The 72,089-nt window shown below is 38.1% G+C and overlaps 2 long non-coding RNA genes and 2 pseudogenes across 3 annotated transcripts; 1 reads left to right on the top strand and 3 right to left on the bottom strand.

Moving 5' to 3' along the window:
• Positions 1–5,720: 5,720 nt before the first annotated feature.
• LOC112820907 (uncharacterized) lies at positions 5,721–9,151 on the bottom strand. The gene is made up of 3 exons (XR_003207288.2): positions 8,982–9,151; positions 8,070–8,129; positions 5,721–6,843 (listed from the first exon to the last, which is right to left on the bottom strand). It is a non-coding gene; the product is annotated as an uncharacterized lncRNA (long non-coding RNA).
• A 12,256-nt stretch (positions 9,152–21,407) lies between these two features.
• Positions 21,408–62,534, bottom strand: LOC112820903 (uncharacterized). 2 transcript variants are annotated; one of them, XR_003207285.2, is made up of 7 exons: positions 62,418–62,534; positions 49,892–50,002; positions 45,776–45,912; positions 45,025–45,369; positions 35,335–35,588; positions 30,637–30,774; positions 21,408–21,536 (listed from the first exon to the last, which is right to left on the bottom strand). It is a non-coding gene; the product is annotated as an uncharacterized lncRNA (long non-coding RNA). The 2 variants fall into 2 exon arrangements; XR_003207284.2 differs by lacking the exon at positions 21,408–21,536 and adding an exon at positions 26,309–26,490 and having other exon boundaries at positions 30,472–30,774.
• On the top strand, positions 23,032–23,518 carry LOC112820896 (peptidyl-prolyl cis-trans isomerase A pseudogene; annotated as a pseudogene).
• LOC112834856 (U2 spliceosomal RNA) lies at positions 43,549–43,637 on the bottom strand (annotated as a pseudogene).
• Positions 62,535–72,089: the final 9,555 nt, after the last annotated feature.

Genomic DNA, 72,089 nt, shown 5'->3' with positions numbered 1-72,089 from the left:
CTCCAAAGAGGACAAATAAGGCAGACAAAAGGACAGACATAAGAAGAGGTAAATTTTCCAATCTGTGACATCCATTTCATGCTGTGGACATCCCCAAGCTTTTCCCAGGAAGAGAAGAAAGTCTGGGACTTGGAGGTAGACGGCACTTTTCTATTTATAAATAACGTCATACACATCACTTGATATTGTATACTATAACATAGGTATTGTTAGTGTAGAATCCTTGTTTTAAAGATGAGGAAGTAGAAGCACAACAGGGTTATATCAGTTACCCAAAGTCACACAGTTGGCCAACTCAAAGCAGGGCCTGGATATCACTTTTTTTGTCTTAGTCCGTCTGAGCTGCTATAACGCAATACCACGCCTTGGGTGGCTTATTAACAACAGAAACTTGTTTCTCTCATTTCTGAAGGCTGAGCACCAAGATCAAGGTTAGTTTCTGGTGAGGGTTCTCTTCCTGATTATGAAGGTTGATGCCTTCTCACTGCATCCTCACATGGGGAAAGAGACAAACCAGCTCTCCGGGACTCTTTTATGAGAGCATTAAGCTCATCCCTGAGGACTCTGTTCTCATGACCTAAGCACCCAGAGGCCCACCTCCTAATTCCATCACATTGGGCATCAAGATTTCAACATAAGAATTTAGGAGGTGACAGAAACATTCAGACCATAGCATTTTCTAATTCCAAATCCCAGATTCCTTCCAAAATGGCAATATTTCTCCATGTTCAGACGTGACGTTAGCAGAGTCCTTAAAAGGAGAGAAAGAGAGACACATCCAAGACAAATTCAGCTTTCCAGAGTCAACTTCCCTCATCATATTCAGCTCAAAGTCACTCTGTGGGTGTGAACTTATTAATTTATTGCCAGTCACTATCCACAGGAGATTCCCTTTTTCAGATGATCACCGTTGCCTCCTCGCTTTAGTTTACCACAGATGTTGGATAGCTGCCAAGGCAGACAGTGATGTAGGGTCATGGGCTGATCTGGACAGGCTTTAGTCCTGTTTGGTTGAGTTGCCTTGGACCTATGTTCTGAACTTGATTGGGCTGAACAGTCATTTTCACAGAGGAGTTGTTGCACACAATTGAGATTTTACTTAGTACATAATGGCATTTGTTCTAAGTAATTTTAAATAATCTCTAGTTCAAAGGATTCTACAGATAAAGCCCTCCTTCCTAAAACAAACAAACGACAAAACTAAAGCATTCATTTTTATCTCATAGTTCATGTAAACTTAGTCACTTCTATGACTAACTCAGGAACAGGTTCAGGTGAAGAAGTATGTGCTCTGCATTCTCAGGTAAATCTCAGAGGATCTTGTTTACCTTGTTTTATTATGGTCTAGCAAAGACCTTATATAAATGAACTACAGGCTTCTCTGCCCTCAGCTGAGAATCCCTTATTGAACATTTGATTAACTGCCTTACATACATCTTCCAGGCTCAGGAAGTTGCCTAACACACCCGGTACTATGAGTTTGAGTGGGAGATCAAGCACTGGGGGATGGAGGTGAAATCCCCCAAACAGAAAGGGGAACACAGCTAATACTAACACTTGGAGCAAAGGAAACACCTCCTCCTCCTCTCCCCACCCACCACCGGTGCCCTGGGGTGGAGGGCGTGATTCTGGTCCTCCCACTTCCAGTCTCCCTCCCCACCCACTTCTGCTCCTCCACCCACACTTAACTAACTCTTCACAGGAGAGGAGCACCTACCTAATCGTTAGAAATGGAGATGCTCATAGGCACATTGCACTAGGTACCTTAAATATTAAACTGTCCTTAAAGAGTATTGGTGAAAGCTCTCTGCTTTTTTCTCCCACTTCCCAGATTCACATAGTAAGCAGACCCAGGCATGGCCTGACTCTCCAGCATCTTTCATCTTTCTCTCTCTCTCTCTTTTCCTCTTCATCTCCCCCCCCCCTCTCTGAGCATGTAATTGAACAGTATTAGATTTAGGGGAAAAGAAGGAATCTTGCTTTGGTTTATCTGATGAGCCTGTATTCAGAGAGACTTAATAAATCAGCATTTCACTCTTGATGAAATGGTACTCTACTTCTCCTTTGGCTATTAATCCTTGAGTTTGTCATTCTCCTTATCAGGCATCCAGCAGGGAGAAGTTCTAGAAGGCAGAACTATACCCTCTCATTCTTGGGATGCCAGTTAATAACTTCATAATATACACCATACTTCTTCAGCATAATTATTATACTTAATTCTACTCAATAAATCACTGGGCTAATGATGAAATTCCCAAATGAAGGAAACTAACTGTGTGATGGGAGTTTGTTGGGGAATACTGAAAGTTAATTCATCTATGTCCTGAGAAGAGCCTCTTAATTTTCATATTTCACTCAATTGATTAAACCCACCATGATGGGTATTATCTCTGCCATCCTATCCCCAGTGGGTTTTTCCCCCATTTATTAGTTCATAGGATGTTTCAACTATGTCTTAGCCTGGGTTCTCCTGGAAGGAGATCCTGAGACAAAGTCTTGGGTACAGTACTTTTTTTGGGAAGTGATTCTCCTGGAGTGCAGGGATGAAGGATGAAGGAAATAAAACAAGAATTGAGGGAAATTCAATAAAAGAATGCTTTATCAAGTCGGTGCTTAATGCTCAATCTCCCAGGACCTTCTAAGGACTCTAAGCAGGTTCCCTACGAAATCCAATGTCAAGGCACCAGAGAAGCCCTTAGCAGGAAGTTAGAGGAACATAGTGAAGGCACAAGGGGCATCTGTGCAGGTGTAGTCAAGTCCTGCACAGAACTGGAGGTCACAGAAGTAGATGGACTAAAAGATGATATTATGTCCAATACAGTCCTCCTCTACCATTACACAGTCCCTGGTATGCCTTCTTTAAAGTCCAAAATGTTACAGATTCCCCTTCAAGCTAAGCCCAGCCACAGTGTTTGTGAAGACCTCATACAATGGACTGATGAAGCAATCCTGGCTGTTGCAGTTGGCCTGAGGCTAGGACTGATAGCCACCATCCATCCACATCATAAGTTTTCAAGTTCCCTCTCAATCTTGGGCAGGATTTTGGCAGTTCTTGTTTGCTTTTCTGGTTGGATAATCTAGACCTTTATGCTTTAGAAATCAGTCTTTGTTTTTCTTGACCTAGTTGAGCCAAGGTTACTCAATTGCCTATTCACAGCTGTCACTGAACACGGAAGCATCAAAGAGAATTCAGTGAATTACCAAATCCCAGAGCTACTCCTCTCTGATCCCATTATGTAGCAGTAGTACTCCCTCCTTGCGATAATCAGACTCAAGTTCCCCACCAGTATAATAATTCCTGTCTTTACCTGCTGGCCCCCCAACATGAGGATCCAAGAGATACTAGGAGTAGTATAGCTTCATCCAGTGGAAGTCTTACTGGGTCCTATTCTGGAACAGCCTAAGATTGTGGGGACAAATCTGCCCCCTAAATTGAGTCACTGGGAGTGATGGTTAAAAAAGACGATCCTACTTCTACCCCTTGGTTCCCAAACTCCTGTTTTATAATCATAACAAAACAACATCATATATTGACTATTTTTCTCTGAAAGTAAAGCCTGAGCCAGAAGCTCATATACCATATCCAAACCTTTTTCATCATCCACAACTGATACTCCATACCCATTACTTCTCCCCCAGAGTCCCTGGATACTCTTCTACTTTCTATCTCTGTGAATTTGATTATTCTATATCTTCAAATAAGTGGACTCCTCTAACATTTGTTCTTTTCTTTCTGGCTTCTATTCAACATAGTACTGGAAGTTCTAGCCAAAGCAATTAGGCAAGAAAAAGAAATAAAAGGCATCCAAATTGGTGAGGAAGAAGTAAATTTGTCTCTATTCACAGATTATATGATTTTATATGCAAAAAACCATAAAACTTCCACACACAAAAAAAACTATGGAGTGGTGAATATTGTACAACAATGTGAATATACTCAATGTTACTGAATCATATATTTAAAATGGTTAAGATGGCAAATTTTACATGTTGTCTATTTTACCACAATAAAGACAGAAAGAGAAAGAGCACAGAGAGAGAGAAACCATCCTTGATTTTCTTTGATATTGGGAGTTGAGAAAAATGCCAGACCAATAACCATATGCCAATGTCAGAAGTTGTAAGAGGCAGCTGTGTTTCTGGATACCCCTCAATAAACTAATGGCTATGTGGACACAGAAAAGGGAAAAAGCACTTTAACTCAGATAGTCAGGAAAAATAGGATGTAGGTGTCTCATGATAGAGACCTTGAGAACAGGAAGAATTTCCACAGTAGAAGCTGGGATTATTCCAGGCTTTCCAACTCCAGAAGCACGACACTGGCTCTTCTGCCTTGGGAATACTAAAATCTTCTTTATTCGATTGCACTTAAAACATGCTCTGAACCGGGGCGCCTAGGTGGCTCAGTCGTTAAGTGACTGCCTTCAGCTCAGGTCATGGTCCCAGGATCCTGGGATCAAGCCCCCGCATCAGGGTCCCCACCCGGCGGGAAGTCTGCTTCTCTCTCTCCCATTCCCTCTGCTTGTATTCTTGCTCTCATGCTCTCTCTCTCTGTCAAATAAATAAATAAAATCTTTTTTTTAAAAAATGCTCTGAACAATCCACTAAGGTAATTTCCATTTTTATGATTGTTAACTAGCTGAGAAGTAGAAGCCAGCACATAGAAGTAGGAGCCATCAGATACTACCACAAGCAGTATCTGATACTTTGGAATAAAGAGCTGCTCATTGAAATCCAGCGTCTCCCCTACCCCCATTCAAGGTCTCCTGAAAGGAATCCCCTCTGCTCCTCAAGTTCACCAAATGGACTTAAGAAACGTAATGTCCAAGTCCATTAGGCTACTTACTGTAACAAAATTAACTATAAATTTAAAATCCTCTTAAGGTTTTCAATCCTTAGAATTAAAGATGGTTATTACAAGATTTACTTACAATTAAATCATATATATCAAAATATTACTAGGGACACCTGCCTCTTTATTTTTCCATACCTTTCTTTAATCTGTGTTTCAACCCCTTCTTTCCCTGCAGCCACATGAAAGATGAATCTGAAGCCTTTTCAGTGTTTACATTTTGTGTCGTCCAAGCAGCCTCATGGCATCTTTGCCAACAGCCTTGTCTAGAACATGGGACTTTATGTCTCCTTAATATAAGCAACCCCTTTCTTTCACAGTATGGAAATGAAGAATCTGTATAACCTCATCAGATTTCTTACGTGGACCCAAGTTGGAAAGCATAGGCTCAGTGTCAGTTTCTTCACTGTCTGCAGACTTTGTGCTGTGACTTTGTCAGCTCTTTAGCAAATTACATGCAAGATAAAGAGGACAATCCCTGCCTGCTGATAAAACACATTCTTCTTCATTCTCCTTTTCCTACCACCTAATGAATAACACCATAGAACAGAAGTCATTATATCCTTTATGTAACAAATGTATAATTACAACACATAGAGCCAAAAAAAAAAAAAAATGCAGGAAGTAGAGAGTTATTTCAGAACGGTGAACACAGTTTTTCAACTCTGAAATCTTTTAACAGCATGATGTTTTTGAACATCTCAACTAGATGATGATTTTGCTGGCTACATGTGTATTTCAGCCTTCTGCCGTTTGGAAAAAATTTGGAAAGAGGAAGGAATTTTTAAATTTACTTTATTTTCCTAATTTTTGATGCATAAAGCACTTGCCTGGGACATCACTGACTCTTCACCGCAACCTTACGGTCTAGGCATTATTATGTCATTTTAAAATAGCAGAAGCAGAGAAGTGCTAAGAAATTTGCTCAAGGTCAGTCTCCAAAAAGGTGGAGCCTAGATTCAGACAGGATCCAGTTAGCCTTTGACTCTTCAGAATTCAGGACATTTCTCTTTGGAATTCAGTATTAAAAAATTACCATTAGAGTTTTTAGCTTTACAAAAACAAAAGTTTAGGTTTTCTTAAGAATAAATTTTGCATATATAATACATATTAATAATATGTCTATAAAATCTGTGTCTCAAAACTTACTTATTAAACATTAAAAGAAACGTTTCTTATGATTATTTGACTTCCCAATATTACCAGATTTTGCTTCAACATAAAACAGAAAGCTATATTTAATGGCATTAATTCCAAAGAGTTCACTAATTTAATACTCTAGGTAATTTTCTTCTCTATACATTTTTTAGTATTGAGATCTATGTAGAATATTAGCATCCATTCTTTTAAGGAACTTAATTTCTATATATTTCAAGCCAACCCACTAGAAAAGAAAAAAGGGGGAGTGAAATCGGAGGAATAAGAAAAGTGAACTGAGGTAGCAGCCAAGAGGCTTACAGAATGGAGTTCTTCTGCCACCTCGTGGTTGTTCTGTGTTATAGCCAGAGCCACTTTATTCAATATTTTTTTTTTTTTTAGAACTGTTTTGATATATTCTTAGTTCCAACAGATAGTTTACTAAGTGGTTTCCAAATCTGGATGTCCAACGCAGTCACTCAGAAAACATTCAGGGGACCCATCCCTTGATATTTTGATAAGTATTTGGGGAAAAGGCCTGGGAGAGTTTCCCAGTTATCCCCGTCGAGAGTGACGCCCTTGATTCCGCATCGGACGCATCAAAAGCGGGAAGCTTTTTATGAACAATCAGTACTCCCTTCATTCTGGGGTCTGAACTCCGTTTGGTGCCTCTCTTTAGCTGAGCGTCACCACGTGACTGAGCTCTGGCCGCCGCCGCCCTTCTTGACCGTTCTTGTCCCGTTCCCATTTTCTTCTCCCTGGATATTTCGGCTAATTTTGATTTTGTTGACAACCTCTTTCTTGAAAATTTTCCTCTGCGGGGTTGAGTTATATTTCCTCTCCTTGTTCTCCTCCTACCAGACAAACAGACGAACATCATCGGAGTCAAAGTCGAAAGTCTCACCCCCCCGGAAGGACCTGGCCTCCCTGCGTGTCCAGCACATCAGGCAGTCCTCCCCTCATGGCCTCGGCCAACCTCGCATTTCTGGCTCCACACTTGCCTCAAATACCTGCATGGGACCTGTCCCCACCTCGTTCAAGTCTTTGTTCAAACATTTCTTCTCACTGCTGCTACTCCTACTTATAAATGCAACTTCTTCCCAACAAGTGTCTTATTCTTGCCCTCTTGCTTTATTTTTTTCCCTAGTATGTACAATATTCAACATACTACCCAATTTTAATACTTGTTAGGTTTATTGTCTTAACCCTAGAATACAAAATCCATAAGAACAGGGATTTCTGTTTTCTCCACTGTCTTGTGCTCAGAAACATAAATAGTGTCTTGCACCTACATTGTGGGTGCTCAAAAAAATGCTTGTGCAGGAACTGAATGAAAGAAGGGTTGAATGAATGAGTGATGGTCCACACGGTTGGTAAATAAGCACAGAGAACACTATTCAGCCTCACAAGTATTCAAACATACAAATTAACACCAAATACCATATTTTTTTTGTTGATTTTTCAACTTATAATGGTCTTAAAATATTCCTAGAACCAGTGAGGTTGTAGTAAATTACATTCACGTTTCAGTTAAACTGATGTAGCCATTCTTTTTCAATCAATTTACATGTAGTCATAAAGTGTTTATCACCTCTGGCCCAGTAACCCCAGTTTTGGAATTTTGCTGCAAGAACCACCAAAAACAAATTTTAATACATATATTCTGCATAGCCATCTACTGTAGTCTTTCTTTTAATGTTTTAATTTTGTGTTAAAGATCTATTTATTTATTTAAGAGACAGCAGAGTGGAGGGGCAAAGGGAGAGAGAGAATCTTAAGCAGACTTCACGCTGAGCATGGATCCCAGCTCCGGGCTCCATCTCACCACCCGGAGATACCACAGTATTAATAACAATGATGAAAACTGAAAGAAACCAAATGAATTTAGTTATGTGAATTCTATTCAGTGTACTATTTTGCAGCCTTTATAATCATAAGGACTGTGCTTCAACATGGAAGATTGTTTATGGAAAATGGAATCTGTAATTACACAGCTTTTATACGTATGTGGGAAAAGGCTATAAAGGATGCACAAAAATTAGAACTTTTCACATATATGAGTGATAAGATTAAATCTTACATTTGTCTCCATTCCCCACATATTCCAATTTATTGCTGTAGCTTTTAGAGTTCTTTAACACTGGAAAGGTAAACAAATTGTCTTAGTTCTAAATGTTATACCCTCACCTGATGTGAATTTATTCTAAGTTCCAAAAAGTGATCATTAGTTGCTTTTATTGTATTCATCAAGAACAATTTACATCTTTGTGGAAATATTTTTAGAGTCTTTAAAACAGATTTATTTGCATAAAAATGAGCAATTTACCCAAAAAATTCAGGCTGAATTTAACATTAATTAAAAAAAAAAGAATTAAATTGTCCTTCCCCTTTCCTCATGTGTCTGCTCTACCTGTCTGCATTGGTTCACGTTCTAATTACTTGGTTCCTATAGATCTGGTTGGGCCCATTATCTCTCTACATTTTAATAAATAGGACTATCTATAATTGTCCCTCTTTTGCATACATTGCTATGAGTTCATAGCGCACTCCCCAGGAATTCATGGAGGGGAGGGGTTTTCAGACAAAGGAACTCAGGGCATGCCCTTCCCCCTCAAAAATTGGCTTCCCCCCTTGAACTAAGCTTCAGCCTTCACCAGATCCTGAGATTGTGACCGCCTTGCTTGATCTAACCTTCCCTACCAGCTCTCATGATGAGAGGGGGCTGCTCTCAATTTCAGAGTCCCCCGTTTGCACGACTCTCTGCTACCCTGTCACTCCCCATTCAATACTGACAGCCAAGAATTAACTCCTTGGTGTGAAACGAAGTCAAATCAACTATTCCCTGATTTGCATACTTACAAAGCTAAAGATTCATAGAACAGCAACAACAAAAAGACAGAAATCCCTCCCTGTGGGTCTTCTTACACCAAAGGCCCTCTCTACAGAAGTATTGCACTTCTCACATCATTGACAGGCTTGCCACGTGACTTACTTAAGCAAAGGAAATGTGAGAACAAGTGATACGTTCCCCTTCCAGTAGAAGCTGTAAGACTCATCACATGGTTCTTCCATTGCTTTATATTTCCTCTGCCTAAAGACATCTAAACAACATCTTAGAGGGGGACTGCTTCTTCAGGCAAAGGCCAGAAATGAAGCAGAGCAAGTGTCCTGAAATGAAGTTAAAAAAAAAAAAAAATCCTTATTGTTAGGTACCACTAAGGTGTTTGGAATCATTCGTTACCCTAGCATAACCCAGCCAACACTGCCTGATACAACCTGAGTCTTCCTGACATTTTAGGAAGCAGCGAGATATAGTGAGCTAGATGTGTGACCTGGCAAATGACCCAATCTCCATGTGCCTCCTTTATAACATTGACATAATGCCTACTGTGTGAGGTTATTGTGATAAATAAATAAGTGAAAAATTATAAACACCAGCTGGTAAATACTATATGCTAAATAAACGTTAGCTACTATTATTTATTATTCTTCTTATTACTATTACAATTATTAATCTGCAACATATATGGCTTTTATCCTAATTCTGTACAGTCTCCATCACAGAGTCTGACTCATGCTCCATTTGACCTATTTTCCAAATGCCTTTAATTGGTCAGCCACTTACTTCCCTTTTGTTTCATTTCCTCATATGACCACTTGCATTCCTTTTCTTCTGCCATTACTTTTTCCTCTTTTCCTTTAAACTAGCAAAGATTTCATAATGTAAATTTAAATAGGAACGTTCAGCTCATTTTACTCGATACCCTGAATTTTGTACTTTTATAGACTTCAATCTCTTCTTTCCCTAATGGAGTTCCCAATAAATATTTCATGTACCAAAATGTCTGCTTAATGGACACCGTAAGATGTGGTAGTTTCCATTTGTAAACACAAGTATCTGAAATGGTCATAAGTTATGGAGCCGGAGTCTCCAGAAAAACTCTTTTTAGAAACCATTCTTTTCTGCTGTCATGTTCTCAAGGATGGGGAATAATGTTCTTTTCTCTTTTTCCTACGTGGGACAATTATACAAAAGGCAACCATTGTTTCTTATGACTCCTACATTTTCTGTGTCCTTAGTTTCTTTACATCTTTCTATTTTTCTCACACAAAGCATCTTTAACCATCTGTGACATTGATTTTCATTGCACCCATTTTCCTGGATTCTATACACAGAAGATACGTGTTTAAATTACCAAAATCTTACTCACCTCATTTTTCACTGCAAGAAAATAAAATAGAAAGTTCTTTCTTCAAAGTGAAAACGATTCTTTTCTGTTCAACTTTATAGATGCTTAAGGGCTTCAGGTTTGCTCTTATTACTTAACATTTTAACTGGCCACCTGGACTTCAACTTTTCCCTTAACCTGATGCTTTAATTTGTTGCCAAAATCATCTTCCTAAAATTAAAACTTGATTATTTCACTTTCTGGGGGTAAAAATATCCATGCACTCTCCAACAACAATAGAATTATTGCAGTTGGAGAATTATTGCCAAATTAGTGCAATCTTAGTTGCTAGACCCCCCTCCCTAAAGCTCCCTCTTCCTCTTATTCCTGTGACAGCACCTTCTTTTTCATCCTTTCCATTTGTTCTCCAGCTCCTTCCCAGCCTCCTTCTCTTTTTAGACCTATGAATGAGAACATTATGTCCTCAAGCCTTCACACTTCCCTTTCTATAGCCTCCCTCCAGAGACCTCGATCCTTCCCAAGTTGTCACCAGTAAATACCCATAAACATTATCTAGAGCAGTGCTGTCCAATAGAAATATAATGCAAGCCACAAATACAAGCCACATATATAATGCGAAATTTCCTAGTAGCCACATTTAAAAAGAAGTTAATATGTATTTCATAATACATATTACTGAGATAAGATGAAAATTAAGAGGGAGGGAAACCATAAGAGATGCTGAACTCTAGAAAAACAAACAGGGTTACTGGAAAGGAGGTGGATGGAGGGAAGGGATAATTGGGTGATGGGCATTAAGGAGGGCACTTGATATAATGAACACTGGGTGTTATATGCCACTGATGAATCACTAAATTCTACCTGTGAAACTAATAAATTATATATTAATATATTAATTATATAATGATATAATTAATTGTGTATTAATACGTTAATAAACTATATATTATTAAAATATAATATATATTATTGAACCAAATGTATCCAAAATATTATGATTTCAACATGTAATCAATATTTTAAAAGTGAAATATTCATCTTCTTTTGTTTTGTTTTTGGCCTATCTTCAAAATGAATGTTGACTTTCCCCTTACAGAACATCCCAATGAGGCTTAGCAAACATTTCTTTCAAATCCTTACTGGTCACCTGTGGCCAATGGCTACCATATTAGACAGTGCATATCAATGCACTAAACACTTTACCAAGATGTGCCTTTAATAATCTGTTCAACATCCCCTTATGAATGCCCTGTCAGCACTTAAGGTCGATAGGGCTAAAACAAAATACATTTCCCCCCTATACTCCCTTTGTCTCATACAAGCAAGTACCGACTCATACTCCCAACTTCCCTGTAGCTATCTATGGCCCCAACAATATAGTAGTATTTAAGTTCCAAAACTACCCGAATATTAAGGAAGCAGAAGGAATCTTTCAGGTCAGCCAGTACTACCTTCAGGAATTTCCTCTACAAAAGGGGTTCTTATCCTTTGGCTAAGATCTCTGAACCTTTGGCTAACATCTCTAAACCTCCTGGTTTTATAGACAAAAGGTACGCACATGTTTGTTCCCCTCCCCCACCCCAGGGACAATATCCTGGCTTTAGAACTCAAAAGAGTTTGAACACCATGACCTAGGCTCAGCAGTGCCTCTTCTCTCCTCTATAATGGCCACACCCAATTTATTACCAAATTCTGTCCATTCAACCTTCCAGATTCTCTAATGCACACCTATTTCTACCTTCCCACTGTCACTGACATATCATACCCATATCTTCTGGATTCCTTTAGTTATGAGAGCAAGAAACTCTGCCAGGGAGCAATGGGACCAATCTGTCACTGATAGAAAGGCAGCTATGACTTGGTCACCCATGAACACCCATGACATGATCAGGTAGGTCGAAATGATTAAAAAATGGAATCAAAACCAAGTCAGTCGGAAGAAGAGTCGTGACTAGTGTTGTCGCCAGACTATACCAGACGGCATCAGAGCCCAGTGGTCTGATGGTGGGTCTCAGTGCTCTGAGAAGAGGCTGGCTGTGGCCCTTTTGTGGGGATCCTCAACATTTCCCTGCCCAGGTACCTACAGTAGACATGCTGCCAGTCCTGGTCTCCCTTGGCCACACTTTGTCCCATGCCAAAAGATTTGTTCTCATTTGCACAAGATGGTTCTTGGTATCCTCTAGTTGGATTGAGGATGCAGTTTAAGGACATGCCCTCCAGGTATGGGTAGAGGTTGTTTGCCTCCAGAATCTAATGATTTCTCTCAGGCCCAGCCTTTCCAAGCCTGGTAACAGTTTTCTGGAAGTTGGACTTTGGGCTAACACCTTGACAACTGACTACCCCTTCCCTAGGTTTCTGTCTCCATTGCATCCTGCAGACCTCTGTCTCGTTAAACGTCCTTTTTCATAGATACACTGTCACTCCCCTTCTTACTTTTTCTTATGGGTGCCCCTCAGCCAAGAAATAAAATCAAAACTCTCTGTGACTTAAAGACTTCTCTGGGATCTTCCCTCAAAACTACCTTTTGTATCCTAACTTTCATATTTCTCTACCCATAACTAACACTCTAGAAGGGGGTTATCAGGGCCTCCTGGCTGGCTCAGTTGATAAAGCATGCAAAAAAAAAAAAAAGAAAGAAAGAAAAAGGAAGGCAAAAGGGGGATATCAGAGCTTTTGATCCCTTTGCTAGTCATTTGCCTTAGATTTTCAAAAGGACAATTTCAATCAATAGATAAGAGTCCCTGCACTAGATAAGAGTCCCACACTCTGAAACAGTCTCCTACTCAGGCGTGTCAGTGCATATTAACAAAGGTGATAGAATGGCCATGAATAATGTAAAGTACTTAAGTTGTCAGACCTCTCAGACCATAGGAGTCCTAACTTACATTCATAAGCTCATTCATGACCCTCTTTATCAGAGCCCCAACCCACTCCATGCAAACCTGAACAGGCAGGTGATAAGTCACCACTCCTTATGTCAGACATTGAAACTGAAAAATGGCCCCCGATTGCTACAAAAGAGACCAAATTGTTCTCTAGACACTATTTTGGCCCTGATGCAAATTCCTATATTGGCATCCTGCCATCTTCTCATTTCTACAAAGATTTCAGCTGCCTGAAAATTATTGATGTTTCACAAAGCAAAGGGATGATGAGACCCTCTACTATGTCTTCCTCAAGCAAGAACTGTTAATTCTGAGCTCAAACCCTTCAGTTGCTCGCTGTAAAACTCCCTCTGTTTTACAACAGTGCTGTAACTGAAACCATTCAATGTATTTCTCCCTCACACTGCTCATTAGTCAGAGTCCAAATTGCTCCATTTCCTTAATGTCTTTATCTCTACCTACTGGTGTAAGCAGAATCAATTCTGAGAGGATATCCAGAGTATTTAGTTGCTCGTGTTATTCATCAAAATGTCTACCTGGAAAAAAGAAGTCCAGTGTTGGGAGAAATAATGCTCAGTCATCACATCTCAGAGAAAATACCAAAACTGCCAGAATTTAGACCTGACAATACACCACTTCCTCACACTTCCAGTTCGATAAAGATTCAGGGAGCTCATAATCATGAATGCTGATTTTTACACAAACTGTCTTGTGAATTAGTTTTTAAAATAGTATTCAAGAATTACACAGGGCATATTTATTTGAAAACAAATTTACTTAAAACAATGAACATACTCATTTATATCTGGGAAATGGTGGATCAAATGTTAACTCAATATGTAATATCTCAAGGGAAGGAGGGAAAGGGGAATAAAAAAATTCACATCTCCAGAGGGGAGGGGTGGGGGAGGGGTGAAATCGGGGATGGGAATTAAAAAGTACCCTTGTCATGATGAGCTCTAGGTGATTAAAATTAAAGAAGAAGGAGGAGGAGAGGCACAAGAAGCCTGTGGGGTGCAACCCAAGTTTCTAGTTCTTTTTTTTTTTTTAAAGATGTTATTTATTTGACAGACAGAGACACAACGAGAGAGGGAACACAAGCAGGGGGAGTGGGAGAGGGAGAAGCAGGCTTCCCGCTGAGCAAGGAGCCCGATGCGGGGCTCAATCCCAGGACCCCAGCATCATGACCTGAGCTGAAGGCAGACGCTTAACGACTGAGCCACCCAGGCGCCCCAAGTTTCTAGTTCTTGATCAGACCATTGGTAGCATGAGTGTATTCTCTTTGTGAAAATCCATCTAACTATATATTTAGGATTTGCACACCTTTTTGCATGTGTGATACTTCAACAAAAAGTTTTTTCAAAAAATATTCGACTGAGACAAGTAGAAATGCAATATAAAAATCATCCCCTTGGAGATTTTTCTGTATTAAAAAAAAAGTCATATCTCTAATCACACATTAATAGTGAGCAGAATGCTTTATTAATCACATAGAAAATTAGATCAATTAATCATCACTTGTGATTTTTCCTCTGCAATTGAAACAGCAAATGATTTTGTCTGCGTTGATCACAGCCAGGGAAAAACTACTCGAATCTTGCTTTCTGTAAATTTTTGTTTCTACATCTAGGGAAAATGCAGCGTTATTTGGAACGTTAATCAAAGCTTTCTAACTCAAAGATCCTAAGTTTGAAATTCATCACATTTGTGATTCTCCCAAAACACTGTCAAAAGTTGGGATCTTTGTTTTCCTAACCTTTCCAGGTGTGCTTTAATGACACAATTATGAGGTTCTCTGGATTCTGATTTTAAAACTTGTACTGCAGAGAAGGGCCTTGAGTTTTTCATCTGTTTGCTACTATAACATAAGTAGAATTTATTCATTCAGTCTTATTTCTTAGCAATAACAAGAAATGCATCTAATATGTGCCTTGCCCTCTGTAAGATACTCAGCACTCTTTATTATGTTAAAAATAATCATCATCTGTGTTTTGAAATATTCCATGTGAACTACAAATAAATAAAAGATAAGAATAAATGTCTATTAGGGCACCTGGGTGGCTCAGTCAGTTAAGCGTCTGACTTTGGCTCAGGTCATGATCCCAGGGTCCTGGGATCAAGTCCCACATCGGGCTCCCTGCTCAGCGGGAAGCCTGCTTCTCCCTCTGCCACTCCCCCTGCTTGTGTTAGCTCTCTCGCTGTGTCTCTCTCTGTCAAATAAATAAATAAAATCTTTTAAAAAAAAAGAATAAGTGCCTATAAAGATACAGGTAGAACAAAGCTAGTAAAAAGTACATAAAAGGACTGAGGATACAAGTTACCGTTTTTTCCTGTAAATCTTGGTACGTTTTCAGGGAATCTGTATTTGCAGGACTTTGGAGGAAAAAATCAAAACGAGACAAAAGTTTTCTAGTTTCTTTTGAGTGACATAGATAGGGATGTTGGGAATGAAGGAAGGGGGAAGAAGCAGTCACAAGAAGTCACTCTGGGATGCTTGCTTCTCCATGATGGTCCATATGCTTTGTTTCCTCAACAAGTAGTATATTGGAAATACTCTGAACACATTGTTTTTAAAAAAGTTTTGATAGATTCCCTAAAATGTTCTCTCTTATTCAGCTTTCATAGTAATATTTACAAAGAGTTTTTGGTTATAAAAGAAACCTTTCATGCTAACTGACAGTGAACCGTGATTGGTAGAGAAATATAATAAAATGTTAAATGTTGGTAATGGGTATTTTTTTCTTCTATATACATTTTTTCATCTACCAAATTATCTAAAGTGGACCTGTATATAACTCTTAAAGGAGTTAAAAATATATGATAAAACCCCACACTGAATGCTGTATATGGAGCAAAGGGTATGAGCTGAGGGAGTTTGGATTAGAAAAAAAGAACACTAACAATTAGTGATGGTTTACTTTGGTTGAGTGGAACCATAAATAATTTTGTTTTCTTTTTATTTTGCCAATGTTCCTATAATGAGAAGTTATTACCTTTATCATGGCAAGGTGGTGGGGGGAAGCAAGTCCTCCATTTACTTTTTTTAAATAATATTTAAAATATAAAATAAAGAACCCAGATGGAGAGGTTCACCTTGGGTAGCTAGGACACAGCTGAGAGAAGAAATGAAGAGCCAATCCCGGTTTGGACTTCCAGTGATTCAAGTTGCAGTAGGAGGAAGCACAAGTCTCCAAGAGGGAGAAAAAGCAATATTTTGTGTGAGGGAATGGGCTCCAGTACATTGACTACTTAGATAGCCTTTCAGGGATTCTCAGGGCTTTTGAAAATGAAAATGCTTTTCTCTACCAGAGTACTTTTGAAATAGACAAAGATCAACCTGTCTCTCCTCCATGAGGGGGGCTTTCCAGGCATATCGTAGGAAAATTATAGCAAGTGGTGTCTGATGGAGAGTCCTGTTAACACTCCCCTCCCCCATGAGTCATTCAGGCATTCATCACACCCACAGACCCTCTACTCACACTGGTTTGTGAATGTGTGACTGAAGGCTTACTGGAGCCTCTCCTCATCCACTGAGCTGAAGCCTCTCAGAAACCACACTCAGCTCCAAGCACAACCTGTGCCACAAACTTTGGCCTCAAGGACTCAGAGACTGTTCTTGGTCATCACAGAATTAGTCAACAGGAACTTGACCTTGTTGGGGGAGTTTTCCAGGCTTCACCTCATCTCTCAATTCCAGAAAGCTAATATGAGAGATACACAAAACCTACACAAGTACTGCTGCAAAACCAAAGAGAAAATCAAAAATGTTATAGAAAGCCCGAGACCATTTCAAATGCCTTTTCAGTCAATGCAATTATTCAATTATATTCTTTCATTCAAGTCAAGCGGTTCACTTAAAGAAATAATATGGACATGAATATATTCTACATTATAATACACAAGCGAGAGATTAAATGGATTCTTTTCTAAAGTTTTAGAACTTTAGAAATCTGAAATTAGTTACCTCTGTAATATATGCCAGTTTCAGAAAATTATGTCTAAAAATCTGCCCTGAAAGAACTTCCAATCTATGTTATTACTTACATTTGAAATTTCAGATTGTTTATGCAATGTAATCTTTTAATAGTCTTACTTAGAACAAGTGTTCCTTTAAAAAAAAATTATCCCTTCAGTTTCTGAATTTAAGTTTAATCATCTTATAATTATATTAAAATGTTCTAAAAGCATTTTAATCTAATATCTGATTTCATGGAATCAATTTTTTATCCTACACAAATTGAGTCTTAACTAATTTCAGGAAGAAAGATCTCTCTGTAATTTAGACCTCAAAATAAAATTCAACCAGCCATAAGCCATTAGATGCCTGTCTTGTGGGCAGTTGGAATTTATTTATGAAAGAAGTCTAGTGGTCAAGCCCTAGAGACCTAAACAAGGGTATAAGATTTCTAATAATTGAAATGAAAAATTCATTAATTAAGGTATTAACTAGACTAAGGCATAGGGGAATGAAGTGCTCTTTAATGAGATTTAGATCTAGAATATATGGTTTTCCAGAATAGAATTTGTGTCCTCTGGTGGGATTTTTGAATGGTAGATACTTTACCAGGGCAAAGAGGTCAATGGAGAAATGATAATGAAAACACTCCCACCTGGAGAATGCCAGGTGCGGGTGGTGTGAGTACCACTACATGAGAACTGAGGGTTTATCCCAGGGCACCAAAACTTTCTGGCAGAGGAGGGGTGAAGAACAACTCTTGGCACATGCTAAGTACCATATAAGTGTTTTTTATTATTATTAACAGGTCAGAACATAGGAAAAATGTGGTGAGCAGCATATGGGACAAGCGACACCATATATATTGAGCTAACTATTCTAGATATAGTTAGGGCCAGCCTTGGAGCAAAGGATTAAAAAAAAAAAGTTGTTTATTTGGATATGGTTCATTGCCTATCTGAACATAAAGCAAACTTAATTCTTAACAATCTTTTTTTTTTTTTTTTGGCTGATTTAGGTTTGTCATGTTAAATGGTTGACCAGCATAATCGAAAGGGCATATGGGTTAACACACATTCTCATTGAAGTCATGATTCACTTGAAGTCACAGTTATTTCCTCTAATCTTGAGGTATCGCTGTATGCTTAAGGATGAGTGATTCCAAACCCCAGAGCCACAGCAAGAGCCCATATGAAGATCTTTAATTTAACGGTGAGAACAAAGGACCCAGAGGGTCTGAGGGTGGGAGACAAGAGAGTTGGAGAAAACAAGTAGGTTGGGTCAAGGATTTGCTTTTAAAGGTAACCTCTGACTGAATCTGATTATATGTGATGTGACCTAAAAAGAGCGAGAATGAATTGTAATTAGAATCAGGATGCATGAAGTTCACTTTATGTTCATACTTCTTTGAATGATATTAAATATATTTATTGCTCTTTCCTCTCTACAAAAGGGCAAGGGACCTATTTTTTATGAACCTGCTTAAAAATATATAAAAAATCCAAGGCAGCTTTCTTGGTGTGGGAGTTGTTTTATGGCAGTTGAATAGAGATCATCGTTCCAGTTAAAGTTCTGCACACAGGGAAGTGTGAAATATCTACTGAAGACATATGTAATATAAAAAATTTAAGAAAGTTGAAGTAACATTTGTTCCTCCCTAGGGCTAGATATATATTTGAGTATTTTAATAACAGTTAAAAAGACAAACTTTAGGAGGATTCTAAAGCAGGACATTAGTCAATAACTTTTAGGAGTACTTGGAATTTTGAAGAAAACTTAAATTCTAAAGCTGAGAGGAAATGGACAGACTCTCTAAAGGAGAATTATCAAGCTCAAGAAAATAAACATTCTAAAGACAAGTTTTGATTTGTAACATAATTTTTTTAGTTCAACATTTTATTATTTCAACAATAAAAACAGTGTGGTGATTAGTATTATGTCTCAACTTGACTGCACCATGGGTTGCCCAGATATTTGGTCAAAACTTATGCTGGGTATGGCCATGAGGGTGGTTTAAAATGAGATTCACATTTGATTCAGTAGACTAAGTAAAGCAGATTGCTCTCCATAACGCGGATGGGCTTCATCCAAGTAGTTGAAGACTTGAACAAAAGGGCTGGCCCTCACACAAGTAAAAGAGAACTCCTCCCACCTGACTGCTTTGAACCAAGATACTGTTATTTTCCTGCCTTCAGACTCCAACTAAAATAGCAACTCTTCTTGGGTCTTGAGCCTGGCAACTTCAGATTTTTAGACTTCTCAATCTCCATAATTGCATGAGCCAATTTCTCATAAGAAATAGACAAACATATGGTTCTGTTTCTCTGGAAAATCTTAATACAAACTAGGAATCCCACAATCCTAATGGGCACATTGAACATTTGTCCAGGCAAATGACTCAAATCAGATGATCTCGCCCAGTGCCTTAGCTGTGGCAGCTATTTCTTGACTTATAACTTATTTCTTGAATGCATGAATATGAATATTTGAATAAATAAAAACTTGAATGCATGGATAAATAAATGATTCAATGTTAAAATGATCAAGTCATTTCAGAATAAAAATGGATGTTTCTCCAATCATTCAAGACTGAGAGTTTTTCAAAAGCAAGTGCTCAGAGGGCTAGCTTCTTTCCTACCCAATGTAAAGCAACGCCAAATGACCCAGAGAGATTTCTGGAAACTGAAGGCTGGATATGTCCACGTGGACCAAATATCCAGTTGAAAACTGACCAGTGCAGACTATCTTTTAGAGTGGCCAATGTGTTCCCACAAAGGAATGGGTTTCAAAGGCAACATTATTCAAAGACTTCACCTCCTTAGACATTTCACACTCTGTACTTTGCTGAAGCAAAGCTGATCACCACTGCTTTCTTGCAACCTCTCCTCTCCTGCAACAGACACCCATCTCTTAAAATCTAAGAGGCTGAAACAAATGGAAAATTCAAACACACACAAATCCAAAACGCTTATCCTTTCTATCATACTAAAGTCTAGGGGGAAATGACATTCGTTGTCTGAAAAAAAAAAAAAAAGAAAGAAAGAAAAGAAAAATCAGGTAGAAAGGCACACCCCTCTTATTCTAACTCTGTTAAGAGTCTCTATTGTTTAAAAAAAAAAAGTATTAGAAATGGGGATTTTTTTTTAAGCTAATTGAACATTTACCTAAAAAGATTCATCTTAAAGTTATTGAGCCCTAAATCTAGTTCTGTGACCTCATATTTCTTTTCTCAACTAATCTATAAAACAATGCTTTAAGGAAGTTATTATTGTCTTCATAATGAAATTAATATTCAAGTGGGTTTTGTAATTTACCCCTATTCAGATGTATTGGGTGTCAGGGCCCAAATTCATCCTGTCATTTTGACTCAAGAAATTTCAACTGCATTCATTCTGAATTTAAATATAATTGTATGGTCAGACCCATAGTTTGCCACTCTGTGAAGTTCTGGCCAAAGGCAGCAATGATTTTGATTATCACAGACAGTACTACAGACATTAAACTGACACCTACTGAGAGACATTCTGGATACGGTGGTTTGGAAGGTCTATGCCTAGAATTTTCTAATGCTCCTGATAAAAGCCCTGATACCTGGGATTCTTGGTATGTTATCCTCTGTGAATGTGTCCAAACTGCAAGACTCATATCAGATACACTCAGGCAGAATTCAAGAGGCCTCCCTCACTTTTATATATCATGTATCTGAGTTAGGAAGAGAACCAAAAAATGAAATCCTAACCTTTTAAAATGTGTGTTTGCTTGAACTACTTCAGTTCAGGCAGAGGTGTGCTGGCAATCATACTATTCTGTAATTTATCTTCTCCAGAAACAAAACCAGACCATCACATACCTCTGCGGTGACTTTGTATATTGCACACACATACACACACGAACTTCTTGCACAACCCTTTCATTATTTCATTGTCTAAGTGTGTTCACTCCAACTGGAAGACACTTTCAGAAATGTCAAGCAATTACTGACTTCTGAGTCTTTGTTAGCAAAACAATGAAATAAACCACAATTTCCTGCCCCTAGCACTTCACCACATGGTGCTGGTGCAGTGCCTAGCCATGAAATGCCAGATGGCCCAGAGACATCAATTGTTCAAGAATAACATCAGATACACTTTGAATAGAAGTATATTTTAACAACATCCCTGCTGCTGTCATGGGGGCAAGAAGTCTTACAGCTGCTCTCACACTTGAGCTTTTACAGCTAGTATAGAGGACAAACTTCTTTAGAAACTTTCCTGGAGGGCCATATTACCCTTAACCATGAATCCTTCTAGTATCACTGGAGGTTTATGTCTAAAGCCTAGAACCAAATATTTATTTGGACATTTAGAAAAGTAATATTGAATACTTATGCCATGAGTCATTACCTTGCCAATCCCCAATTTCATTGTCCTGTGTCACTGAAAATGTTGATGTTAGAACATCAAATCCTACAGGTGTCTCTGAAGGATGTTAACCTATCCTGAGGTTGGTGTGGAGAGAATATCTAGTAGAGAAACTGCCTGGGAAACAAAAACAATTACAAACCTATGTAAAACTCCTTAGATTTCAAAAATTAAATGGAATCATCCTGATATTTTGTCAATTCCTCAAAGTAAAGATCAGAAATTTATTTCCATGAATGCATTGACTAAAAGTGAAAATCTACCAACCTGTTAATTGATTTTTATATTGAATAAAATTTTAATTAAGTAAAAATAGTATATGTTGTACTACTTAGCACAAAACTGCAAAAAGTAATGTTACGCCCTTGGGAAGCAACCAAGAACCTTGGACAAAAATCAATATTGACTTTTCCAGACTTTCCAAGAGAAGAAAGTCTGGATTGTGGTAATCTCCTTTGTAAAATGAGCTGTAAGATCCATATAACCATCTAAAAATGTAGTCATTATAATCTCTAAATTGTGATCGCCAGACATTAACATTTCTGCCAACTAATCTGAATTCTTTGTCCACATTTCTCCAAACAATATGGGCAAAGAATTCAGATGAATAAAAATATGCTGAAGTGCATTGCTGGAGGACACTGATCGAATTTAAATAACCAATATAGAGCTTTTCTCAATTTACTTTTTACAAGTTATATACCAAATTATAAGATAATGCAATGTGTTGTCATTATCACAGGATGTTGAAATATAAATGGATTTTTCCCTAAAGCTCCCACTTTCCCTCTCCACTTGCTCACCTAATTCAGGCAAATAGTCTATTCTAGTTATTTCCTGAGGATGTGGGTGTGCCAGGGTAGGGTGGAAAACAGAAGCTTCCTATGAGTCCCTGGTTTATTTTTCCAAATCCTAATGCCATAAAATGGTTATGTGAGGAGCAAAAATGAATCTGGGGGAAGTTATCAAAAATTATTAAGGGAGGGATTTTCCCCGAAAACGAGAAAAATAATCTACTAGACTGGGGGACAGCAGAAGAAAGACAAAGTATGGTGGTTTAGAGAGAGACAGTATTGACTCTGCTCTCCATCTTAGAACTTCAGTGAGGAGGCAAGACCCTGATGTGGAGACAGAGAATAAATGTGGATATTTGCCCCTTTTCCTAGATCATAAACCCATAGAAGTGATAGAGTCACAAATTAGATATCAAGGCAAATTAAGCCATAGATATGTCCCAGGAGAAGTCCCTTACCAGGGAATAGCATAAAAGCTATAGAATGATGTTTCAGTTTTCAAGCCTGGCATGAAAACGTCAGAGACCGTTGGAACTGAAGCCTTAGGTAGACAAGAATGAGAGTCGTCTCAGTAGTTTACTGTATGGATCAGGGAGCAAGGACCAAATGGAATCAATGGATTGATCAACAAATATCTCTGTGGACAGATGACTCAAAAACAAGATGGGTCATACATCTTAAAATTACGTACATCTCCCTGGAACTTAGACCCAAGCCAGGGAAAAGACAGTTTAAGTGTCTGATGTCCTAAGAAACTAAAGATTCAAAGAGGCCTTGCAGATGATGCCACCCCCTGGAGCTGCCCCCACTGCCCAGCCATGGTCAACCCCACTGTGTTCTTCAACATCACTGTGGAGGGCAAGCCCTTGGGCCCCATCTCCTTCCAGCTGTTTACAAAGTTCCAAAGACAGCAGAAAACTTTTGTGCTCTGAGCACTGGGGAGAAAGGATTTCATTATAAAGGTTCCTGCTTTCACAGTATTATTCCGGGATTTCTGTGCCAGGGTAGTGACTTCACACACCATAATGGCACTGCCAGCAAGTCCATCTATGGGGAGAAATTTGATGATGAGAATTTCATCCTGAAGCATATAGGTCCTGGCATCTTGTACATGGCAAATGCTAACGGTTCCCAGTTTCTCAACTGCACTGCCAACACTGAGTGGTTGGATGGCAAGCATGTGGTCTTTGGCAAGGTGAGAGAGGGCATGAATATTGTGGAAGCCATGGAGCGCTTTGGGTCCAGAAATGGCAAAACTAGCAAGAAGATCACCATTGCTGACTGTGGACAAATCTAATAAATTTGACTTGTATTTTATCTTAACTACTGGACCATTCCTTCTGTAGCTCAGGAGAGCACCGCTTCACCCCCATCTGCTCGAAATATTCTATAATCTTTGTGCTCTCACTGCACTTCTATGGGTCCATATTTTCCTTACTCTCCTCCAAGTCTAGCTGGATTGCAGAGTTATGTATATGATTATGAGATAAAAATTCATATAATAAAATAAAGATAAACAACAAGAAAGATTCAAAGAAGAAATTTAGTTGATATGTAGAAGAATCAAGTCATGTTTCTTACATTTCTGGTTTATTTTGGACTGAGATTTGTACCTGTTATAACAGATAATGTAATTAACACTTACATCATGAATTACTGTTTGTTAGTTAGTTTCCAAGTACCCTGATCTCCCAGATTTTCCTAATATCATGAACACAGTGAAACTGTAGGGCATCACCTATAGAACCATCTAATTTGTTGTCATCTGTCATGTTTTTCACTTCATATATTTGCTCACATTGTGCATTTCCCTTCTTTCTTTCTTTTCTCCAGTTTTTTAGTGAAGAGCTACTATGTGCAAACCATGATAGAGTAATAGTGTCTTTGTCATTTAAGTCCCACGTTCTATGATTTTATATGAGCTATCATTTATTGTGCGTTAATCATAGTAGGAGCTTTACAAAAACTATCTCCTCTTCACAAACACAAAAGTGTGAGTTCAGCATCATGATTCCTTTTTTACAAACTGAAAACAGAAGTTTGGAAAAGCTGCATAACTTGCCTAAAGTCAAATGGATTGAAAGTAAAGGAGATGAGCCTCAAAATCTCTTCTGTTTCTAAACCACCAGCCCAAGTTGATCTCTGGTTTGCTACCACCTTTTGAAGACATTGTCACTTCAACGTATAGTACTTAATTTTCTTTTTTCTTTTTTTTCCCTTTCTCATCACACAACTAGCTCACAACAAAGGTTCTTTATTATAGGATGTCCTATTATGTCAGTGCTTATGTTTTACATTTACCTTCTAAACCAAATTGGAAACAACAAAGGTCATAGATGAGGCCTCCTTTTAGGGAAGCTTTTCCCCATATTTCTTACTTTGCCATAAATAGTAGTGAACTTCAAGCAATATTTAATCTTGCCATAGTCTGTCCCCTTAAAAAAAAAAAAAACACCCTGACACTTTCTTGTTCCTCTTTTCCTCTATATACTTATCTCATCTCTTTTCTTCTTTCTACAGCCAAGATTCTTTAGAGTGTCTGCATTCTCTGTATTTACTAGCTCACCTCCTATTCACTCCCCAACACACTGCCATCTGACTTCTTCTCCCACTAAGCCACTAGGAGCTCTTTGGAATGTCACCAATAAATTCTTTTATGCAAAATCCATTGAACACTTTTTTGTCTTTATCTAGTTAGCTGTGTGGCACATAAATATAGCCAAGTAGAAAGAGGGATTGTCTGCCTTGAACAGTTTTTCAAAAGTAAAACCTTTAAAGCACTTATTTTTGAGATAATACGTTCACATAACCAGGACAATAGTTGAAACTATGGTGTAGAGTTCAGTAATTCATCAGTTACATATAACACCCAGTGCTCATTACATCACATGCCCTCCTTAATGCCCATCACCCAGTTATCCCATCCATATCTGAAATTAATGATACACTATATGTTGACTAATTGAATTTAAACAAAAGAAAGGAAGGAAGGAAGGAAGGAAGGAAGGAAGGAAGGAAGGAAGGAAGGAAGGAAGGAAGGAAGGAAGAAAGGAAGGAAGGAAGGAAGGAAGGAAGGAAGGAAGGAAGGAAGGAAGGAAGGAAGAAAGGAAGGAAGGAAGGAAGGAAGGAAGGAAGGAAGGAAGGAAGGGAGGAAGGAAGAAAAGAAAGAAAGAAAGAAAGAAAGAAAGAAAGAAAGAAAGAAAGAAAGAAAGAAAGAAAGACAGAAAGACCATGGTGTTAATAAGTAGAGGAATCATTGTATAAGCTAGGTAGCATGACACAGACAGAAAAGTCCAGGGCTTGCTCCTTTCTGAGCAATGGAGTTCTCCTTTACCTAATGGTAGCAGCCACCCAAGACTCTCTCCACTGCCATTGAGAACTTGAAATCCTCTTCCTAAAAAGTGTCTTCCCTTGGACTTTGGGAACCTGCAAGCTTCCTCCTGTACCAGTTCCATAGCCTGAACCTCTATTATCTCAGCTTATTTCTACTCATGCTTCAAGTCTTCACTTAAACATCTCCTCATCATAGAAGCCTTCCATGATTCTCCAGGATTAATTAAATCCCCCTTACTTTAGACAACTTTACATCCTCTTCCATAACACTCATCACAGTTGTAATTACTTATTGAATATCTTTCTTTGCTAACTGTGATCTTCAGGAGGACAGAGAGTCGTTTCACTATTACAGCCCCAGGTGTGATACTTAACAGAGTATCTGGCACATCAAAAGTGCTTGATAACTATTCCCTGAATTGAACTGAATTGAAATTTTCTTAAGTTAACTTTCTAATCTCATTTTAGCAGATACATTTATAAACATAGGTAACATTAAAAGAAGAGGGTTGTTATGATGCTACAATGTCTAGAAGAATTCTCAAAAAGGACCCTTGAAGAACTCGAGAATATTTAACCTACAGAAGAAAAAAGCGTTTAAAACCTATCATATGGAATAGAGCCTAGAATTACTCCCTGTGACCAAACTAGATCACAGAGGAACAATTCGGCTCCATATAGGAAAAGACTCTCCAACAATTGAAGCTAGCAAAAAAAAAAAAAAAATAATAATAATAATAATAATAATAACCTTGCATCAAAGTGGAAGCAGTTCTCTGCCCCTGCTCTAGTTTAGACAGACATGATCCTGAGAAGGGATTTCCCCTCACTGGACAGGTAACTGGAGGATATGTGTCCAGAAGATATTTCCACACTCTCAGGTTTCCTTTGTAAGTGAAGGAAAAGTAAAAACAATATATCATCTCTCTTCCCCTTGAACCATCCTAAGTTTAAAAGGGAAAAGATGCATAAAACAGAGAAAAGGTAGACATAAACTCTTCAGAAAAGAATTGTGTTTAATACACACTGTTGTTATGATTTATTTTTCCCCCCAGGTGTATTGGACTTGTTCTAATGCTATTTTCATGTTTGATTTGTTTTTAGTTGAGGTTTGTTTTGTTGATTGGTTGGTTTATTTGTTTCTTGGTATCTACGAATGCTTTATCCATGCAAAGAACTTCTTGTACTTTGCCCTTTATTCTGAATTTTGTAGCCAAAGTTTGTGGTTCAACAAGGAGCAATTGCTCAACAAACATGAAAATGATGATTGCTTATTGTTGGTATTTAATGCAATTATTCAAAAATTTAATAAACACTTTTATGGAAGCTCAAAATTTCCAGTCAGAACACATCCCTTGAGACATGGCTGGTAGCAAGAAGTAGCTTGTTCAAGACAGTTTAGAGGGGGAAAATTATTTTTGAAAGAAAATCATGAAGCCATAATATTAGTTTAATTGATAATAAGGTTCTAGGGTTAAACACACTTTCTGCATTAGTAACCATTTTATTTCAGATACTTTCTGTCTGGCATTTCTTGACTCTCAATGCCAGGAAAAAACAGATGGCAAATATGGAGGCATTTGGAATTAAAATTACACAAGCAATTCTCTAAGAAGACAGACACAGTATTTAAGCTGAGATTTTTTTTCATTTTCCCCATTATTTTTAAAATCATTTAGTCTTTCTCTACTATTCAGCAATATAGCACATACACAAGTTTTCTTATAAAGAAAATCAAACTTTTTTTCTTTTGAGAAAATACGTGTTTTGGACAATTCAAATAAGCCCATTTAAAAATAAAATCACTAAATGATAAACTTAAATTTGACCTGAACAAATATTAGAGCATGTCAAATTAGAGCATAATGAAATTATTTTTATCCCTTTGTTACTCATTCTCCAGACTATAGAGAATTTTTATTGAGTTTCTCAACAGACTGCAGACATATACTAGACATTGGGAAGGACCTAGGAGAAGCAAATGAGAAGATACATACATAAGCACATCAGGGTGGAGTGTGGGAATGGGTTTACAACATGGTAGCAGCCTGGGCAGGAGGAAGCACACCTCTTACACAGCCAGATACTGCTCAGAGTGGTTCAGCATTAAGACCAAAGCCGGTAAACAAAAGTGAGAGTCTCATGAGAACCCACTGAGCCTCTAGAACCTCAAAGGTTGGCTGGATAGGGTAGTGTTGGGCACAGCCTCAAGCTACTCTATCTTGACATCAGAGAGATTTCTACTTCTGGAAAACTGGAGTTGGAGTACTTTTCCCTATTCCTTCTGCTAACTAGAGCATAAATAAACAAACAAACTGGGACATTATACATAAAATCAACATAAGAAGACTCTGAAAGATGGAGAGAACATAAGGTCTGGCTAGAGATTTTGAGACCTATGGAAAGACACAGGGGTAAGTTCTCTAGGTTTTTGGGTTTTGGGTTTTGGGTTTTGGGTTTTCTTTGCTTCAGGTATTCCAGACTGCTTTCTGGAAAAGCCAGTAATCCAGAAACACCAAGAGGCACCTTAAGAAACACCAATAGGCACCTTTAAAAAAATCTGAAGTAAAATAAACCTGCTCCCATTATCCAAAAGGAGCATCCCAATCAGAAAAAAAACTTTTCTAAAATAACCATCCTGCTCTAGCTAAATGCCACAGAGAAAACTGTTCCCAGCCCCCAACCTTATGCTCACCAGCAAAGGCCAAGTGGGGTACAAAGACTTTCACCCTTGCCAGGTGCTAATGAAGCACCCCAACCCTTCCACTAGCGTGATATCAGAGAAGACCCATACTGGGGCAGGGCTCTTCACTATGCCAGCTCCCATCCCCCACCCAACCCCATCCCTGCATTGTCAGTGGGGAGGTTGGATTTCCATCCCTGCCCCTCCCTCACCCCACTGGATTGTGTCAGGGGTGGCCTAGAAAAAAATCAGAACTTTCATCACTACCTAGTGGTAAGGACATCCTCATCCTTGTGGTGTTGGTAGAGGACATGTGAAGAGACGTAACAAGGCACTCCTGCCCCTCCAAGCTAGGGCAGTATCAGCAGAAACCTAGCAAAAAGCCTGACCTTCCACCCACACCCATACCCAGCAGTAATGAGGATCACCTCTTCTCTAGTTGCCAATGGGAAGCATGGATTTCCACCCCACCTGGCTGTCATTTGGCAGTACACCTACCAGTTCTGAGCCAGAAGAGGCCTAGAACAGAAGATTTAAATAAGATCCAGACATCTATGTTTTAATCAAAAATCATTCATCCTACCAAGAACCAGGAAAATCTCAACATGAATGAAGTGACATAATCAACAAACACCAACACCTAGATGACAGGGAGGTTAGAAATATCTGACAATGATGTTAAAACAGGAATCCAACGAACATGCTCCAACAAACAATTATAAACATGATTGAAATAAATGAAAAAAATAGAAAGTCTCAGCAAAGACATAGAAAATATAAAGAAGAATCAAATGGAAATTTGAGAATTGAAAAATACATTACAAGAACAAAAAATTAATGGATCGTCTCAACAGCAGAACGGAGAGGACAGAGTAAAGAATCAGTGAACCTGAAGAGAGAATAATAGAAATTTTCCATTCTGGAAACAGCAAATTGGGCTGGGGGTGGGGGGAGGGGAGGGGGAGACACATCAGGGACCTGTGGAACTATAACTGAATATCTAACTTGTGTGTCACTGGAGTCCCAGAAAGAAGGAGAAAGAGAATGGTGCTAGAAGAGTACTCAGAAAAAGAATCTAAAGATCAGAATAACACCACTAAGCACCATCAGTTCTCTGCTTTACCCATCTCACCCATCCTTAGAAACGAGAGTCTGGCTTGCTGAATTTTGGGAAAAAAATATTGGCTCCACAATGCAGCCCAGAGGGCAGTCAATGCAGCATCCCAAGCCCAATTCAAAGATATGATTTTTGGCAGAAGTTGTGTAAATAAAAAACTCCTTTTCTGACTCTAATAATTTCCCAGTTCACTCTTAGTTGTGGTCCCTTCCCATGAAGTGAAACTGAGACAGCCTCCAGAGACATAGTGTAGGGTTGTCAACGGGACCACAGCCCAAATTAGGCAGTTGGAGCTGTATTTGGCCATGAGAAGGGGCAGATAGGGTGAATCTGACCCTTGGATTTTCTATTCTGGGGCAGGGTAACAAAGTCTACTCCTATCCTCCTTCCTTTAACAAAAGCCCCTGGCTGGGGAGCTATGAGTAATGCTTCTACCTTGAAACCACCTAAGAATTTGATCTTTAAACAGTTAAAGAAAAGCTGTGATTTTCAAAGTTTCTAACAATTTCTTGGATTGCTAAATATGCATTGCAAACTGGCATTTGGTTTGAGACGACAGACTGGGATTTCAAAAGGCAAAGTCTGGGGCAGAGTCTGGAATGAGGAGGTTAGAAAAAAAGAAGCTAAATTCTTCCATTGAACAAATTATCAGTAAATTGCACATGCAGTGATAATGTCCGTTTTGAAAAGGTTTTCTTTGAAATGGGTGGAAGATGAATTTGGGGACGAGGAGTAAAGGGGGGGGAAGACCCTAAAGTGAAAGAGTAAACCCACAAAAATGACAGCAGGTCAGAGACCCAGAAAGAAGTATAATAAGGTAAGAGTCCTCCAGAGCAGAAATGACTGATGCAACTTGAGAAAAGGTTATTCACTTATTCGAACTTAAGTTGTTTACTGAAGTGTGCTGTAATTCCTTGCCACTTTCACCAAGCCTTCATGTAAAGTTCTCTGTAGCAGGTCTGGGCTGGTGATACAAAGGAAAAACAGAGGACAGGTGACTGTCTGTGGCTTTGAATGAACTGGTGTGGGCAGGAGACAGGTACAGCAGGATGGCAGATCCAGAGTGAATGAGAGGGAGACAGGAAGAGCAAATGGGAGAATACATGAGAAGAGAGTGTCTCGTACCCGCTGTTCTCCACTCCCCTATCCCGGGGAAATAAGAGACAAGGTATTAGACCGACTGCATCATTTAGTGCATTTGTGCAGACGGGGCTCAGTTGTTGAGTTCGCATTTGAAAGGCCAGAGTTTTAACTTCAGAAGGCTAAAGATCTTGGGAACACTTAGCTCACACATTTTTCTTCTTGAGGATTCTTCACATCTTGCAACTGATCTGCCATTGATCATTATAAAGGTTTCCAAGTGGAGCTGGGTGAGCTTATCCCTTAGGCTATTACATGGGTTTGTGCATGTTTCCCATCCAGGGTTCCCTGTCAACAAATAAGACAAATATTAAAATGACATAAATCTTACATAGCAAATAGAGGACAGATATTCTAAAACAAAAAGTATCAGTCAAGTTGTCCTTGGCTAGACCTAATTATAAATAAGGAACTGTGTGTCAGCTGGTAGAGAAATCATGTTGGGTGTTATGTAGAAACCTGGAGTGGAAAAGCACTGGCCACTTAGTGCTTAGTTACCTCCACCACTTACCTACGCAGGTGTCTTGGTTTGAGTCTCCCTGATTGCAGAGCCTAAGATGGGGACTTGAACCTGGGTGCAGGTGGTTTATTTGGGATGAGATACCAGGAAGTAGAAATGAGGGCGAGGGAGAGTGAGAAGAGAAAGAGAGAAGGAAATACAGAGCTGCATTTTCATAGAGGATTTGATTCTGCCAGGCCCTCTGAAAAGAAAACCAGTACCTCTCTGAATCATCCCTTCCAAGGAAACGGAGGAGGAAGCATTTCTCCAACAGCTTCCCATCACCTTTAGTTAAGGACTGCTCCCAGTTAAGGACTGATCCCAGAAATCCCTGCCACTCCCAATCGATACTTCTTTGAGCCAATTCCCATGAAAATAAGACAGCTGCCAGCAGGTGAACTCCCAGGGTGTGTCCCTCAAAGCTGTGGCTGAAATCAGAGGTGGGTTAAGAGCAAGAGATGCAGAGTACAAAGAGCCTCGGCCACAACCCAGTGCCCAAAGCAGCCACCCAACTTCATGACATACCTTTTCCAGCTCCCACAACAAACTTGTGAGTGGCAGGCAGCCCAAGAGTAGAATTCAGTTTCCTGACCCCCTCCCAAAAGTAAAGCTTTTCTTCTCTTTATCATGCCTCCTCCAAAAAATTCAACCTTCAGCAAATCAATTAACCTACGTGTTCAATTAAATTGTTACCAGTTGAAAGATAAATAGTATCTGTCACTGCCCTCATGAGGCATATGATTCACTAATAGAAACAAACACATGAAGAGATAATTTCTAATAACATGGGGAAGTCAACTAAGGAACTATAAACAAGGACAGAGAAGGCTGGAAGAGAGCAGTGATGGGGCCCTGAGCCCAGTAGGAGTGGGGCTGTGGTCAGTGATGTACCCCTGAAGGGGGCATTCTAGGTGCATGGAATGGCTGGGAAACACACACACACACACCAGCAGGCTGTGTACTTCTCTTTTCCTTATTTGTTCCTTCCAACTTTTATATCTGATGACAGTGCATTACGCTTTTCCTTCATAACAACGTTTTTTATGTATAAGAACTTTTTTATGTTCATCCTATGAAGACAAGCTACTTATGGTTTTGTTTGTTTATTTAGGTGTGTGGGATTTGGGGGGGGGGGTTGTTTGTTTGTTTTATTTCTCTACCCTCGGTACTAACCTATTGAGACTCTCAATATTTGGTGAATGATTTAAGGAATGAGTGAATGAGTGATATTTATAATCTCCTTGAATTCTATAACCTACAAGACAATTTGGAGCATTCTATAGTAGACAAGTCACAGGTTCATCAATTAAGGGAAAACAAAAAATCCAGGAGGTGTAATACTGCATCTCTAAGACATTTGATTATTTTATCTTCCCTGAAACAGTAGATAATGTTCCAGGAAAAGTTGTTCATTTCCATAATCTAGACAGTATAAGGGTTTTTTTTTTATTTTAAGTGAAATCTTTTATTGAAGTATAGTATGCATACAGAAAAGTGCACACACCAAAAGTGTAAAGCTTGATACATTTTTATGAACTGAACCCCTCACGTAATTGTGATCCAGGTCAGAATCTAAAACATTACAAGTATTCTGGAAGTGCCTAGAAAGTATAAGTTTTAAATAGTTTATTGGAATTATTTGGATGTTCATGGATATTAAGGCTTTATTCATCACAAACATCACCTCTATATAGAAATAGAGGGAAATACAGGAGCCTAGTTGCTCCTTTATAAGTTAACATCCTTTTCTTTAATATGTGTCTGGGGTTCCTAGAGCCCGCAAGCATTTTATGGGGTTGGTGATGGGTATGTCCATCTAATCAGCACTCTAAGTGCACTGCTTGTGGTGTTGGCTGTTAATTGAACCTGACCTTGGTAAGTACATTGACCCCACAGTAGCTTGTCTGCATTCTCAATTCCGCAAGTCATGTGTAGTAAGGCTGGATATTTTGTTTTCACTTTTAATTTTGCATTCTTTGTAAAGTTTAATTTTTATGTGTGGATTACTATTTAATTTGAATACCAACTAATATGTGATATACTTATCCAAAGGAATAATCTTTGGACAACTTCTTCAATCATTTTTGTAGAACTGGTGATGGATTGGTTCAGGTACATCTGTACTTAAGAGGCGTAGGCTTAGTTATGACTTAAAGCAGAAAGTTACAAAATAGTAGATAAGTTTAGGAAAGCAGTCTATTTTCAGGGAGCAAATTCAAGCTAGCCAATCCATCCAGAATAGTCCATTTGAAAATTTCATTCTTTCAACAAACACTATTATGGGCCAAACATTGTGCTACATATTAATCCCAAACATCAAGGGACTTACAAGTAAACTTTCCATTTATATTAAATTACACTGGAAAATATTGCAAAGCGTCAAAACTCATGCTAGGCACAGGAGTATGCTGGGATCAATTAGCAATCAGTATGAAAAAAATTTTAATTCAAGAGTTAAACTAGAAAGGACGAAAAGTGATGCCTGAGTTTATTAACATGTTACATACCTATGGGCATCAAAAATGAGGTCAGTTTCATGCCCTGATAGCTAACACTTTAAAAATCAGAAAAAGAATTATTCTGGGAAATTGGTTTTCCTATATGAAAACATAAGTATTAATGGATATTTCAATATGAAGAGAATAGTTTCACATTTTAAATGTATCTATATTGATACTGTCCCTTTAACCAGTCTGTTTTTCATTATTTGATGGCAAAATGTTTGAATAGATTTAATTTAGATCACTTTAAAACCTTTGAGAGGATGATTCTGATCTAATTCATTGACCTAATATTATTAGAAATAATTATCTTAATTTTGCCAAATCCTTTTTAGCCAACAGAGTGATCATCTTGACACTTAGTTGAAGGGAAACACAAAAATCAAATCTAAATAATAAATTGAGTTAAAAGTTTGTGACCAGAAATTATTCATGTATCATAGGAAATAAAAACATAGCTATAGAATTTTTTAAATTACTATGACAAATATTCTATATCCCACCAAACACCTCTATTTTCTCTTCTCTCTCTCTCTCTCTGTCTCATTCACTTTTATACACCCACACACCCACTATACACAATCTTGTTGAGTCTTTTAGTCAGTGGCCCATGAAACACTTGTTCTTTGTCACTTTCCTTTTTCACTGTTTAGAAAAGGAATATGATAGTCTCTGTTTCTACGTTAAGATAGTCAGTGGAAATTTGAAGTAAATTTCTAGATAGCTGTCCATAGTATACACTTTTTTTAAGTAGTAAGAAAATTGAAGAGTGTGTTGATTTTATATTCTTAAGTACCCAAATTTTACCTTCATTATACTTATACAAACATACACGAGTAAAAAGCAACGTTTGTAGTCTTTCTCCTCAGTTATATTGAACACACATTTTATTGTGAAGGCACTAGAGAGAAAAGGGAATATTTTTCCAAAATCAAGTTCACTTTTCCAGAGAACTGTTTCATATTTATTCCAAAGGTAATAAGAGTTCCTCACATCCAAATGACATACAGGAAGAAGAAAAAAAAAAAAACATAATTTCCAGGAAGAACTAAAACTTTTTTGAAAACTTTTCTGGGTTCTCCCATTTCTACTTGGAAACTCACTGAAGTGACAAGACTTCAAATAAGGAAATTCCCCTCTGATTGTAACTTGCACTGGGTCGGAGAAGCCTAGAGAAGTAGGTATGGCTTGGGGACACATCCTAGGAGGTTACCAGTTGTATAGCAATCCGTCTCCTCCCTCTGTAGAAAATATCCTTCAGACCTGACAAGTCCCTAGGGAAATAACTTGGACTTCATATAAAATGCCATGGAAATTCTCTTCTCTTCTGCCCTTCCTATCTTAACTTCATAGAATCAATCTATTCCCAACCAAGTCATTTTCCTCTATATTTTAATAAACCTAACTATAAAAGGAGAAACCATCCTATTGTTTATTTTTATGCTTATTTATAAACCTCTAAAGTTCTTACATTTTTTATAAATAAAAGGAATAGATCTTTGAAGGTACACAGAGTGTAACAACAAAAGGAAGGAAAGAGAGAGAAAGAAGACAGGATACAGAGAAAAGTACAACTGGAATAAAAATCTCTTCTTGAAAAGAATGGACCCACCTATACACCCGTTCCTTCTGTGGTCGTTTAAAGATTACCCCATGAATTGAAAGGGACTAACACAGGCGATTCATGAGAGTAGGGAAAACTATTAAAACACGGTTGTGCCTACTTTCTTTTGAGCCTCCCATCTTCTAAATCTCAGCTACCACCTATACATATATCACAAAACTGTTAAGCACAGTCTTGGCAGCAGACCCCCCCACCCCCCTCCAAATAACACAAGTGGAACTCACATTGGTCATATCCTCCTTCTCCAGCGGAGCCAAAGTTATTCAAAATAAGTTGCAGACTCTCCCAAGATCTGCCTTTTAGTCCTGAATTCCCTGCTGTCTCCAGTAGCATAAAAGCAACAAAGGAAATAGGATGATGGGTTCAAAAGCCAGAAGCACATTTTCCCAGTACTGCGAATTCCATGGATCCCACAATCTCCAAAATGTTAACCCACATCTTATGATTCCTGCAAATGGCTCCCATCTTGGAATAAGGCCTGGGTGAGGATGAAAGAGAAGAATTTAGCAACTAACATCATCACACACTCTACCGGTAGCACCAATCACTAGCACTCTAGCCCATATTTGGTATTTAATTTAGTACACATCTGTTTGATAGACTAAAGAAGCGAATAAATGAAAGCGCAATAGCAATGCATCAAATAAAGCTGGTACCTGGGGCCAGAAATATGCCATGTTGGAGACATATTTCTTTTGGATAGACTCACATAAAATACTGGTGTTGTCCAACTGTCTCAGTTGTTAACTTACCCACTTTTGGCCTTCATCTCTTAGCTGGCAAAATCCCTAACAAGACCTTATTAGTTGGGTTTTTTTTGTTTTATTTTTCCCTTTTTCTGTCTTCAAATTTTTCTCATTGTTAAGCAACTTATTATATTTTCTGATCAAAATTCCCCCTTGGAATTGTGATAGAGAAAATCGAGGTGCAAAAATAAAAGTCACTTGAGAGATCCTGCAGTGACTCAGCTGTTAACAAGAATTCAAATTGAGCTTTCAATATTCCAACATATAGCCCCAAATAGTATCATAATTATTGTTTGACCACCAACAAGAGGCCTTCCAAATGACCTTGTCCAGAATAGAATCTTAGTCATTTTTCAACCAGACAATACACAAGCAAGTCTATGTACTTTCTGACACTGGCAACTGTATACTAGCTTAGAAATAAGGGAAATAATCCTTTTGTTCAAAGCAATGAAAAATGTTTCCTTTTTGTGTGGATTTGTATCAGGGAGGTTATTTAGTTTGTTTGTTTGCTTGTTTGTTTGTTTGTTTACTAAATCTACAGTTTATTTGAGATTTAGTTTGGATCTTTTCAAATCAAAAACATGAAAGTTTAGGAAAGCTTTGCTCAATACCAAACAAAACAAAATATTTTCTCAACATAAAACTTACCACCCATGGATTTTTTTTCTTGTTAGCTACACAAACCAGATTGTTGTGGATTTTAATTAAAGTAAATTATATTGAGAATTAATTGCAGTCTCCAAATTGCAAGTCAGAAAATGTTTGCTAAATATTCCATTCTAATTTCCAGAAAAAAAAATTCCTATTCGTTTCTTAACCAGGGTTATGAAGAAACATATGACATTAAGTTCCAGTGCCAAATAATTTTTGAAAAGAGGAAACACATTTGTTTAGTATGTTTGTTTCATACGACCCTCAATATTTAATACACTTAAATTTCATATTCTAATTACGCCTCTTAATATTATTAAATAAACTTAGCTTGACAATAAACACAAATTCCTAAATAAGTATTACACCACTCTAGGATGTAAAACTATTTCTACTCTGATGTTCACCTATGTTTTGTGTTTGATCCACAACACTGATATTTGTAAAAAGTAGACACAGTAATTAATTATCAAGTACTTAAGTTTGACATAAGAAAAATCAGTCTGAGTACTATTCTCAAAGTACATAGAAGCCACATATAATAGTGGTTTTCAAACAGTTTAAGGCAGATACTAAACTGAATGGTACAGCCTCAAAGAAATACAGAAAAGGAAGAAATCTTATTGGCTAGAAAATAGTAAAGCCCAAAAAAAGCGTGACAATTGCACTTAACTTGCGAAGGACAGGAAGATAGCAGGGTTTCTAGGTGTTTTGAAATATGGAGGTGGGATACACGTTAAAAACTCAGAGCACAAAGGTAGACTTGATATTTTTCATTATCAAGGTTACGGTATAAACTCTCAGTAGATGAAATTCTGTGGAGAAATTAGTGTATAAAAGAGAAGAGAAAGCGAAAGACTAATTCTTGAGAAACTCCAATGACTGGGATGTGGGAGGGAAAAGAAGACAAAAGTGAGGATGTTATGGTGCCACAAAAAGGATGGGTAAGAAGTTTTCAAGGAAGGGGTTCTAAACAGAATCACATGCAGCTGAATAGCCCAAGAGGGTGAGGGTTTTTAAAAGGCCATTGATTTTTACTGGAAAGAGGTCACTAATGACCTTCCCACAAGCAGATTCAGGAGGCTAAAATTCCCTTCCAAAGTTTACAAACAAAACAGATAATAGAAAAATGAGCGTGAGCATAGACTATTTATTGAAGAGTTGGTCATGAAAAGGAAGAAAATAAATTCAAAGTTTATTAAATAGGTATCAGGATCCAAAGGAAAAAAAAAAGTTGAATTGTTTAAAGTAGTTGACCTCTAGGCATAACTAAGGTCAAGATAAAATTCTTTAAAAGAAGGAAGGGAGGGAGGGAAAGAAGGAAGGAGGAAGGGAAGGAGGAAGGAAGGAAGGAAGGTTGGTTGAGAACCCTAAGGAGGGTGGGGTGTGGTGAGGTGTGGGAGCAATGCCTGAAAAGCCTCAATCAGGGATGGGTCCCAAAGCAGAGAAGAAAAGTTAACTAGAATAGAAATAATAGTAGTTAACATTTATTGAGCAGTGTTATGTGCAAAGAACTGCTCTAAATGCTTAACGTACATTACCTTTTTAACTACTTAAAAAACAAATCTTGGGGCACCTGGGTGGCTCAGTCGGTTAAGCGTCTGCCTTTGGCTCAGGTCATGATCCCAGGGTCCTAGGATCGAGTCCACATCAGGCTCCCTGCTCAGCAGGGATGTCTGCTTCTCCCTCTTCCTTTCCCTCTGCCCCTGCTCATGCACTCTCTCTCGCTCACTTTCTCTCTCAAATAAATTAATAAAATCTTAAAGAAAAAAACTTACAAGGTGGATATTACCATTCTCACTTCACCTATGAGGAAATTGGAACTAAAATAAAGTAATTTGCCTAAGATCATCCAGAATATATGAGGCAATGTCCAAACACACACTTATCAGACTTAAAGCTCAACTGTTAAAAGCTTTTATTTCTGAATCATTGCAGAGTGTCACAAGGTATAAGAGCACAGTCTCACCGTGATTGGTAGAAGTTATATTCCTAAAACTAATTTACACATTCACATAATATGGACCCCCACAACTTCTGATATTCAAAATACAGTTTCTTCATACAGTGTTTGCTGCATAGATTATCCTTAGAGGCTCTGAAGGTAGAAAAGGATAAACCCTTATTCCTACAACAGTCTCCTTCCAAGGAGCAATCCCTTGATGTCCATGGGTGGGGTGCACAAATAGATGGAGTATATAAATTTGATTCCAGTAATTTTACTTCAAAGAGCCAAAAGAAATCCTTTTCTACCATGCTACCTCTTTGTGGATATTGCACTGGTGTGCAAACCCCAAGCTAATACCTCTCTCCCTAGCCACCTCTAATCACACTAAACCCTACCCCAGTGAAAAGACTGAGGAACAAGAGTTTTTATTAAAGTGAACAGAAACGTTATTTCAATCATACCTCTGTTGCTAAATTCGAATGATGCTTTTCAATCTTTTCTCACTTCTCCATGGAATTTGAAGCTGTTCCCCAAATACCCCTTTTGGAGTTCTTATCTCCTTTTGTTTTATTGACTGTAGTTAGCCCTGAATTACTTTCAACCTACCTGGGTCTTCTTGCTTTTTACTTTTCACAGGCTCCTCTTCCTCTACTACATCATTTAAATGTTGGGGCTTCTTCTACTACACATCCTCTTTCTTCTCTTTCTTCATACTATCCTTAAAAAAACTCATCCTCTCCAATGACTTGAATTACCACCTTTATTGCCGGTAAGTTCCAAAGCGTATGTTCAGCTTGGGCCTCTCTTCAGAGTTCCAGATCCATTTCTACACCTCTAAGCCTCCCCATCTGGGTGTCCTGTAAAGGTGCTCCAACATTTTCCCAATAACCTGTTCTTCTTATGTAGCCACCCCTCTGATGAAACAGTCAGTCGAGACAGAAAACTAGCAATCATCTTTGCAGGTGTTTTTCTTTATTCATCTCCTTTTCACATTCCATCCAATCACCAAATTCAGTAAATTCAATTCACAAACATCCCTCAAATCTCCTCTTTCTCATCTGTATTATCACTTTCATATGTAGGGCCTCATCTTTTCTTGCATAAATTATTTCTTAACAAAATCTGCTTTCCCTGTCTCCAGTCTTGGTCACTTCAAACCTAATCTCCACACAATCTCCAAAGTGATATTTTTAAAAATCAAATCTGAGCATGTTACTCTTATTCATGAAATCCTCAAAGTCTTCCTATTGATATACAGGTAAATTCCAATCCTTTAAGGGTGTTATACAACGGTCTTATACAAGATCCCTTACCCACCTCTCCACTCCCATCCAAGGCCACTCCTCAATTTCTACTCTGGATCCCAACTCAACAAAAGCAGTGTGGCATTTTCAGTATGTGCACATACACTTCCCAATGCCTGAAATATGGTTTTCTTCCATCAGTGTTGACTGACTCTTACTCATCCAGAATGATCACCTTCTCCAGGATGCCATATCTCATCCCATCAGTCAAGTTTAGGTGCCTGCCATCATGTTTTTATAATGTCAACACTTTCCTCCACAATAACCTGCTTGAATAATTAAGCAGTATACTGGTCTACCAGTATAACTAGAATCTTAGTACCTTGAATGAATTTTTTTTAAAAAAAGGTATCTGGCAGCAGTAGCCTACATTAGTTAATAGCACCAGATCTACAATGAAATAAATTTGGATTTGAATCCCGAAACTTCAACTTATTTAAAAATTGTGTGTGTGTGTGTGTGTGTGTGTGTAGGTGTAGGTGGCAGACCTATTTAAATTCCGTCTTCTGTATTTATACAATATATTCAATATACAATATATTTTCTTTTTAGGATTTTTTTAGGATTAAAATGAAAGAGTTCATAGTGAGGCTTTGACACAGTACCTGAAATCTGACAAAATGGCATCGTTTTACCAATTTTATCAAACTGGTAACTGATACATAGTAGATATTTAAAGGGTATAGACATTTGCTACTAGTGCCCCATTGTTGATAGCTGCGCTTAATGAAGTCTTGAAGCAATGGTGAGCAGACAGAGAACGAGTGGAGCTTTCGGAATCTTAATACATTTTATTGATCCTAGAATGAATTATTGCAAGCATTCATTATGGGCTATGCAAAATCTCAAACTTAGCTTTAAGGAATATACTTTCATGAAGGTTTGGGCTTTTATCCCATAATAGTTTCCTCCTAGCCCAGTCAGTCCCTCTCTAATCACCATTAAAAATCTATATTCCATTGTATGCAACATGCTGTTTGTCAGGAATAAGAAACATTCCTCAAATGTAAGCTTTACTCCCAATTCAGAGATACTGTCCTTGGAGCTCTGAACAAGAGATATCAATCTTCTTACAGGCTCTTCCCCACACTCATCATTTACCCTTGGGAAAGTTCCAAAAATGGTTCTATACCCCCACTGACATCTGGTACCAGGGATAACAAAAAAAAATGATATCTGCTCTAAATAAAAGAACAAGATTACAAAAGGAAATGTAGATCAACCTCAGATCTCCTTATGCATAGATAAGGAAAAACAAGATATTGGAGAGATATGAAAGAATAGAAAGAAGAAGGAAGGAAGGAAGGAAGGAAGGAAGGAAGGAAGGAAGGAAGGAAGGAAGGAAAGAAAAGGAAGGAAGGAAGAAGGGAAGGAGGGAAGAAAGGAAAAAGAGAGAGAGAAAGAAGGAAAAAAAGAAAGGCGATTCTTCTGATTTCAGATCTTTACCCTTTAAGTTCACCTCAATCTTTGTTTGAATGAACCCCTCTGAAGGCCAATAAAAAGTGTATGAAGTAAATAAAAGAAATGCATTTGCAACATTTTCTCTATCCCTTAGCAAAAAAAAAAAAAAAAAATTACTAAAAACACTTGTTCATACAGCTACAATGATGAAACCTTTTCATAGGAATGAGATTTAAGGTCTAGGCCAATTGATTTCATAGCTGTACAACTAAATTTTAAAGTGTGACCAGAGGTGATCTCTTTGACCATAATCGTAGGAGCTCAGATTAATCCTTTCTGAAGGAAAAAGGGGAAATGCAGCTGAATGACTTTAAAAGTTTCTGGATTGCAAATGAATGTTTGCTTGTGCATTTATGCTGATTGTCTTATGATAAAACCCATTTAATAACATGCATTTCATACTTCATTAAGGCAACATCTTTTTCTGCTTGGTTTTTCACAATCTAATTGGCCAACATGAAATAAATTTCCATTCTGAAAGCCAAGTTTCACAAGAGAAAGAAAGAATAGCTGCTCCTCATACTTGTCTTTATAGTTTACAAAGGAAAACAAAAGAAAAGGACTCATACATCATCCCATTTAATTCTTGTCTTGGTCAGGGATTGTCTGACAGTGAGGAAAAGTTTTCCTTAATGAGGGCAAATAAGAGTTTTATTAGAAAGCTACAAAAAGGAAAATTTCATGGATATTCATAGGTGAGAAATAAAGTATAGCAGGGCCTCTTAGAGACAGACTAGGAACTGGAAATTCAGAAAATGTGGTCATCTCTCTTGGTCAACATGATTTCTAGGCTCATCTCTAACAGACTATCTCCTGGTCCCTGGTCTAATCCATTGTGCCCATTGTTTCCACTCAACATGAATAATTGCCATGAGTCACATCAAAGTTTGTAGGAAGATACTGCTCCAAGCCATTTTCTCTCAAAGAGAGTTAGAATTATGGTAGATTCTTGGATCTCCATGAGCTCCTCTATTCTTTTGGTAAGTCTTGATGTCGGGTTAAATTTGGAGAATAAAGGAGAGAGGGATGAGGGGTAATTCATAAGTTTCTGGCTTGTAAGATACAAGTTGGGAACACTGAAAAGGAACAAGGGATATGGGATGAGGAGCAGGTGAATGCATTTTAGGACATGTTGAATATGAGATGTCTCTGAGACATACAGTGGAGGTAACCAAGTAGGCATTTGAGTATTCAGATCGGAAGTTCAGTGGAAAAGTCGGGGTTATAGATGCAAACTTGTGAGTCATGTGCTGTATCTGTGGTAAGTACGGTCTTACATGAGTGTGTATCGGATGTTCTGTGGGGAAGCATAGAATGAGGAGAGAGAGGACAGAGCTTGTCCAGAAAAGGACTGACTGTGCCAAGGAGTCAAAGGTGAAGCACCCAGGGAGGTGGGAGAAAACCAGGAGACAATCATGCTAAAAATCCAGTGTTCTGGAAAAAAGGCTGTGGTCAGCCCAGCTGAGTGCTGCTGAGATCAGGTACAATGAGGACCGAAAGCCACCTTGCCGAGTGTATGCCAGTTATTCACTGAATGATGTAGAAAGTCAGTGCAAGTTGGCCAAACTCTAGGCCACAGAATAGACTAATTTGACCCTTCAGCTGATTTCCCTGTGGTAAAACAGTAAATGAAGCCCAAAGAAGAGGGTTTGATGTTCCCCTCATTGGAAAGTCATCCCTTTTCCATAAGCCCTTCGGGGTCCGTCCAGCCCTCTTCTGTCCTGATTCTGCTCAAGCATGACCTTTTATAACTAATATTTGAGGAGATTCCCTGTCCCAGGTACTGTTGTAATGCTAAAATGTATAAATTCATTTAACCCTCACAATGACCCCTTGCACAGGGCTTAATTACTGCCCTCCCTTTACAGATGAAGAAAACAAAGCACAGAGAGGGGAAATATCTTGCACTGGGCCACCCACCTAGTGAGTTGGCAGAGCAGAGATTCAAACCCAGGCATTTGGGTTCCAGAATTAGTGCTTTAATCACCTCACCACCTCTGCAAAGCCCTCCTTAACAGCCCCAAGTGGCTGTCAATGTATTTCTTCCATGCTCCCATGGCACCCTGTACATGTGTCCTTCATGAAACTTGTTATCTATTTTCATAGATGTCTCAAGCAGTACTGTCCAACAGAAATGTAATGTGAGTGACAAACGTGAGCCACATACACAATTTGAAATTTTCTAGTAGTCACATTTTAAAAGGAAAAGGGAACAGTTAGAAATGATTTTAATAGTATATTTTATTGAGCCCAAGTGTGATGGTTAATTTTATGTGTCATTGTGGCTAGGCTATGGTGCCCAATTGTTCTGTCATGCACCAACTCAGACGTTGCTGTGAAAAAATTTTTTAGACATGATTAACTGATAAGAACAGATACTGCACTTGATCTTAGCCAAAAGGCCAACATGATTAACATTTAAATCAGTAGATTTAAGGGGCGCCTGGGTGGCTCAGTCTGTTAAGCGGCCCCTCTTGTTTTGGGCTCAGGTCATGATCTCGGGGTCCTGGGATCAAGCCCTGCATCCAGCTCCAGACTCAGCACTGAATCTGCTTGAGGATTCTTTCTCTCTCTCCCTCTCCCTCTGCCCCTCCTCCTGCTCACATGCCCTGTCTCTCTCTCTCTCTCTCTCTCTCTCTCTCTCTCTCTCTCTCTCTCTCTCAAATAAATAAATCTTTGAAAAAAAATCAGATTTAAGTAAGCAGATTACCCGCCATTTTGTGGGTGGGCCTTATCCAATCAGTTTAAGGCCTTAAGAGAAAAGACCGAGGTTTCCCAAAGAACTCATCCTAGAGCTGTCATAATAAAATATCAGAGACTGGGTGGCTTAAACAATAGAAATTTAGTTCTCACAGTTCTGGAGGCTGGAAGTCCAAGGTCAAGTTTTGGCAGTTTGGTTTCTCCTGGGGTCTCCCTGGCTTGCTGAGGGCCACCTTCCTGCTGTGTCTTCCCATGGCTGTTTCTCTGTGCTCATGCATCACCGATGTCTCTTATTTTTCTCATAAGGACACCAGTCACAGTAGGGGCCCACCCTTTTGACTCCATTTAACTTTAATTACCTCTTAAAGGCTTTATCTTCAAATATGTTCACAATAGGGATTAGGGCTTCAACATATGAATTGGTGGCAGGGGTTGGGGTGGGGCAACAATTCTATCCCTTACACCACCTGGGTTTCCAACCTCCCTGGTCTATCCTGCAGACTCAAGAATGCAATACCAACTCTTACCTGAATTTCAGCCTACCAGCCTGCTCTGCAGATTTCAGACCTGCCAGCCCCTACAAGTGTTTAAGCCAATTGCTTAAATACCCACCTCTCCCTCTCCTGTCTCTCTGTCTTTGTTGATAGACAGGCAGAGAAATAATATGGGTCCTGTTCCTCTGGAAAACTGACTAATAAATCATTATATCCAAAATATTATCATTTCTACATGTAATCAATATAAAAACTATTAATGAGATATTTTACATTCTTTTTCACACTAAGTCTTTGAAATCCGGCTTGTATTTTATACTTGGAGTTCTTCTCAATTTGGGTTAGCCACATTTCAAGTGTTCAATAGCCACATGTGGCTATCATAACACACAGCATAGATCTAGAACAAAGCAACAAAGTGAAGAAAAAAAGAGGTGGGATTGAACTCTACCCTGTCACTGAGGCTCAGTGAATGCTAGTTATAATTTCTCCTAGTAGGAGGACTTCTCTGACCCTAGGTGTTCTCAGACACAAATCAGGGGTGATAGTACCTACCTCAGAGAGCTGCTGTGAAGATCCATTGTAAAGCCCCTAATGGACTACCTACCTGAGAAAGTATAGACGCTCAATAAACATCCGGTACTTTCTTTCCCTCTTAGATTGTATATATCTTCCCTCTTTAAGGAAATGGTTTGTGTTTATTTCATCTTCCTTTCTCCAATTTGGTGCGTTGGTAGGTGCTTAAAAAAATGCTTGCGGAATTAATGAATGGTCTTATGCTGCTGTGGTGGAGTATATCTACTTGTTGATGTATATTTTCCTTTAATAAATCATTCTTTAAAACACTTTGGAAGGACTTGCAAGTTGTGGAGCTGTTGACATTGTAGTGGGTGGTTCAGCGGAGAGATGAGTCATATTTGAATTTGGGGATTTGAGGAAAGAGCCTGTTAAACTAAAGGAAATGGGGCAGCATCACAAATAAAACCAACCAGGCAAGATATACCACAGACATCTCTGACATAAGAGTACACCAAATTTTTAAGTTCATTACTGCATATAATTTTCCATTACTGAGAATAAATTTGACAAGTGTTAGTGAGATGGGATGTAGTCTCATTAAAGAAAAAAAAAAATAGGAAACACATTCACACCAAGTCACAGAAAATCTAGTTTAGATGAAATATTTTTCCCCTGCCAGTACACATTAAAATACCTAATTCACAGGCAAAAGTAAAATTTTCTGGTAATATGCCATTTGATGAAGACACTCAATTATTTAGTCAGGGTTCTCCAAAGAAACAGAACCAATCAGATGTATATAGACAGAGAAAGAGATTTAGTACAAGAAAATGGCTCACATGATTATGGAGCTTGACAAGTTCCAAGATCTTCAGTCACCAAGCTGGAGACCACAGGAGAGCTGATGGTGTATGTAGTCCCAGTCTGAATATTGGCAGGCCCAAGACCCAGGAAGAGCTGACGTTTCAGTTAGAGTCTGAAAGAAAGAAAAAAAAAAAAAACTGTTGCCTCAGCTCAAGGCTGTCAGGCATAAGGAGTTCTTTCTTGTGCAGGAGGGCCAAACTTTTGTTCTACCAAGGCCTTCAACTGACTGGATGAGGCCCACCGACATCGGGGGAGGGCAATCTGCTTCGCTCAGTCTACCAATTCAAATGTTAATCTCATCCAGAAACACTCCCAGAGATACACCTAGAATAATGTTTGGCCAAATGTCTGGGCACCCTGTGAACCAGTTAATTTGGCACATAAAATTAACTGTAACACCTGACAAGGCACAATATGTCATCACAGGAGAGATTTCTATCAGAGTTTAATATGTCAATAAATCATTCCTTCCGCAAACTGCTCTCTTTTTCCTCCTGCTCTGCTTCTTCTTTGTATAAGCGGTCAGAGAAAACACTTGGGGATGGTAACTAATGTTTTTGAGGCACCATTCTGTGCCACACATCTTACCGGGTACTCTTGCACACTGTCCCCACAAGTGGTGAGGCCAGGAGGACTCCTCCAAGTGGCAGCAGCCTTGGGGAAGCCACCACAGCCCAAACTCCACTACTCAGTCTTGTCTCTTTGAAAACTCAATCTTTCCAGTGTCCCAGACTTAGTCAAACTTGGGAATTATAACATACAAACTAGATTCGGAGACTTCTATACACACCAGGGGAAAAAAACATTAATTATGATGAGAGATACAACTGCCAAGGGGTCCTCTAGCCAAAGCATTCTTTCCTTGTAAAGCTATATCAGAAATCAAATTATAATCAAAATATTGCTTAGTGAAAATGAATTCAGAGTAAGTGGGGGTTGATTTAAACAAGATGTTCAAATGGCATCAAGCAAAGAATAATGCTATAATTTCAACAACTAGTATTAGACAGGAAAAAACTTGGGAACAAATTTTCTCTAGAATTCTCTGCCAAAGTGTACCTCATGAATTCTTTTTTTTATTCTTTCTTATGCCAGGCTGACCAACTCCCTTTCTGTTTAACACATTATTTCTTTTAAAAAATATTTACCAGGTTACAAGTCAAATTTTAATGATTTATAAACTATTTTGCCTCAGTAAGATGACTTCCATATTTCTCCTTTTAATTTCCTTAATTTTCAAAGAGAATCTCACCATTTGACTTTGTTTTCATTAATATCCATTTAATCTTTAGCGATTCTGTTCTGGCAATCTATTGCTGATTATCACAAAACATAATGGCTTAAAACAAGAACAATTTTATTAGTATCACTGCTATTCTCAGCACATTCTCAGTTTTCAGCTCAGGTTTTTGGTGTAACTGACATTAGGATGTTCTAATATTTTTAAATGGTGTTTTAGGGCTTTCCAGACAATTTTTGGAAGGAGTAACTTTTATATTTCCTACTGAACAGTCTTCATAAATGTGCTGCCCTCTAGGCATTATTTTACTCCTTACTGTTATACAATCATATCTCTCCTGTGTTCTGACCTCTTAGAAATCTGAAGAGTGACTGGCTAACTACTTTGTTAGACTACTCTATCTTAAGGTGTTAATGATGATTAAAAACAGGTGATATTGGGGCATCTGGCTGGCTCAGTTGGTAGAGCATGCTACTCTTGATCTCTAGGTTGTAAGCTCAAGCCCCACGCTGAGTGTAGAGATTACTTAAAAGTAAAATCTTTAGGGGCACCTGGGTGACTCAGTCAGTTAAGCGTCCGACTCTTGACCTCAACTCAGGTCTTAAATTCAAAGTCATGAGTTCAAGCCCCACATTGGGCTCCATGTTGGGCATGGAGCCTACTTTAAAAAAATCTTTAAAAATATATATAAATAAGTAAATAAATAAAAACAGGTGATATTAAGATCATTCTTCAATGCCTTAAGCTAAAGGAGTTGGTAAATCTGAAATACAAGCATCAGAGCAGTGTAGGTAGAAAAAATATTTGGTCTGGGCAGGGGAGATTTGAAGGTGAGGAATTACTTCATTTATAGGAAAACACATGTTGACCCATAAGACATAATTCCTTGGTAGGAACTGCCATTTGGTGACAGGCAGCCCAAGAAGGTAAATTTCACATTTAATAGAAAGAATTTTAAAATCACATTAATCTTTATAAAGGGTTTATAATCTCTGGCAAAATTCTCAATCTACAAGTAATGTTAAATAACGAATCACACAGCACTGAAGCATCTAGTCTTCAACCTCATACCTCATAATAGGAGCATTGATATTTCAAGGATCTTGTAAGAGAAGGATCTCATTAGATTCCTGACACTTCATGGTCACTTTCTAGTGCTGAGAACTCAGAAGACATTTTTTTTCTTGTGGTTTTCCACAGAAAACCATGATGTACAAGAATTTGTTTTCATCCTGTTGTGTTCATTTATTCAACAAATATTTGTTGAATGTTGCCATGTGCCAGGAACTGACACAGCAATGACCAGGTGTGACCCTGCCCTAAGGAAACCTGAAGTCTCAATAAAGTCTCTCAAACCTGGAATCATGTTAGAACTTTCCATATGATCCTTCCTTCCTTCCTTTTGCTTTCTCTCTCTCTCTCTCTTTTTTTCTCTTTCTCTCTCTTTCTTTTTTTCTTCCTTTCTTTCTTATTTAGCATCTAGCTAGCTGGCTAAGTAGCTATCATCATCTTTCTACCATAGTGTCCTGATTAAGAGAACAAATTCTAAAGGTAAAAGGCAAGGGTTCATAACCCAGTACCATGGGTAAAAAAAGTTTTAAAAGAATTATCGGTGAATGGATGGGTAGATAGATAGATAGATGATAGATGCCAAACGAAATCACAAGTGAAGTTCCTATATAAAGCAGAACTATGACAATAATCATTAAGTCCCAGAATAACTCTCCAAGAGCATTTTTGTCATAACACTACATTGTTTTTTCCTTAAGAAATTATTCTCACAATATTCTCAGACAATAATGCCTAAATATTTTGTAAATCATTACACTCAACCTTATTTTTCTTCTCCCTTGTGCACTGTTGGCCAATGAAACACAGTTTCATTTTCACTTTTCAAAATGATAGCATTAAAAAACAGAAGTGAAAGTATGAATCATAATATAATCAGGAGTTCATAGTGAGATATCCATTTATAACTCAGAAAACCACAGGGTATTTCCAAACTGATGTCATTCATAGAAAGAATGCCATGTGTTGTGGAAGAATAAGAAAAATTACCTAGGCCGACTGGGGGATTTAGAATGCATGTGGGATATTCCCAGCTAATTATTTTAATTTATTTTTAATTTTATTACAAATATTGATCTCTATTTCAAGTACTTAAATTGACACTCATCTTAGACATCACACTGGATTCTAAGTTATACTTTTTAATTTTGATATGATTCATTTACTTCAGAAATCATCAGTGTAAATGCTTTATGTAAGTCAAGGTTTTCTTTTATTTTCTTTTAAAGTCTGTATAAATATTAAGATTACCTGAAATTCTGTGTAATTATTCTACTTTTTGGAAAAAAATGGAATTAATCTCTGCTCAAATTATTAAAATTGATTTTATTTTATTCTTTTTGGAAGTGGAGAGAAATAACATCAATTTTTATTTTTACATTTCCAACTAAATAATCAAAATAGGATTTTTCCTTTCCACTATATTCAGTTTTTTAAGAATTTAAAGAAGATTATAGTATATGCTAAGTAAGTTTGTGATACGACAGAGAAGAAACATTATTCAGAAACTAATTTCCTCTGGGTTATCTACATTTGCTTCAACAAGTTCTTTGGATATATTAGTTCTGCCATATTTGTGGCTACATTTCATAGTTGGTTGCTTATTCTGATCCAGATCCTGATATCCAGTTGTGAGGACAGCCCAGTTATATCTTTTTTCAATCAGTGGATGTTCCTGGTTTCCCATTAGCCAATGTCCACAGCATGAGAGATTCCACAGAAGTCACACCATTCACTCACCCAAGGAGCACCACTAGTTTGCTCTTTGGTGTCTGAGGCTTACCCACGAGTCTGGTGGTTTACCCACAGTGTCTGGTCCTCATGTCTGCTAGGAGCTGCTTTGCTGTCCTGCATTTTTCGGTAGAACTGCAGGTCAATCTGTCAATAGAATGGGCTTACCCCATGTGATTAAGGAACACATTTAAAAATATATCTCAAAATTAAATTCCTCCTTATTCCATAAGCAAACAGAAAGTCCACATGGACTAAAGACTTAAAAGCTAAAAGCAACCCTTAAAAGTTCTAGAAGAAAATGTAGAAGTCTATCTTATAATATTGAAGAAAGATTTCTTAAAATATAAAAAGGTTCATCAGTTATAACACACATACAACTCTGATAGGGATATTGATAATGGGGGAAGCCATACATGCACTGGAGCAGGAGGAATATGGAAAATCGGGTATCTTCTGCTCAATTTTGTATGAAGCTAAACCTTTAAAAAATAAAGTCTATGAAAAAAAGGACTAAACCATCAAGTATAAACTATAAGGTGAATACATTTGATAGCATAAACATTTAAAAACTTTATACATTAGAAACCATAAACAAAGTTTAAAGACAAGCTACAAAGGAAATAGTTACAATGCATTTGAGAAATAATTTTAATCTAGAATAATGAAAAATATCCTCTAAGTAAGACAAAGACAAAAGTCCCAAAAAGAAGTTAATAGAAACCTTCCATTCACAGAAGAGAATCTCTATATGACAAATGAAGATATTAAAAAAAAAAAAAGTAACTTGCTAGTAATAGGAACATGCAAATTAAAACAAGATACCCTTTCATGTCCTCAGACTGGAAAAAATTCAAAAGTAAGTAGTGGTAAGGAAGTAGGGGAAACAGGACTTTCAAATTCTTAATGTTAATTCCTGATGATTAATGAACAGTGAAGTTTTACTATAGGGAGCATAGTTTAAATTTGAAAAGAGAAAGGTAAGAAATTGAGAGAGCAAATTGGTATAATTTTGAAAGCATTTTCATAATACCTAGCAAAGTTTAAAGGTACTAACCCAGCAAGTCAACTTCTGAAGTATAAATTACAGAAAAACTCTTGCACAGGGACACTAGAATATTCATTTCAACATTACTTATTTTTTTTCCTTTTTGTAATCTTTTTGTAACATGATTTTTTTTATTATGTTGAATTAGCCAACATATAATACATCATTAGTTTTTGATGTAGTGTTCAAGAATGGGAAGAAATCAGAAAGGGAGATAAACCATGAAAGACTCTGGACTCCCGGAAACATTCCTTATATTTTAAAAAATGTTTATTTATTTATTTGAGAGAGAGAGAGAGAGCGTGCGAAAGTGGGGGGAGGGACAGAGGGAGAGGAAGAGAGAGAATCTCAAGTAGACTCCCCACTGAGCACAGAGCCCCGACGCAGAGCTCCATCTAAGGACCATGAGATCATGACCTGAGCCAAAACCAAGAGTTGGTTGGTCAACTAGCTGAGCCACCCAGGCACTCTGCAACATTCTTTATAATTCCAAAATGTTTGTTATTGGAAGAACAGATCCTCTTAATTTCCTTTGTCTCAATTCCAAGCATCTATTTCCTCTGTGGAGTCTTACTATTCTCTTCTTTATATAGTTGGAAATCAGGCAAGGACCCTATCTCCTTGTTCCCACAGACTCCTCCCTTCTCCTCCTTACACTGCCTTATTCCCATGGAATCTCTCTAGCTTGGAAAATTCACCTCCTGTCATGTTTCGGGCCCAAACACTTGTCAGCGCCCACAAATCCTACATTTGGCCTTTTCTGGTAACCTTGCCTGACTTTTTCAGACTTGCATTATTAGAAATCAACAGCCAGAAATATTACCTTGGCTCCCACTTCCCCAGCACCAACTATTTGCACAAATAAGGGGTAAAAGACATATAGAGAGATATAGAAATAGATATAGATTTAGATTTAGATATATAGATAGAGAAGAAAAAGCATGGATTAATAACTTCAAATACTATCGTGCCATATTCTTCTCCTAGAAAATCTTTAGACAGTGACATACACACACATTGGTGCCTAGCTCTGTGGGTGGGGTGAGAAGAAAAGTATAAATGTCTGGCAAATTTCTTGACCCATCACGAGGTTTCCACTCATACCTCGAGTAGATGTACCTTCATCCATCAGTAACCTTCTACTGACTTTATCCTTCCCACCCTAGGAACAGGAGCTTCGCACAGGTTAAGGCAGAACTTATGAAGCAGGATATTGCTTCACGGATGTACATAACTAGGAGGAGACTTGCTCTGGGCAACCTAAAGACAACTCTACAAAGGAGAAGGGCTGTCAGTAACTGTAGACAACTTGGGTGGTCCAGCCATTCTCCTCCTCCTCAATCAACATCCTTCTCCAAATCTCTATGCTCAGAAAGTCAGAGGAAGCCCTCTGCTCCCATTAAGGGGGAGGTAATGAGGCTGGCTGCCATACTGGTATCCAGCATTCCTCTCACCTAGCATCCCTCGCCGGAATGGTGTTCCACTTTTTCTTTTCTCCTGTGTCTTCCCTTTTCTGAGATAATAAGGGAAGGAAGGAAGGAAGGAAGGAAGGAAGGAAGGAAGGAAGGAAGGAAGGAAGGAAGGAAGGAAGGTAGGAAGGAAGGAAATTCCCCTATACCTCCCTTAGGTAATAAATATGAAGAACTGGGTGAGTACTCATCCCATTCTCTCTTTGGTCAATCACATAACCTATTTATTTTGGCGGGGGGGGTGCTGTTTGTTTTACATTTTGATTTGAAAGCTGTCACTGTTTATTAACTAACCAGATTACAAAAATAATCATTAAAGATATCTTAGTTCATTCTTCTGTTAAAAAGAAAACCACAGACCCAAAAGTGGTGTCACTTAGGTTAAGGCCCCAGGTGAGTAAACCAAGACTTAACACCTAACCTAACTGCAGTTTCAACCCCCTGAAAATGTAACCTTTAACCAATCGACATTAGAATTCCTGATAGGCCCCTTCATTCCCCCTAGGAAGGTGACCTTACCTAGAATAATGGAGTCTTTGCTTATAACTTCCTTTCCTTCACTCCCTCTCTACCTTTCTTTGGAGTTCCTTTCTACTTGCTAGATGGAATGCTGCTCCATTCATAAATCAATTAATAGAGTCTATTAGATCTTTAAAAATTTACTTGGTTGAATTTTTGTTATTTGACACTTCTAATAAGCCTGTTGATTTGGTCTTCCCTGTTGCCAGCATCTCTACCTTCTACAAAATGAATGGTCTTTTTCTTCAATCCACCTCGTACAGAAGATAACTGGGAGAACCAGTGGAATTTGTTTGCGACTTTAAAGCATTTGCCAATGGTGTGGGTCTCATGAATCAGATCCTCCATTCAATGTCATATTTACCAAGAGATTCAGCAATCAATTCTTGATTTTGCCATAACCAGGAAAGAAAACACATCATTTACTGACTTCAAGTCTGGATACCCCCTTCCAGTATATGGTTCCTTGGCATGTTAACTGAAGCACGGCTGAGCTTAACAAAGGTACCACCGAAGATATGGGGAAGGCAAAGAAGCCCCAACACCTTTCGGAACTTTGGGGTCACACCATTAATACTGATCCTGATGACAGTCGCCAATTTTTGGTTCTGCAGGTAAATCGACGTTGCTGGCTTTTCTCGCCCATCCTATGTATTCTTGTAGCAGGTCTGTACATCTGTCTATATTCTTTGAGATAGCTTCCCTTTTCCATAGATAAGCTTTTTCCTTGTTTTTCAAAACATCTTTTGGGTAAACTTCTTTCTTAAGCTCTCAATGTTCAGTTCTGTGCTTTTTTTTTTTTTTTCTTTTTCTTAAGGGTTCCTGGCATAGCAGGGACCATCTTTTTCTTCTCTTCTGCACCTTGCATGGTACCAGCCAGAAAAAAGAACCACAGAACCTGTTTTTCATTTTTAATTTTTGTAACAGGCTGATATTATCCCCTTTACTTTGAATTTGCTTTTTTTCACCTGACTATATATTGTAAACATCCCTCTTGTTTGGGACACTGATAGATCCAAATACATCATATTCCACTGTGCATGTATGTGTGCGTGTGTGTGCGGCATGTGCATGTGCCATAATTTATTCAATTCCCTATTCATGGGCAGTCAGATTGCTTATGGTTTATTGATGCAACAAACAATGTTACAAAAGGCATTATTCTATATATGTCCTTTATCAAAGGTGCTTTTTTTAATGTGAGTTAGAATTCATGAACTAGGGTTGCTATCTGACATACAGTCATTTTAATTCAAATGATTGCTGCCAGATTTATTTGCCAAAATAGTAGAAAATTCACACTTCTATCTCCAAAGTACTGGAATGCTCATATCCTTGAGTATTTGCCAGCAATGTGTTGTTATTGCTTGTTTAAAACATTTGCCAACTGGACAGGTGAAAAATATTATTGTCACAATTCAGTATCCTAGGCCAGAGGCTAGGACGTAAATCCAAAGCAAAGAGAAGTATGCCTGAGAACCCGAAATTCTTAGTTGCACCCACTGACATCTCTTTCTCTGCCTGACCCTGGTTTGAGACCTGCTTCCCTCTTTGCAGAGGTCTGAGAAAGTTAGAAACAGCCAGTGTTTTCCTTGGTAGTGTTTTCTTAAAGCTCAACAGGATTATGTCAACTGTTATTACAAGGAAAGGCCATTGACACACTAGTTTGAAAAGGAAAAGGTGTGTCCACTGGCTAAAATAAATAAAAGGGCAAAACACATAGTAACAGAAAACTTAATGGTTACAATAGCATTAAGGAAGCAGGTAAGACAAAGCCAGGCTCAATGCTTGTAAACTCAGGGTGTCTCCTGAACTTTCACAGCCTAATTTGGGAAATTAAATGTCGAACATCCTTGAAAAGTTCTGATAGTGGCATTGATATTAAAAGTTTCAAAAGTACGTTAACTGTGGTCCTACTTTTGACCCCACTTGATACCAATGATTTCAGAATGATTCATGACCAATGAAAGGGTGACCAAGCGTAAACTGCATAACATACTGATATATGGACACACCTAATTTCATTTTACATCAAAACAGAAAATGACGTGATTGTTAAATTTTGACATTTGTTTAATTTTAATTCAAAGTCTGGACGAAATTACTTTTCATAAGTTGCAAGTGATTCAGCTCCAATTAGAAGCAGTTCTATTAGCTGATAGGAGCAGTATTGACTTGTAGAGGATGTAAAAATCATCCAACACTCCAAATCGTATTGATCGTACATTCCAAATCATATTGATAGTACATCATACATCAAAAACACTATGAGAAATGATGCCACAAGAACAAGTTTGCCACAGTCCCTGAAACAAGTAGAAAATTCTGGCATAAGATCCTAAGGCAGCTCAGGAATAAAATGTTCTACCTAAAACATAACATAGTGTGGTCATCTCACTGGGCAGTACCTGCTATGTCAGAGATCAGAGTGGAAAATAATAGACAACTACTATGTAAAAAAACAAAATCATGAATTCAGATATGTTTACAGGAAATATAGCGAAAAGAGACATTCTTGCTGGAAGAGCATGTGTACATTTCTATTTGCGTCTCACCTGGTATTATGATATTTGTGGCTCTCCACATCAGTCTCATGCACTCATCTATAAGCTGACAGGCAGAAGTTCATTCATCTTTTTAATGCCCCACATCTAGCACAGTGTCAGGTACAGAGTACATGCTCCATACATGTTAAATGTAGAAATTGAAGCATTGATGCTAAACCACTGGACATTGATGCAGTTAGATCTGTTGATTTGTCAGAGCTATGGACTGACTGAATTGCGTCCCTCTCCACGTTGCCCCGAAAATTCATATACCACGTCCTAACCCCCGGTGTGGTTATATTTGGAGATGGGGCTTTTAGGAGGTAATTAAGATTAAATAAGGTCAGAAAAGTGGAGTCTTGATCCAACAGGATTCGTGCCCTTATAAGAAGAGGAAAAGAGGTCTTCACTCGAACACACCAAGGAAAGCTATATGAGCATACATGGAGAAGCGGTCGTCTACAGGCCAGAAAAAGAGCCCTCTTGCCAGGAACAGAATTGGTTAGCACCTTGATCTTGGACTTCCAGTCTCCAAACTAGAGAAAAGAAGTTTCTATTATTTAAGCCACCCAGTCTATTGTATTTTGTTATGGCAGCCCAAGAAGACCAAGTCAATAACCCAATAAAAATGCTAATGCTTTTCATTGGTTTTATGACAATGAACAAGACCAAAGAAAAATGATTTTTTAGAAGTCATTATAATGATCATCCAAGAGTGAATTTTAGCACAATATTTGACAGGTATGAAATTAAGGATAACCTGAAAGCTTAAAAATAGTATATAACAAAGTAGATTAGAGGAGAAAAATTAAAATAAAAGTTGTAAATTACTTTAACACAAAAAGATTTTGTTTTATGTAGAACCATTTATTCCACCTGCATGTCACTTGACAGAGGACTCTTTGATTATGTTTGATTAACTCTAATAAAGCTTGAAAACCATTTTAACCTAATGCAAATGTCCCACTCTCTTCTTAGATATCATCAAAGATTGGTAACACATTGCATAAGTGTTACTTTCAAACTATGGCCCACTACATTTTCTAATTTGGGGAAAGGAAACACTTCAAGTGTTTCTTATGAAGCATAGGATCCCACACAAAAAGAAATGTCATTTATTTCTCATATTTGTCTCATGATATGACATATTTTTATGTAAAGTTGGTCATCAGAAATTTGCAAACCAAAATTAGTGAAATAACAGATGGCAACTCCACCCTCACTCTATAGAGTTCCTTGAATGAAAGTTGCCTTTATGGAGTAAAGGAATGGACTAAGAAATGTGACACATGCTTTATACATTTATCATTTGGCTGCCCACAATGACCACACTAGCATAGGTTGAGAAATCCAGATCTAGGTGATCTTCTCACATTTACCAACTTTTAAAGCAATAAATAGAAAGACATTCTAAGCCATTAGCACAAACATGCTTGACATTTTCATAACAACGCAAGCAACTTAAGAAGGACAATAGTTTGGTTCTTCTGAAGGTCATGGCTTTTGCTTTCGCTTTTCTTTTTTTCTTTTTTTTCTTCAAAAGTCGTACCTACCATGCTCAGTTGGCCTGAAAAAGACGAGCTAATTCTAGGGCATTCTGACATATTTGTTATCAAATCTCTCCAACAATTTTAGAACTGTCACAGTGATACGTAAACGTTTGAAAACTAAAACTCCAAACTGTATTCTCTAATATTTCCTGTGCCTTTTTATTGATAGTTATGAGCCTCGTGAATCGAATTTGTTACTTTTTCCTGTGGCGAAAACTTTGAAAGTAAAATTCTGAATTTTATTCTTTGTTACATCATTTTACTCTATTTTAAAATACATGTCCAAATAGATTCTCCATACTGTATAGTATTGCACCATGTGGAGAACATTTGTAACTAGGTCAACATACAGTGTTTCTAGGCACCAACAGGGCGGTAATTTGTTATACCCACAGAGTAACAGAACTAAAATGACTCACTGGGTTCTTGGTTGCAGGGCTCAGTGCTGCAAATGGTGCTAAATCAGGGCTCAGAAGACTGGCAGTTGTGAAAGAATCTTTGAGAGACTTTGAGAAGTCATTAGTGACTCTTCCAAAACACAAAAGCACCGAATAGGATAATGTGTTGGATCGAGGGAAAAGAAAATATGGAAAGCATAGGAGAAAAGACCTAAGGTCCCTCTTCTTCCCTGAGAATGCACGCTCAGGCTGATAATCACCCATGAGTTTTAGAGGAAGCAAAGGAAGCTAGTCCACAGGACAACACCTTGCCCTGTGTGATCTAGAAGAACAAAAGTAAAACCAACTGCTGACCTACAGGGCTAGAGCCATGGGTGTCAAAATGACCAGAGGACATTTGGAAGAGACACCTGGATCTGAAAAGGAAGACTCTGTACGTCTTCAGTCACTGTGCCTGGGAGAAAGACTCTCAGGAAGAACACCTGAATTTTATTTAATGTTATATACCAATTTTACCTCAATTAAAAAAAAATGAAGAATCTGGTGGCATAGAAAAGAACTCTGTTTCATATATAAGCTATCAATACCTGGTTTTATTCATTCAGTCAGTACTTATTGCCTCCTGGGAATGAGATACTAAAGAAAGATACAACACTGAACAAGCAGATAACTATCCCCACCCTCACACAGTCTGCAGTCTAATGAGGAGATGGATTCTGCACTCACCTGCCTTTTCTCCTTTTCTGCCTCTTTTGCTGGTTCCTCCTTATCTCTTGACCTCTGGATTCTGGAGTGCTCCAAAGTTCAGTCCCTGAGCTGCTTTTCTCTTTTATCTACATGCTCCCTCTGGTTGAACTCATCCAGTCTTGTGGCTATAAGTACAATCCACCCACACCCAATGACTTCTAAATTTACATCTCCAATGATAGCCTCTCCTCTGAATTCCAAATGCCTGACCAACAAATCCACTTGGAAGGCATTTCAAACAAGATGACTAAAATTGATTTCCGATCACTATCTATCTGCCCCAAGGTCCACACCTGCCCTTTCCAGTCTTCCCCCATTAAATATAATAGCAACCCCATCCTTTCAGTTACTAACCAAAATTCCAGGCATCATCTTTGATGTCTTTCTTTCTTTTATATGCTATACCAATTTGTCAGTAAATTCTATTTACTCTATCTTGAGAACTTTTCAGAACTTGGCTGTTAGTCACATAGCCCAAGACACAATATGTGCACATATGTGCCTATATGATTGCAAGGCACATATGTGCCTATATGATTGCAATCACCTCCTAACTGTGCCCCTGTTTTATGTTTGCCCAGCTTCATCGTATTCTCCAAAGTGCAAAAATAGAGATTCAATTAAAACATAATCTTACTCCTCTACTCATAACATGTCAGTAGCTCCCCAGCTCACTCAGAAGGAAAGCCAAAGTCCTTACCATGATATATGGGGACCTGTGTGATCTGGTCTCCATTACTTCTCTGACCATGTCTCCTCCTACTTCCCCCTTGTCTTTCCACCTTAACTAAGCGGGCCTCATAACTGTTCTCTGATCAGAGCAGGCAAGCCCTTGCTCAAGGCTTTGTACTGAATGTTCCCTCTGCCTGAAATGTTCTTTCCCCTAATAATCCAAATAATCTTAGGAAGCAGTGGGAGTACACACGTGAAAGTTTAAAATTTGCATTTCTTTTAAAATGTTTTAGAACTCAGACCAAGCACTACTTGGTATTGACCTCATGCTCAATTTGGTGATATTAGCAACATTCTTTATATATAAATATACAAATGCTTTAAGTCTTGGTTTAACCTTTTTTCTCCACTCAAAGAATTCCAACCATCAACATGATACACTTGACATAATTTTTTGTCAGATCCAACTTTAACATAAATCACAGTATACCAGAAATCACAGTACAGTCTGGCTAGTGGCATCAATTATTTCACAAATGCTGAAGCTGAACCTGAAAAGTTGAACAGGAAAGGAAATTTTCTTGTTTGTAAAATTCTGTCAAGACAGTAGACTTTTGCATACATATCTTTCTCTAATACTTCACAAAACTCTGCCGATAAAAAAGAAAGTATAAAAAGGAATAAATTCATTAGAGAGAAGTTAATGGGGTAGAGAAATGGTTAGGGCAGAGAATGTTGTTTTACCAACAAATAAAATATCGACACATTTCTGAAAGATAAAAAAATGAATGGCACTGTGTTGATGGGTAAAACAAGCCAGGAAAGTCTTGAGTAAACTGCTCAGTATTTGCAAAGTAAGGGGCGCCTGAGTGGCTCAATCTGTTAAGCATCTGCCTTCAGCTCAGGTCCTGAGCCCTGCATCAGGCTCCCTGCTCAGCAGGGAATCTGCTTCTCCCTCTCCCTCTGCCCCTCCCTCCCACTTGGACTTTCTCTCTCTCTCTCAAATAAATAAGCAAAATTTTTAAAAAAAGAAGAAGAAGAAGAAGAAGAAGAAGAAGAAGCAAATCATATGGATAGGACATTTATATCATGATTTTTCCCAAGACAGTCTTTAACCCTAAAAACATTTTGGTAAGTGAAAGAAGCCACAACCTATCATATGATTCCATTTACATGAAATGTCTGGAACTATTAAAACATAGACCCAGAAAACAGATTTGTGCTTGTCAGGGGCTAGGAGAAGGAGGGAGCAGGAGTGATTACTAATAGGCATGGGTTTCTTTTCAGAATAATGAAAGTGTTTTGGAACTGAATAGTGGTGATGGTCGAACAATTCTGTGAATATATTAAAACCACAAAATTGTATACTTGTAAGGGTGAATTTTATGGCATGTGCATTGTATTTCAATAAAGCTGTTATTTAAATAAATATAAAGACTAGTAAGTTTTAAAAGACATTATTATAAATAATCATGAAAAGGCAAGAAATGGTAAGAGGGATACCAAAAAAAAAAAAATCTTTATCAGTATTCAGATAAAGGATCTTCACTTTCAAATGGGATTATTATGGGGTCCTATGAAAAATAAGGCAACAAAGCTAAATACTGAAAGATGGATGGCACTGGGATTTTTTTTTTTTTAATGAAAAAAGAAGGTAAGAAAAAATACCAGTGAGGGAGGAAAATGTATAAGCAAAGATCTAGAAGTAGGAAATGGAGAAGAGGAACAATTATAAAAATCCTATGGGGTTGTAAATGAAGTGTAGAAGAAAATGAGAATGCCCAATTAATCATTTGTAGATTATTCTCTAGACCAGGGTTTTTCAACTTCAGCACTATTAACATTTTGGACCAGATAATTTTTTGCTGTAAAGAGCTGTATTGTGCATTGCAGGATGTCTAATAGTATCCCAGGCACTCCCTGCCCTACTTATGGCAATCAAATATGTCTGCAGATATTGCCAAATGTCCCCTGGGAGGCAAAGTCATCCCCAGTTGAGAAAACTACTGTTTTAAAAAGAGAGAGTCATTGAAGACTTGAAGCAGAGGATGACATTATAAAAAATAAGTCAAGAAAGGTTAAACTGGCAAGACTTCTCATGCTAACTGGGTAGAGCAGGCGAGACAGAAAAGTTAACATTTTTTTGCAATATTCCTAGTCAAAGATAGTAGGGTTCTGAAACACAAAATAGGTCATGGAATTGGAAATGACAGATTAAGTGATCTTTACTTAAGGAGAGAGGTACTTCTTCTAGGTATATAATCAAACAGGTTTATCAACATTTGTTGTTTTGACAAGGGAAAGGAAAGACAGGAATCAAAGCTGGCCTTGATGGGTTGAGTCTAAATGGCAAGGGAGTGGTTGAACCAAAGTGTGGAATAGTGAGGCGGGCAGATTTAAAAGGGAAGATGAGGAGTTCAATCTTTTGAACTGCTAAATAAAACATGCTAGAAGAATATCCAGATAGAGATGTCAAGCCAAAAATTGGAAAACTGAGACTGAACTTCAGGGGAAAATTCAGGAGTGTGAACATGGATTTAGAAGCCCTTTCCAGGGAAGGTAGAGTTGAAGTCATGGGCTGAGATTGCCCAGGAGGAGAGTGCAAAATAGAAAAGGGAGCAGCCAGGGACAGATGCTCCATTTAAACGCCTGTATCCAAGTGGCTGTGGCAGGAAGAAAGGAGAGTAGGAGGGAGTAGTTGGAGGAGTAGCGTAAGAACAGGAAAACAAGAAAGTATCTAAAGAGACACAAAGGAGAGATTTTGGCAAAGGGCGGTGGGTTGGTTGGTTCATGGTGTCAACTGGTACAAGAGGTTAAAGAATGTAACAAAAAGAATGTGGCTATTGGATTCAGTGAATAGTAAGTTGCTAGGGGCCATCCAGAACACAGTGTAAATATGTCGCAGGACAGAAAATAAGTTAGAATGCCTCTAAAAACATATGGGTGCCGAATAAGTGGGTATTTAATACAGGCACTGGTAAAGGGAAAAAGAAGTAGAGCAGTTGTGTCTCTCAGATAGGAGAGCAGTTGTGTCTCTCAGTAAGGGACTGTAAAATTAAATGAGAGTGATTGAAACGGTAAGAAAGGGGGATAGAGGCAAAAGTGATGAAATAAGCAGAAGCAGAAATAAGGGAAATAAGCATAAATGTTCACTTTTGTAAAAGGAATGTGTTGGTCTCTAAAACCAAGGGGGGGTGGGGACAAAGAGTAGTAAGAAATGATAAATTCAAATTTGAGGATGATTCTCCAAACTAACTATTTCATGTGTAATTTAATCGAAAAATATTTACACTGAGAAGAGCCCTTTTAAATGGAAGGGTTGAACATGATTTTCCTATTCAAAGAACACTTGGAAGAAGGAACCCCTTCCCCAGTCTCAGAGCCAGGTGTTCATAGACCGAAGCCAGATTTTTAGGGTATAGTTTATTATTCTGTTCAAACCAAATTCCCAGAACATCAGCACATGCTCAGTTAAATATGATATGAAAACACACTGCAAATACAGAAATATTATTTTTGGATTATCCATGGATTTGGGTCTATATAGATAACTCCATACTCCCCAGTGATGGACAGTATCATGTTATAACAGTAAAATATCTTCTTAAGTAAGTTTCATTACAACTTACCCTGCAAATACCCAAGGCTTGGTGTCAAGAGAAAAGAGGGAAATAAGCAGAAATGTCATGCAGTTTGGATTTCATTTCTTAAATTCTCTAAGACAAGCAGACTACTCCCAACATACCCTTTCATTCAACTTTCCCTTATGTACCATCACAGGAATGACATAAGAGAATCCTATACTGTGAGACAATTAAGAATGTCAATGAATCATAATGGCAATTATGTAAGCTGGGCAAGATCTCAATACCCCACACATTATTTCTCATTCACTAAATGAGAGGTAAGCACTAGTATTCTTTGGCCTGTGTTAAATAATTACCGTTTTGTTCTTTAATGTGTAATATATGAAACTATTGCAAGTCCCAATAAAAGAGGAAGTTTCATTAGTCTTCACAAATAAAGATTTTTTTTTTCCACCAAAAGACACATCAAAACAAAAAAGCAGGGTGAGACAAATCGTTATATCAAACTGGCAAAACATTGATAATTGTTGAAGTTGTGTAGTAAGTACATGGACTTCTTTGCACCGTTTATTCTACTTTTGAGTATATTCGGGTATGTTCATTTTTAAATAAATAATGCAAGTAGTAAATAATCCTTATTACAAGTGTTTGTGAACAGTTTCCCTCGTTTCCAAAAGACAAAAGCCCTATATTCCTGCTTTAGAATTGACGAATGTGGTAGGCAAACCAAATAGTGAAGACCTGTTGTGATGTGGTAGGCAGAATGGCTCCCCAAAGATACTCATACCCTAGCCCCTGAAACCAATAAATATATTACCTTATGCAATGATTAATTTTGTGTGTCACCTTGACTGTCTCTGGGGTGCCCAGGTTAAAAATTATTTCTGGGTGGGTCTATGAGGGTGTTTCTGGATAAGATCAACACTTGATTGGACAGACTCAGTTACTAAATTACCTTCCCCGGTATGAGTGGGCATCATCTAACCCACTGAAGGGCTAAATAGAACAAAAGGCAGAGGAAAGAGGAATTTACTCCTTTTTTCTGCCTCACTGATGGAGCTTGAACATCTCATCTTATCTTCTGCTGCCATAGGCCTGGGATTCATATCATCAGCTCCCCTGGTCCTTAGGCCTTTGGGCTTAGACTGGAACTCCATCACTGGATCTCCAGCTTGCAGACAGCAGATCATGGGACTTTTCAGTCTCCATAATCATATGATTACATAAGCCTATTCTGCATAGTAAATAAACACATTTTTTAAATAATTATTGTTTAAATATGTATGTATAATATATATTTATAATATACACTATTTATAATATATATAAATCAATATATATTTGAACATATTCAAATATACTCAAATAGAATATATATATATATATATATATATATGTGTATCCTATTAGTTGTTTCTCTAGAGAATCCTAAATAATACACCACCTTATGTGGCAAAGGGGACTTTACAGGTATTAACTTTCTAGACCTCAAGCAGGAAGATTAGCCTGGATTATCCTATCCAAGAGGGCCCAATCTAATCACATGAGCCTTTAAAAGCAGAGAACTTTCTCCAGCTGGAGGCAGAGGAAAGGTAACAGAGGTAGAAATCAGAGAGATTCGAAGCATGAGGGGAATTCAACAGGAAGTTGCTGGTTTGAAGATGGAGGGCAACATACTGAGGAATTCAGGTGGCCTTGCAGAGAGCTGAGAGAAGCTCCTGGCTGAGAGCCAGCAAGGAAACGGGGACCTCACCTCTGCAGCCTGAATAACTGAATTCTGTCAACAGCTTGAATGAGCTGGGAAACAGACTCCCCCTCACAGCCTCCAGAAAAGGGTCCAGCTTGCCAACAACTCAATCTCAGCCCGTGAAACTCAGGCCGGAGGAACCAGCTGAGCTCACCAGACTCCTGACCTACAGGACGGGGAGATAATAAATTGGTGTCATTTTAAATGGTTAAACTTGAGAATTCTAAGGTGGCAACAGGTAACAAAGATATTCTACTTAACATAAAAAAGACCCATAGCTGAACATTTTAAAAAATATTCCTACCATGAAAGGTAAGACAATGAGAAATAATTATAATTTAATGTCTTACTTACTATATTGGGAAAGTATATTTAAAAAAAAAAAAAACTGCGGTAGGGTAATGCCTTACATCATGTGTGATGAGCTCCAGATGAGCGTATAAACTGGTCCAAAGTTTTGGGAGAGTCACTGGTGATATGTATAAGAAATCAGGATACAATATATGTTTTAAAAAAAAAGAAGAAGAAGAAGATAGCAGGAGGGGAAGAATGAAGGGGGTGAAATCGGAGGGGGAGACGAACCATGAGAGACAAAGGACTCTGAAAAACAAACTGAGGGTTCTAGAGGGGAGGGGGGTCGGGGGATGGGTTAGCCTGGTGATGGGTATTAACGAGAATATGTACTGCATGGACCACTGGGTGTTATACGAAAACAATGAATAGTGGATCACTACATCAAAAACTAATGACGTGGGCGCCTGGGTGGCTCAGATGGTTAAGCGTCTGCCTTCGGCTCGGGTCATGATCCCAGGGTCCTGGGATCGAGTCCCGCATCGGGCTCCCTGCTCCTTGGGAGCCTGCTTCTCCCTCTGCTTCTCTCTCTCTCTCTCTCTCTCTCCCTCTCTCTCTCTCCTCCTCTGTCTCTCATGAATAAATAAATAAAATCTTTAAAGAAAAGAAATAAAAAACATTATATTTTAAAAAAACTAATGATGTAATGTATGGTGATTAACATAACAATAAAAATTTTAAAAAAAGAAATCAGGATAACATGTTTGACCTAAAATTCCACATCTATTTTTTAGGTAAATAATTCCAGTAGGATTTCCCACGTTTGGCCCAGTAACTCCATGTCTACATACCAAGAAAATAATTTAGATGTATTTTATATGAAAGGAATTATTAAAATGTAAGGAAAAATTAACCTGTAAAGATGATCATCATAGCACAGCATAGGATAGCAAAATTGGTAACAATCTAAACATCCAAGTTAGGGTTCACCTCCATAATGAAATTCTGTAAAGCCAGTTCAAATCATGTGGTAGATGGTGCTTGTTAGCAAGTAAAAGTCTTTTAAGAAAAAAAAAAAATCATGCAACAAGACAGCATTACAATAGAATGTCTGGAGGTATATGCACCAAAATGTCGCCAATTTTAGATCCTTTCTGCTGGTCTGCATCTTTTGATTTTTCTTTTATGATCGTAGATTTAGTAATGCCCTAACAAAGAAATTTTATTTTTAATAAAGTTTACATTTCCGTGCTTTTATATAAATTTCCAGAAAGTTATTTACTCAATTAGGACAAAAATGATTGCATATATTTCAGGACAAATGACAAAATATTTCGTCTTCATTTGGAGCAAAATATTAAGACGAGGAATGTTCTCCTATTCCTCAGACGTTTGCAGCTATTACATAAGAACAGGTATCACTAGTTTTATCCCATCGAAAATATACCCACTACCCCTCTAATATCATTACATCCTTTCATTCTGTTTAAATTCATACCAGATTTCACTGGTCAGACTCATTCCTCTGAACCTAAGAGGCAGTTCAAGAGCTTTCACTGAACGTAACTCAAGAAATACTCTCCTGCCCTCATTCCCCATCTCCTCCTGCACTACCACAGAAACTCTATCTGAAAGTTTTGTGTCCACACATTGGCTGGAGAATGAAACATGATTCTATTGATTCTGAACATATCAAAGACTGTGGTAAAATTTAGCTTCAAGGGAGAAAGGAAGTGAAAAATTAGTTTTTGGAGATAAGTACCTATCTGAGACAAATCTGAAATACACATTTAAAGAGATTTTTCTCAATTTCAACCTTCAGTTCTTGTATTGACTAGCATAGGATGACGTTTTAACCAAAATCAAAATATTATATTTGAAATACGTTGTGTATTTACTTGTTGCTAAGTCCCTAAATGTTATTAAAGCATTGGAAGCAAAAATGGGGTTTTTTAATTAATTAATTAATTAGTTAGTTAATTAATTAATTTTTAAAACTCCACTTCCATATAGCCCGGTAGTATGCTGGAGAATTAATTGTGCACATTTTCATGTTGATGACTTGAAATCAGCAAATGCTACCAATCAGGGCTTTTCCTTTCTTTTTTTCTTGGAGATCCAGTTAGTGCACAGGGCAGCTTCAACTCCTTCCAAACCATCAGGAAGCCCTGAAGTAGCTCTGCAAGCATCACAGTTAATGCAGTCACTTGGCTTTTAGTCCCCCTAGTAGAATTGGCCAGCTGAGAATCATGCATGTTAGCAACATACATTGCATCCCATCAAGTCTGTAGGGACAAGGAGGCTGCAATGCCAAGTACTCCTTGGCTAGTACTTCGTTTATCCTATGTAGACCCTGCTTGGTGAATGGAACAGCGCGTAATCATAGAAACCAGTGGTGCAGACTATATATGCAGGACTATACTTTAGTACTACTACAAACATGACAAACTAGACACAAACGTGACTTGGATACACCAAGGTCTGTCTGTCTATCTTTATTGCTAATGAGACCAAATTCTTGATATTATTTTACTAAATAAAACTGGACGCAATGTATGGACAGACTGGAAAGCAGACAGACAGGAGGCAATAGAAAGTAATAGCACTGTGAAAGATGTCTTTATTATATAGTTCATCTTAAGCCAATTCAGCATGTGGCCAATGCTCAATTATTCCAAAAATGATTATATATTTCTTAGATTTCCCAATTTCCTTCTTCATCCCTCCTTTTCCTTAATGCTTGGACATTTTAAACTGTTGTATATTGGGGCGCCTGGGTGGCTCAGTCGTTAGGCGTCTGCCTTCGGCTTGGGTCATGATCCCAGTGTCCTGGGATCGAGCCCTGCATTGGGCTCCCTGCTCTGCAGGAGCCCTGCTTCTCCCTCTCCTACTCCCCCTGCTTGCGTTCCCTCTCACGCTGTCTCTCTCTCTATCAAGTGAATAAATAAAATCTTTAAAAATAAATAAATAAACAAACAGTTATATATTATCCTTCAATTTAATATCATGTTTTGGAATTATCTGTTGATTTTGTTATATAAAATAATATAATGGGATGTTCGTCTCTATTGGGAGCTAGCAAAAGTTCAAAATAAATATATACCAGAGTGAAAAGGGATAAAATCGCTAATATATATATATATATATATATATATATATATATATTTGTGTGTGTGTGTGTGTGTGTGTGTGTGTATATATATATAAATCATAAATTATTCTGGTACAGAATTTCAAGCAGAAGGAACCAAATGTGGTTTTTCTGTAAATAGAAACCCATTCATAATCCAGCAAATGTTTACTGAGCAAACAGTATATAGGAGACACTTCTTGTTGCTGGGCTGAATCAAACTGGTGAAAGATAGCCCCAACCCTGAAGAAGATGAATAGATGATACTTTACATCAACCAAAGGAGTGATACAAGTAAATGACAGTGTTCAAGGCAAAACAAAATAAAGCAAAACAAAAAATTTATGGAGCAGGTGAGATTTGAAATGGGCCTTAGAAGATGGGGAGGTTTACCACACAGTGGTTTTGAGCCACAAGTTCCTGTTTTAATGTTATAATGCATCTGATGAATATTGTTCACATCAACATACGCCCAATATTAACACGGAAACAACCTACTCCACTAACAAGTAGCTAATTATCTATAATTTCCTTTCTCATACTTACTTAGAGTAGTGATTCTCTCCTGGAGCATACATCAGAGTTTCCTGGGAAGCTTGCTGAAACACAGATTATCGGGCTCGGCGCAATGCTTCTGATTTAGTAGGTCTGGGTAGGACTTAAGCATTTGAGTTCCCAGGCGATGCTTGATTGCACTGGTCCAATAATCACGATTTGAGAGCCACTGATTTAAAGCATCTGGGATGGATCCCTGACTTCACACATACTGCCTGATCTTCAGAAAAAGTCTCAACCTCTCAAGACTCTATTTTACCATTTGTAAAGGTAATGACATCGGTAATGATGATTCCTATCTTCTAAGCCTGTTTTGGGAATTAATTGAGTAATGCGTATAATTCGGAGCCTGATACAGTAAGTGCCCTGCACTGGATAGCAATGATAGCTTCCCCACCAGGGGAAGCTGGTGGGTAATGGTATGCCAAGTGTTATGGGCTGAATGTTTGTATCCCCTCCAAATTCACATGTAAGGCCCTAAAACCCAACGTGATGATATTTGGAGGTGGGGCCTTTGGGAGGTAATTAGGTTTAGATGAGATCATGAGGTAGTATCCTCCTGATGGGATTAATGCCCTTAAAATAATTAGAAGAGACACAGAGCCTGCTTTCTCCTCGCATGCACCAGGGAAAGGCCATGTGAGTACACAGCTACAAGGCAGCTGTCTACAAGCCAGGAAGCAGGTCCTTAACAGACACTGCATTTGCCAGCACCTTGATCTCAAACATCCCAGGCTTCATAACTGTGAGAAATAAATTCTTGTCATGTAAGCTCCCCAGTCCAAGGTATTTTACTATAGTAGCTGGAGTAGACCAAGACATCAAAGAAACAGTATGAGCTATGAAATGGAGGTGGGAATGGATCATATTGTGTTCAGAGAATGGCACACAGCGAAGACAAGCGAGGATGTAGGATTCATGTTGGGGAAAGGAGGGGAATCTCAGAGGACCTCAATGAGAATAAGGAAGAACCCTGGAATTCCTTGGGCACCTCTTTCTTTGTAATTGTCTAATGTTTCTGGCAGCGATTAGCCTCTACTTTCTCTCAAAATGCCTATTATTTCTAGAAGAACAACAGGAGTATTCAAATAACTAGCCAGCAATCATAAAAGTAAAAATGACTTTAGCTGCTCATTCAAAGCATGTGTTAAATATTGAGCAAAGAAGAGTTCAATATTCTCAAGGCAGAAGAGCAGTGAAAACTCCACATACAAGAACTCTATTAATGTCCCAAGAGGACCCTCACAATGAGGCTGTGCAGAGCACTATATTATAGGGAGGCACTTAAGCATCCTTTTCATTAACCTCACACTGCAAGCTACTTATCCTCTTGCTTTGAATCTGACCCCTAGTGATTTGCAGTTGAAGTTGAAAATTTTATACAATTCAATTTCACAACTCATTGTAAAACTACACTAACTGACATCAGGTGTTGGGTATTAGTACGAGAATAGATAAATAGATCAATGAAACAGAAGCGCAGTGGATTGAGTGGTATCCCCAAAAAGATATGTCTATGTTCCAACATCCAGAGGCTGTGAAGATGATCTTATTTGGAAAAAGAGATGTGATTAGATTGTAGATGTAGCTAAGTTAAGGTGGGTCCTAAATCCAATGACAGGCATCCTTATAAGAGAAAAGCAGAGGGACATTTAAGACCCACTGGGGAGAATGCACAGATTAGAGTCAAGCCAAGAAATGTCTGGAGCCACCAGAAGCTGGAAGAAGGAATGATCCCCCCCTTTAGCCTACAGAGGGAGCTTGGTCTTGCAACATCTGGATTTCAGACTTCTAGTATCCACAACTGAGACACATTTCTTTTGTAGTAATTTCTTAGGACCGTCCTAGGAAAGTAATAAAAGAAGAAACAGAAGAGATTCCAAACACAGATCTATCTTTATAGAGTAACTTGAACAACAGCACAATGCAATTCAGTTGAGAAAAGAAGGTCTTTTCAATAAATGGCTCTGGGTCCATTGAATATTCATGAGTGGAAAAAAATGACTTTTATCTCACACCATATAATTAATACACAAAATTAATTTGATATGGATTATAGATCTAGACATGAAAGCTAAAATAAATCAAGCTTCTGGATGAGAACATAAGAGAACATCTTCATAACCTTGGGACTGTCAGAGATTTCTAAGAAGAATACAAAAAACACTCACCATAAAAAATAAAATATTGATAAATATGATGTGGTAGGCAGAACAATAGCCCACCAAAGATGTCCAGGTCCCAATCCCCAGAACCTGTGAATATGTTAGATTACATTGCAAAAGGGAATTGAGGTCGAGATGGGATTAAGGTTGCCGACTTTGAAGATGAAGGAAGGGAACACAAGCCAAGGAATGCATAAGCTGCATTCCTACAAGCTGGAAAAAGCAAAGAAATGAATTGTCTCCTAGAGCCACTAGAGGACAGAAAGGAATACTGTCCTGCCAACGCCTTCATTTCAGCCCCGGGAGAGCTGTATCAGACTTCTGGTGCACAAAACTGTATGATAAGAAATGTGTTGCTTTAAACCACTAAGTTTGTGCGATTTGTTACACAAATATAGAGGTAACCCCAGAATATAGAGGTAACCCCACAAATCTATAATAAAATGACAGACAACCCAATTTTTTAAATGGGCAAAAGACTTGAAAAGGTATTCCACAAAAGAGGACCTGAAATGAGCAATAAAAAATGAAAACCCCACTGTCATTACTCATCAGGAGAAGACCAAATTGAGCCCTATAAGATAATGCTATATGCCCACAGACTACCTAAAATTAAAAAAGCTGGAATGTAAAGTGTTGGCAAGCACATGAAGCAAATGAAACTCCCAAACCTTGCTGGTGGAGTACAAATTGACACCACCACTTTGGAAAGTTGTTTGGTAGCCATTACACCTCAGAGACAGCCATTACAGAGGTGTCTAAGTGTCTTGGTTTCTATCATAAGTCTTACATTTATATTGACTTCAGTCCAGTTCCCCTCTCTTTTTATTTCGTATTTCCCCTCCCATAATCTTTTCTTCTTGGAATATTTCAACATGCTTGGTCATACTTATTGATAGTATTTCTAGGGCTGCTCCAATATATTACAGGGCCTCTCAATACCCTTCTAGAAAATCTTCCCTTCTCACCATAAGTTTGACAGGGAACAGTTCAAGAATGCCCACACATTCGGGTGCCTGGGTGGCTCAGATGGTTAAGCGTCTGCCTTCGGCTCAGGTCATGATCCCAGGGTCCTGGGATCGAGTCCCGCATCAGGCTCCCTGCTCAGTGGGAAGCCTGCTTCTCCCTCTGCCTCTCTCTCTCTCTCTGTCTCTCATGAATAAATAAAAATTAAAAAAAAAAAGAATGCTCACACATTCTTCTTATTTCTATCCACAATCCTACTCCTACACCAATCCTAATTAGAATAGTCAAAGCAGCTTTACTCAAAATAACCAGAAACTGAAAATAATCCAAATGCCCTAAATAAGGAAAATGGATAAATGAATTCAAGAATACTAACACAATGCCATGCTACATTGGAATAAAAAGAACAAATACACACTCAAGGCATGGATGAACCTCAGAGTCTTTATGTTGAGTGAAGGCAGCCAGAAATAAAAGTGTATATATGCTATGACTCCAAGCATATGAAGTTCAATAACAGAAATACTAGATAATAATAGAAATCAAAATAGAGGGGATGGTTATTGTCTGAGAAGACAGGGAAACTTATGGGATATTTTAAAAATTCTATATCTTGATACGGATAATTTAAAAACTCAGCAAGCCTTATTAAGACACTATTTCACCCACCTTGTTCCATGTATGTTCTATTGCCCTAAAGTTTCTGAACCAATAGATTAAGAGGAGAAATTAGTCCAGTTTTTTATCGAAAGCTAGTCAAGTCTCTGAATTCTTTCTTGTGTAAGCCATCCGCTCCTGGCAGAGTGATCTTCAAAGAGATTTCTCTATATGGCAGGAAACATGAGAGGCACAGGTACTCT

Source organism: Callorhinus ursinus, unplaced genomic scaffold (assembly GCF_003265705.2).
Source record: "Callorhinus ursinus isolate GAN/ISIS: 27379988/994484 unplaced genomic scaffold, GSC_fseal_2.0 scaffold1, whole genome shotgun sequence".
Classification (NCBI taxonomy): Eukaryota; Metazoa; Chordata; class Mammalia; order Carnivora; family Otariidae; genus Callorhinus; species Callorhinus ursinus.
The sequence above is the reverse complement of the archived record's forward strand: the minus strand, read 5'-3'. Positions and strand labels throughout refer to the sequence as shown.